We start from the raw sequence: 72,089 nt of genomic DNA on the forward strand, positions 1-72,089 counted from the left end.
GCAGCCGTTCTGGGGGCTTCTGTGTTGGCCCTGCTGCAGGGATGGATGTCCCAGGGCTGTCGCTGGTGAGCAACTTCAAGAAAATTGGGTTTCCTCAGGCCTCAGCCCTGTTTGGAGAAATATGTCTCCCAGTTTTTACCCCAGTATGAATGGAATTTTGTTTCCTGCTCTTTCTGTAATTGCAAAACCCCAGCCCAGATATTTCATGTCCAAATATCATGCTTGTGGATGCAAGGGGGTGTTCTTTCTAATGAGTCCTGTGAATCTTTCCTGCGGATCTGCATGTGTCATGAAGTCTGGAGTAACCAGGTCTACCCTGAGACCCCATTGAGTTGGATGGTCCTCACAGGAGACTTTTTTCAAGAAGTTGTCATTTACTGAGTGTTTATTGGATATCAGGCACCGCATTGTACAGCCTCCCCCTTTCACAGATGAGGCTCAGAGAGGGGTAAGCAACATGCCCAAGGTTATTGAGCACATAAATGGCAGGAATGGGTCTCAAACCTTGACAAGTCTGATACTAAAGGTCTTGCCCTTAACTATCGTTGTCTTCTTGATCTTTTATCACAGAGGCTTTCAAAGCTTTTTGACTTCAACCCATAATAAGAAATTCATTTTACATGTTCACATGCTATACGGCAACATCTACATGTTTATTAAACTCCTCACGAAACAACATATGCCCGTGGATAAGAGGCATTCTGACATTTGCTATCCCATCTTGTCCATTTCATTCTATTCATGAAACATTTATGTCGGTTGGGAGTCGCTGAGATAATTTGCTGGCCCACTAATGAGCTGTGACCAGCACTGGAGAGATGCTACATGCAAGACAAACACACTTGTCAGTGGTGTGTGTGTGAAAGTATTCGGGACTGTTTTACTGTCAGGGTGTGTGAAGGGACACACAGGGCAGCATGCAGACTGGAAAGCATTCTGTAAGGACTGGGGACACAGAACCCTGAAGGAGACTGGCCGGCGGAGAGGTTGAACTGTTCACTAAGCTAATTATAGTTTGTGCTTCTCAGACTAGCAACTCTTCCCTCTTGCGGGGGGCGTTGTCACCTCCAGGGTATCTGCCCTGAAGTCCTGATAATCATTCTGGGGTTTTAATAAAAGCCTGAAAAAAATGTTGTGAGCTTCCAACAGCCTTTAACAGGCTCACCTGCTTAAAAATCTAACACAGGGTCCTGAATTTTGGATGTTGAAAGGGACCCTTGAGGTGCCAAGAGAGATGTGGAGCCTTTCTCCAACATTCCTGCTGGTGATCATCCAGCCTCTGGCTCCCTCCGCTGCCTGGCTGAGCCCCTGGCCCCTGATGGACGTGGGTTAAGGCAATGGGAACCAACTTTGTAAGGGAGCATGTTCCACCATCAGCCTGCTTTAAACACAATGATCATTGACTGAGCCAAAATCCAATTATGTGTTAGTTGACCACCAACTGTTCTCTCGCTTCCACTCTCTCATTGTTTGGTTTGTTCACGGATTCATGCTTCCAACAGCATATACTGATTATGAGTATACACGATACTGAGATCATGACCTGAGCCGAAGTTGGACACTTAACCGACTGAGCCACCCAGGCGCCCCTGCCCCGAGCCATTTCTTTTTGAGGCTTATTATCTGTAGTTTCTCTAGTTTTTCATATATTCTAGTTTTTCAGATCTCTGAGCCACTGAGCTCAGCCACTGAGAAACCCTTCAGTGTATCAGAGACCTTCTTAGAGTCACTGAGCATCCAGGGTAATGGGAATAGAATACATTTATTTTAAAGGTTTTAAATGGAATATTGAACTGAATTTCTTTGGCAGGCTTTCGTATGCAAACGACACTGGTGAGCATTATATTTTACCCCCAAAGTAGGAGATTTCATGAATATGAAAAGACTTTCAGTATAAGGAAGGAGGAGTCTACTCCCTGCAAATTTGACTACAGCTCTAAAATTCTCTTTATTAATGCAAAGTTCTTTTGTCATTTTGACTTTGGGACACTGTTACCAAACCTTGGGGGAAATATCAAGTTCCAAAAACATGGCAGACACGAGTACTTGCTGGGTCCGGAGTGAGTGTTTGGTCCATATGAAAATGACCAGGAAGACTTACAGATGGAGGTTGTTTAATGATTTGTGATAACTCCGTCTCCTGCCATAAAACATATCCAAACTTTTAACTTTTCCTGAAGAGGCTTCTGTAGGGAACAAGCATTTGCTAATTTATCATTTAAATAAGGAAAATATTATCAGACACTGCTTGAAAAGTTCACCTTTTACTTAAAACATTTTTATTATGCCATATAAAAACATAGAAAGATGACTGTGATAAAAACCAATGAATATATTACCAAGGTTAAGAAATAAAACAGTTGAGTGATCTTTCATTTATGACTAAATTAATTTACTAAGCATTAAACTTTTGGATTATTCCACTCAAGGTATTTCATCAGGAAGAAGGCCAGTAGGGACATTTATCAGTTTTCCTAATGCAAAGGAGCTAATTCTTAGATATTTTTTTCTCTACGTTTTCTTCCTTTTGGAACTTGTAAAGATCTTAATACTGTCCTCCTCTTTCAGCTTATAAATGCACTGACAATGATATTGCATACTGCAAATCCACACATCTTATTTACTGGAGTGAAAGAGTAGAGGACACTTCTGTATCGGAGATCAAAGATAACACGGTGTTATCATTTACAAATAATTATAGAAGATTTTATTATCATTTATTTAACCTGATATTTAGGGATTCTAGTTCCTTTTCGATTTATCATATTTGTTTTAATCACAGCAGAGAAAACACCCAATGTTGAATAACTTTGATTTATAAGATTTCTTAGCAACATATTATGCTATGTATACTACGTAGATACTAAATGAATATATGGACAGTTTCTGTGTGCTACATCAGAGTTCAGTAGTATTCTTTCTTAGAGATATTTAAAAATACGAAGTCAATCATCTTAAATATATTACCATTAACACCCAGTATCTACTACTGCCATCAACATTTGCAGAGAGTTTGGCTAATGTCAGGTAAGAAACATGGTAGTGTTTTCTCATACATCAGTCTCAGAGACCTGTCACCCGTAGTGTCAGGATGCAAACAGTTACTCATTTTTGTGGTGCTCTTTTAGTTCAGTTTAACAAAGATATTACTGAGCACCTACAACATGCTGGGCACTAAGCCAGACACATTGCTGACCCACTTGTGAGTGCTCTGCTTGATGAGTCTAGTCAGAGAATCACTCTTTACCCAGAATGAATGATTTTGCATTTAAACACTCTACAGTCAGTCGTTAGAATATAATCTGTAAAGGCACAGACTGATGTTTTAAATAGAAAGGATACTTGAGACAGAACATAACGATGAAACCTAAAGAGAGTATGATTTTGGTGTGTGGTTGGTAGAATCACTATAGTGTAATGTGACTTAAACCTTGGATCAATCTATAGTTACTTCAGTTTTTTAAGTGTAACTGATGTCTTCTTTCTTATGACTGTACTGTTTAGATTTACATATTAAAAAATGGATCAAGGGTGCCTGGGTGGCTCAGCTGGTTAAGCGTCTGACTCTTGATTTCGGCTCAAGTCATGATCTCATGGTTCGTGGGATCCAGCCCCGTGTCTGGTTTGGTGCTAACAGTGCAGAACCTGCTTGAGATTCTCTCTCTTTCTGCCCCTGCCCTGCTTATGCATGTTCTCTGTCAAAAATAATTTATTTTAAAAAGAAAAAAATGGATCACAAAGATACTAGTGACACATATGTATGTGTGTGTGTATATATATATATATGCATATTTATACATATATGTACAAACACACACACATATATATACACATACGTATATATGTATATATGTGTGCATATGTGTGGGTACATCTGTATGCATGTAAATGTGTATTTTATTATTGGGATTAGGAATTATTTTCCCTTTGTGGAATTTCTTATAAAGAATTCAATGCTTAAGAGAACTGGAGTATTTCTTCCCCTACCACAATAATACCATCATATTCTATTAAGTGAGCTGTCAAGTCGTAATGCTCATTTAAAAGCATTTATTAAATAAACCAGGTAGGGGCGCCTGGGTGGCTCAGTGAGTTAAGCTTCTGACTTTGGCTCAGGTCCTGATCTCGTGGTTCACGGGTTTGAGCCCCGTGTTGGGCTCTGTGCTGACAGCTCGGAGCCTGGAGCCTGCTTCAGATTCTGTGTCTCCTTCTCTCTCTCTCTGTCCCTTTCCTGCTCATGTTCTGTCTGACTGTCTATCTCTCTCTCTCTCTCAAAAATAAATAAATATGTTAAAAAATGAAATAAGTTAGGTAAGGATGTGGTTTCCTTTCATTCTCTGGGGTTTGTATAACATTGTGGGAGGAACACAAACACTCAGCTACATACCGTAATGTCTGTGTCCAGCGATTTGGGAGGACTGTGGATACTGCGGTTTCTGCAGGGGCAGATTTGCTTTCTGCTTCTTCTTGACATTATCATCTAGCCAGCTGTCTTGGGTAACTTGAACGTGCCATCCCCATCTCGGCCTACTTTAAGCCTCACGCACCTAAAAGAGATAGTGTTTTGAATCCGAGTTCTCTAATTTTCCCTCCTTTCCCAAGAAAGTTATGAGTCTGAGGAAAGCAGGTTTAAGGAAGGAGAGGGAGAGGAGGATGAGCATTTCTTTCTGACGCCGGCCTTGTACATTCTTACGAGAAGGTGCAGTAAGTCCCTGGCGTGCAGCAGGAAATAGAGAGTAGTTGGGACTAGGGAAATAGGATTAATTTCTGTGTCATAATTTTGTAGCGTGGTTTCGCTTTTTAACAAAGTATCTCAGCTTCCCAGAATAAACCAGAACCAACTTGAAATACATGTAATAAGATAGAAATACTTTGTCAAGGAAACAGAATTCCTAAAAACCATCTACCACTTGGAATTACTAACCCCACTCCCCACACCCCAGTCCCCCTTAGACTGAGCAGCCAAAATGGATACTTAGGCGCCACGTGGGCCTGTGCAGGTCTCCTTGCTTGTAAATTAATTTTGTTAAATGCTACAATGCTTCAAGGAGAGTATAGAGTGCACCGAGCTCGCTGCACTTACCCCGGTCTGAGGTCTGGTTGTGGAGCTGTACTTACCTGAGAGTTACTGCATCTTCAGGTTGTGAGGAGACAATCGTAACGCATGAGAAGAGCAGAGCAAACCACGGGGAATGAGCACGTCTAACATTCAGCGTTAACAATCAGACAAAAGTTAAAGCGATGTGGATACATATTTTTGGTTTACACAACTACTATTGTGTTGTGTGCTTCTAAGTAACAATGGTAAGCAGCAGTGGACATAACCAATTTAGAAAAATGGCTTTTGAGACCCTTGTGGAGACCCCTAGATACACAGAGAGGCCAAATCTCTTCTTTCTGGTGCAGGGGCCTGGATGAGGGAGGGCTCTGCTAACGATTCCGGGACCAGGACTGAGATGTCAAGTCTCACCAGACTTAAAGAGCAGCTCTCTGGGTGCCTGGGTGGCTCAGTCGATTGAGCGTCTGACTCTTGATTTCGGCTCAGGTCGTGATCTCACAGTTCATGGAATCAAGCCACACGTCAGGCTCTGCACTGTCACAGAGCCTGCTTCAGATCCTCTCTCTACCTCTCTTTCTGCCCCTCTCCTGCTCTCTGGCTTGCACATGCTGTCTCTCTCTCTCTTCTCTCTGCCCCTCCCCCTGCTTGCAAGTACACACACTCTCTCTCTAACTAAAGACATAAACATTAAAAAAAAGAAGAAAGAGCAGCTCTCTTGTGCACAGAAGTTGCCCCACTGCACTCAAGAGCTAATGTTGAGGGAAGTGAAGATAAGGCTGTGACAAGAGGTGGTGAGAGAGAAGAGCTGGGGCAGGGGACCCAGGAGAGGGCAGCCCAGTGGCCGGGAACCCACCAGTGCTCCTTCCTGATCTGCTTCTGCAGGGCTGCTCTCCCAGGAGGGTGCTGAGGGTGTGCGGCAAAGGAAGGCTCCCTATCCAAGCATTTCTGCGGGCACCCCATAAAGAGGGAGTGTACTTGCTTAGCCAGAAAATACCATTGAAGGCACAGAGGAGGAGTATCAATTAGTCACTTTTAAGTGCGAATTAATGCCCTTATTTGGTTTTTCTGGACTCCTACCTAGATGGGGTAAAGCACAGGACACCATAACAGATGATGTGATCAAAACTGTATTAAGTGGTTTTACGCAACCAGGTGGAAAAGGAGAGCAATGGCCCCCAGGAGATGGAGGAAAAAGGCATTGGGTCAAGAGGGACCAGAGGGGTCAGGAAAATGTGATAAGGGAATAAGGAAAAGAAGGTGGCAGGAGAGTAATAGAAAGAGTGTGGGTGTGACCTGTGGGCCTTGACTCATGCTTTGCAAAGTCAAAGGGCATGCAAGGCTTTTGTGATGGGCTTTGTGAACTCCACTGGCAGAGGAATCTACAGCAGTCAAACTTATACATGAGACAGACAGAGGCTTCAGACGTCAGTTTCTTCATTTATACACAATAGGAGCTATACATTTCTGAGCAATGAGCCACCAACAAGGTCTTCCTTCAAATGGGGGATGTTGTGTGTAATGCTACTGATGCACACGTGACAATCTGTCTTTGCTTCTTGGTATTCTGTGGTCTGTTGTTTCTTGTCGACAGACTAGTCCTGTCCTCAGCATTTCCTTTATTCTTACTTGATCACAGAACACCCATTTCACTAATCCACTCTAATAAGTATATATATATTTTTCCATCTGAGAAACAATGTAGCTTAATTAAGGCTATCATGGATCAAAGAAACTTTGGGGCCTATTTTTTTTGCTGGGGGGGGGATGGTGATTAGACTTGTTTTTTGACATTCTAGGCTTCAGGGCAGAGTCAAAGCTGTGTATTTATGAAGCCATAGTCTCCTGACCTCATCCAATTTTAACCACAATAAAGCATTTATATATGGTACCATATCTGTTACTGGTCCTTTTTAAGTCACTAAGGAGAGACACATGGATAACACTTTACTCTTCAGAAATCCCATGGTACAAAATGAGTTTGGTTTTACGTGCCCTAATCTACACTGTATCCTATGCTTTCTCTCTTACTGTAGGACACACATAGCTCATCACCAAGAAAAACTGCACAGGAGAATCAGTGTATTTCACGATCTGCATAAACTTTTTAATGTAATTTAAGAAAACTACGAGCGCTAAACATGATAGTTCAAAGATAACAGAAATTCAGAATGTAAGGTGTTACTAAAGTTCCAAAAAGGCATCGCTCTCAGGTGTCTCACTAGAATACGGTCTGATGTCCCGAATTAACGTACGTTGTATTTCATGGGGCTGTGGTAGGGAGGATTACAGATGAATCCCGTGGTCTGTTAACAAAGGGCAGCCTGATGGCCTGTTCTGAGAATCTGGTTCTGAATGAATAAGCTACCACACTGCAAATGGTCCGTGAAATACAGAACCCCAGAGAGAAAAGCCCAGCAGAAGTCCTTCAGTGCTCCCTTCAGTAAGCTCTACGGCACTCATATGACCCCCACGCCATGCTCCCGTCTTCTTTGGTCCACGAAGAAGGGTCCTGAAGGGAAGGGGTGTCTACCCCCTCCTCTGGGGCGAGGGGCACCACCTTGTGCGGTAGATCATTGGACATGGTCATGAAAGGGGTGAAGGGATACGGGGGTGGGGTGGGGAACCCTGGCACATGATACAGATCCTCTAGTGCATGCAGGGAGTAGGACTGAGCCCCAGCTAGGGGGGCCCCCCAGCTGGAGCTCCTGTGCTGAGTGCTGGTCCCAGACTCCAGCGGGGAGAGACATCCTGTGCTGGGCGGCAAGGTCTGCGGGGTATCGGCGGGCACGGGGTCTGCCTGGCTGAGACCATCGGGCACCGTTTGCTCCCATGAGTCCCTCTGAGGAGAACGGAAAGGTCACTGGGGTTAGTCATTAGATGATACTCCGACGTGGACAGATTTCCTCACCAACACTGGCTGTGGTCACACCATGGCTTCCAGAGGGGACTTGGTGTCCCCTCTCTGCTGTTCCAGCTTCCTTACCAGGCACTTGTTCCCTCTGGTGTCTAATACCAGTGGTGAGAGTTTTCGTTCCTTTCTTACTCTAGAATTAGATTCTCTATATTTATTACAATTCCTTTCCCCAGAAAACACCACTAAAGGAGTGAAAGGAGGGAATAAAACAAAGATTTATACAGCATTTTACCCATTACGACGTACTATGTCTTGCATTCTTTTTAAGCTTCACCCTACCCGGGGTCTTAGAATGCCCTTTCCACAGTGGGGACGCCAGCGCTGGCCGCTCCTGGGAGGAGTACGTCTCTAAACTACATGGTGGGCTTTTGCCCTCAGAGAGCCAAGAGGTAGAACTTCCATAGGCTTAGAGCTGGAAAGACTTGGGTTCACTTCATGGCTGTGCCACTTACTAACTTTCTCACTCTGAGTGCCTCACTTTGTTCATCTGTAAAATGGGGCTTTAAGAATTGTATCCTGAGAAGTTGCAAGTATTAAAGGAACAAAGGCACACAGGAGTTCCTGGCTGGAGGAGGTAACTCCATAAGGTTAATTCACCCCCTTTTGTCTAAAATCCCATCTTTAGAGATTCATTCCTTTGTAGTTGAAGGCTTTACAGTTTTCTGTAAGTTGGGTGTTGGTATTCTTCAGATCTTTAGGAACTCACCACTTTGCTAGGATTGAGGAAGAACAAGATTCTATAGGGTGGAAATATTGTGGGAGAGGGCGCAGGGGGACTGGGAGGTTAGGAGACACCTTGGTGGCCTGCCCTGGCAGATTACAGCCTAGTCTCGTGGGAGATGTCACTTCAGTGAGCTTTCCTTGTGTGCTGCGGGAACGATGGGGGAGCGTCTGGCAAAATGAGTTGAGTCCTAACAAAATGGATATAAACTTGCCTTAGAGTTGTCCCCTCCCAAGACCCTAGACAGACAGACCTTGCGGGGGTCGTGGTCTGCGTGGATTTTGAGGAAGGGCCCCTCTCGGAGCGTATCCTGGGAGAACAGCCTCAGAGGTGTGCCGGGCAAGCCGGACCTGACTTCCACCTGGCTACCAAGCGCAATGACCGGCCAGACCTCACCTTACTCCCTAAACGGGAGACCCCTGCATACTCACAAGCACGAAGTGCGTGGGGTCCCCAGGGAAGGGTGGAGGCAGGAGCGGCGGCAGGGGCGAGGCGCTGAACAGAGAGCTGGTGCTGGGGGTCAGGCCCGGCGGGGGCCGGTGGTCTGCGTAGGGTTCCGGGAAGTAGGAATCCAGGAGGGCCGGGTGGCTCTGCCCTGCGGGGGACTCACAGGGAAAGGGCTTCGCCGGTGAGGTGCAGACGTCATTTGCAAACTGTTTCGTGTTGTGGAAATCCGAGTCAGAGAGGAAAGATCTTCTGACACCATAGTAACCTGACGTTACCGGTGAACCTGTTGCCAAAGGAAAAACAAACTGGCAACAATCTCTCCATGGGAAGTCCAGGCAAATCTGTTGCAGCTGAGACCCTCCACGTGGGAAACGGTCTTTTTTTTTTTTTTAATTCAAATTTTCATTTAAATTCTAGCTAGTTAACATACCAGTGCAAAATTGGTGTCGGTAGTAGAATTCAGTGATTCATCACTTACATACAACACCCAGTGCTCATCATAACTGCCTTCCATTTTTTTTTTTTTTAAGTTTATTTGTTTTAAGAAAGGGAGCGCCAGCTGGGAAGGGACCGAGAGAGGGGGAGAGAGAGAATCCCAGGCAGGCTCTTTGCTGTCAGGACAGAGCCCATTGTGGGGCTCAATCTCACAAACCTTGAGATCATGACCTGAGCAGAAATCAAGAGTCAGACACTTAATCAGCTAGGCCACCAGGGTGCCCCAGAAGTACCCTCCGTAATGCCCATCACCCATCTAGCCCATCTCCCGCCCACCTCCCTCCATCAACCCTCGGTTTGTTCTCTAACGTTAAGAGTCTCTCATGGTTTGTGTTCCTTTCTTTCCTTCCCCCCTCCAAGATGTTCATCTCTTTTGGGGAAACCGTCTTTCTAACATGGGCTGAACACCAAGGCAAACATTTAAATAGAGAAATGCCTTGAAAAGCATTAAATATTGCTGCATTGCCCCTTTTAACTGGTCCAGCCCAAATAACTAATATGTTTAAAGTTCATTCCGCCTTTGGAGAGGAGCTCATTGGAGACGGTGCCGTAACTTCTCATTCGCTCACTCCAAGTGCATTTACTGTGCACTTTCTGTGTTCCAGTCACTGTGCTGGGAAAAGTTTGGGCTTAAGGAGACAAGGAAAGGAATCCCTTGACGTTTACATTATATCAAATGAAGCGGCTTTTTTTTTTTTTTTTTTCAACAGCTTCTGAGCTCTGTCCCCATAGACTCAAGACTGCTAACAACAGGCTGCTTCTGGGTGTGTTATCCGAGATGCAGTATCTCTAGATAAGGTGATAGGATAACCCCACCCCCAAATCAGAGGTAGGCTGTATGCTGCTTCCACCTCTTTGTATACTGACCTTTTATCAGATGTCTCATACCTAGCAGGCATCAAGAAATGGCTTGCTTGCTTTGGGATGATAGAGCTTCTCTGCAACCAAGTCAGAAAGAGGACTGCCAAAAAATGTGTTTGCTGGCTTTGAGGAGTCTGGTGTTATTTGCTGCCCTCTTGTGTCCATGCCGAGTCCCTGACTCAGCTCACCTGGGCCCTGGGCGAGTTTGGGAAGGGAATACCTCCCACAGAAAGCTTCCCTCGGTGAAACCAGGGGAACCAGATGAACCTGAGAAGAGTCTCTTTTACGGCAGGGCCAGTGAAATTGTCTCATAGGGGAAATGAGGTGTTCGCTAAAGACTTTCAGACCCAGTGGCTCCGCTGTAGCAGGAAACACATTAGCATTTAGAACATGTTCCGGGAGGTAGACTCAAGCTCTGTACAAGTGATGGTTTAATTATTCCAGCTGGTGGTGGATGTGGTCTAATTAGCTAAGATCTGCGCCCTGAGGTCACAAAAGGGCTGAGCTTGTCTTTCGTCCCTTCCCTCAGCCAGAGTGGGAGCTCTGTCCCACCCACTCTCTACTCATCCTCCCCAGACATCATACCCCTTTGTTATCGTGACACAGTCATCCATCACTCCACCGACACAGGACTTTGGCCCTTGACACGAGGTGTGGAACTTTATATTATGCTCACTACTCCCTCAGCTGAGTTGCAGCCCTCTTTCTAATCTACCTGCCAGCTCCATGGGGGTCAGGGCTTATGTCTTATATTTTGCTGTAAATCCAGTAGCATAACACCGTGTTCCACAATTATATGTAAATTTATTCATTCATTCGGAGGATATCAAAATTCCCCGTAGAAACTTACAGCAAATTCTACTCCTTCTACTGGCATCTGAAATTCTATAGCCCCAGACTTCTAATCTGCTCATGAATTTGAAAGCTGCAGTCAGGGGTTTCATCATAAGCATACTTCCACAGGGGGAAAAAAAATGTGCAAGTGAAAATTAATATCAATAAAGAAAATTCTGTTTCATGCCATGAATTTGTATCCACGGGAGTGACTGAAGCTGAGGGGAGAATGAAGAGTATGTAAACAAGTCTTCTAGGATCTCATGTCTATATTCCCAGTTTCCAAATAAAAACAACCATGAAGAAAAGAAAGAAAGGAAAAAAACCCACAAACCCTTGTGCTTTCTTAAGTGCATATTTTTCTCCTTAAAAAGAGGAGGAATAATTCTGGAAAGTACGGGAAGCTGCAAAAATTTCCTTCTATAGGAGGGAGCAGATGTAGCCAGATTCCAGGGATGATAAACATGTTTGGGAAACACAACATACAGACATTCAGATATGCGGGGTCTCCTTTTGGCCCTTATTCCTTTTCTTATCCAGCTGCGAAGCTTCCTAAAATCATTTGAGAAAGCCTATGCCATCTCCGAGTTTGGGCTCTGAAAGGAGTGTGTGTTAGTGTGCACAGGCGTGTGCACGTGTGCAAAGGCATCCCCAACAGTTTTGCTAAGAATCAGAATGCCCCTTTCCCACCTCTGCAGGAGCACTGAAGGACACATATGTATTGAAATGAATACCAAATGCTTAAGGTGCCTGATGTACAGAGAGCCCTCCATAAATGGTAGTTTTCTTCACCTGCCTTTCTGTTTCAAAGCAGGCGCATAATCTATCGGATCATGGTCCCAGAATTGTGCACATTTTAAAACCGTATCGAGGGCCTGTTACTGCTTTCACTCACTAAGCTTCTGCGAGGCCAGGGATGGAAAGGCCGCCTTCAAGACAGAATGAATTCCAAACTCAGGAATGATTGAATTAGGTCTGTCTTCACTGATTTTCTATTTTAAAAATAACTTGTTCGAAAAAGTAAAATTTCGAAGGAGCTGTAAGGCACTTATAAAAGAATGGAAACCCCAATGCCGGATTGAAACTCAAAAGGGAATTAAGTAACTGCTCGTTGAGCTTCAGCACTCACCTGGCATCTGGGCAAATGGAGACGGGGAGTTGCTGACTCCGCTCTGGAAGGCAAAGAGAGTGTTAGTGTTTTCTTTAGTTCCGAGCTCAAATTAAAAAAAAAAAGAAAAGATTAGGGATACATTTGATAAGGTTTATATCCTGATACTAAGAAACATTACTTGGGGGCTGAACTGGGAGGGCAACCTAGGTTAAGAATTCAAGTATCAGCGGGGCGCCTGGGTGGCTCAGTTGGTTAAGCGTCCCTCCGACTTCAGCTCAGGCCACCGTCTCATGGTTCGTGGGTTAGACCCCTGCATCAGGCTCTGTGCATCAGGCTCTGTGCTGACAGCTCAGAGCCTGGAGTCTGCTTCAGATTCTGCATCTCCCTCTGTCTCTGCCCCTACCCTGGTCATGCTCTGTCTCTCTCTCTCTCTCGCTCAAAAATGAATAAACATTAAAAAAATAAAAACTTCAAGTGTCAGAGTACAAAGTTTTATGAGGGACAGAGTCAGAAACCAAAGTTCGATTCTAGTAACCATGCCGAAAAGCTCAGGCTAGATGAAATGGAATAATTTGTACTTCATTTTTTTTTACTGTTTGTGGTAATATAAAATATATACCATGTGCTTTATATACACACATACATATGTTTGGCATTTGGCTTCAGCACTGAGTGGTCACTGTTTTACGGTGTGCCTTTATGTAGAATCAAAGCTCCAGCCAGAGTAGGGACCTTGACTGTGGCTTGTGCTCAGTGCCCAGAACAGAATGTGGTTCATAGTAGACACAATAAAAATGTGTGGAATAAAGATACAGTCCTCAAAGAGCCCACGGTCTAGTGATCATGGGAGGTTGGGGGATGTTGTCTGTTTGGTTATGTCCCCTCAGAAGATGTATGGGAGTCCTAACCCCAGTACCTGTGAATGTGACCTTATTTGGAAATAGGGCCTTTGAAGATACAACTCGTTAAAGTAAGAGGAGGTCATACTGAATGAGGGCGGGCCCTAAATCCAGCGTGACCGGTGTCCGTATAAAAAGAGGAGAGAGAAACACAGAGACACAGACACAGAGGGGAGAAGGACACGTGAAGACAGAAGGAGAAGTTTGAGTGATACAACGTCAGGCTGAGGACCACCGAGGACTGTGGGCCGGCAACAACCAGCAGCTGGAAGAGGCAGGGAGGTGTGCTTCCCTAGATCCTTCAGAGGGAGTCTGGCCCTACTGATACCTTGATTTTGGACTTCTAGTCTCAGAGCTGTGAGACAGTACATTTCTGGTATTTTAAGCCACTCCGTTTGTAGTTAATCTGTTCCTGCAGCTTTACTTAGGTGATACCTAAGCTGACCTCTGAAGGAAGCGTATCCGGGGGTGCAGAGTCTTAAAATATACAACTGCAAATTCTGGCTCCACGATGCCCCCCCAACAAAGTTGTGTAGGGAAAAAAATAGCTGTTGCAAAAGTTGAGAGTCCTCAGCATCTAGTTCTTTGGATCTGAGCTCTTAGCCTGGCACTCAAAGTGCTGCAGACCCTCGCAAGTTGGAAGAGACTTTATGGAGAGCCTCGTGCAAGCACCCACTCAATGCCAAGGTCCTGTCCATGTTATTAACGCTGAGTGCATTGAGCTCCGAGGGATGGAGAGCCCAACACCCTCTGTGAAAGCCCATTTCTTCTCTGGGCACTTTCGACTGTCACAAAGCAGGCAGAAGAGAATCATTTTCTTATTTCTCATCTTTTTGGTCCATATACAATAAGTTTAACCCTTCTTCCATATATGGCTCTCCAAATATTCAGAGACAATCCACCATTTCCCCAAGGTCTTAATCAGTTTGGGCTTCTCTACCAGCAAATACCATGGACTGGGGTGGCTGAAACAGGAAACATTTCTCCCAGCTCGGAGGCTGGAAGGGTGCCCACGTGATCAGGTTCTTGGTGGGGAGACCTCGCTTCCTGAATGGTTTGAGCATGGCCTTCTTCTCACTGTGTCTTCATGTGGCAGAAAGAGAGATCATCTCTCTCATGTGTCTCTTCCATGAGGGCACTAATCCCAATCACAAGGGCTCCACGTTCATAACCTAATTAGCTCCCAAAGGCCCCATTTCCGAACACAATCACATGGCGGGGTCAGGGCTTTAACATATGAATTCTGAGGAGTCGACGAACATTCAGTTCATAGCACCAAACTGGAATTCAATCTCGTCCAAGCCAAAATGTTCTCCAACCATTCAGAAGTAGCACAAGTTAATTTGAGCGAAGAAGATTCTGGACCCAGAGTGTATGTGTTTGAATCCCAGCTCTGCCTCTTATTAGCTGTGTGATCTTGGGTACGTGAACATCAAGTTGTATCACACCTGCACGTAGGTATGCACATATCATGCAAGCACATAGAATAGCTCCTGGCATAGAGTGAGCAGGAAATGAGTGCTAGTTACATAGTGCTTATCATTCACATGCGTTCTTATGCCCCTTCAAATCTGTGGCAAGTTCCTCTAAACATGCTCTGATTTATGTGTCTTCCTGTTGAATAAGTTAACACTTTTACGTGGCAGGAGGGAACCACGGGCAGGCAGGGCCAGGGGTGCCTACATCTCTATGGGAAGCAAAGGAAGAAGCAGTGATTAAGCACAGAAGCACTTGTGTTTGGGCACAATTTCCCATGTTGCAGGGCCCATCTTATCCTGGGGTTCCTCCGAGTCTCAGCTCTGTCTGGCTGGGTGTTTTCTCGAAGGCGGGCACCAAGGCCTACACCCTCTGGCTTCTGCGTCCGCCTCCTTCCGGGTGTCTGTGGGCTGTGTCCTGAATGCTGGCCAGGGGAGATGTCCTGCTCCCCTTCTCCCACCTTTTCTCCCTGCCTGCTACCCTTAAGCCACTCTGGCCAAGGCTGGGCCAGGCTGAAGGCTTCTGTGAGATGCAGACATAGGCCCAACCTGATGGACGTAAGTGTCAGCACCCTATTTTGCTCTCAGACGGCTCTTCGTCCAAGCCTCTTCCCCAAGGCGTGGATAAGGCCCAGTCTAAGCCCTACACATCTCTGCTGTGAAAGCTTTCCTGTCATTCACCTGTGCCACCAGGCAGTCCCGGGGATCTCCTCACACCCCTTCTCCTTCTGCCCAGGCCCCCTCATTCCCGTGGAACTGGAGCGCTGTACCCTCCCCAACCCAGATTCAATACCCAAAGACCCTACAGCAGTTTCCCAGTTACAGGTCTCATTGATTTTATTTATGACTTGATGAAAAGAAGCCTCTCGTGTTCATTTCTCCTACACGGTTTTTGCTTTCTACCTGCTGTGGAAATTACCAGTGTGTTTTCATTGTTTATGGTTACCCACAAAATTTTACCTTGTGTATTTAACAAAGACTACGATCGATACCTGAAAACTCCCACTGACAAAGTCCTCGGAACATTAGCTCTCACTAGGCCTCTCCCTAATTTATGTGACTGTGCTATTTTCCGGCATTTTAGGTTGTTTCTTTATATTGCATCTTTCCAATTAGACATCATAATTATCATCATTTTTTAAAAAAGTTTACTTATTTATTTTGAGAGAGAGAGACAGAGAGAGTGAGCAGGGGAGGGACAGAGCTAGAGGGAGAGAGAGAATCCCACGCAGGCTCCGAGATATCAGTGCAGAGCCCGACTTAGGGCTCGATTCCCTGACTGTGAGATCATGACCTGAGCTGAAATCAAGAGTCAGACGCTTCACCGACTGAGTCACCCAGGCTCCCCATCATCATTTTATTAAGTAAATCTGTATTAGATTTACTTATGTATTCACAATTTCCTTTCTTACTCTTCCTCCAGACTATTCTTTTTTTAGGATTCATTTTCCTCCTTCTGGAGTAATCCTTCAGGGGCACCTGGGTAAAACCTGTTTGAGATGCTCTCTCCCTTCCTCTCTGCCCCTCACCCCCTCTCTCTAAAAAGTAATCCTTCAGAAAATTCCTTTCCTGTAGGTGATGTTGGTGGTAAAATGCTTCAGTTTTTGTTTATCCTGAAAATATCATTTTTTTTTCTCTTGTACTTAAAAGGGAACATTGCCAGGTTCACAAATGTAACTTTATAGTTCTTCCTGTCTCACCACTTCAAAGATGTCACCCCACTGTCTCAGCTTCCATGATTGCTCTTGACCTTATAGTTATTCTTTAGACAATTTTTCTTTCCTTTATGCTTTTTAAAAAGAAATTATTGTGGGAGTATAGTTGAATACAATGTTACATTGGTTTCAGGTGTACAAATGTAGGGGTTTGTCAATTCTACACATTACTCAGTGCTTACCCACGGTAAGCGGAGGTGCCCTCTGTCACCATACAATGTTACTCTAATATTATTGACTACGTTTCCTGGGCTGTGCTTTTTTTCATCCCTACGACATTCATTTTATAACTGGAAGTTTGGACCTCTTATTCCCTTCACCTATTTCACCCATCCCCTCCCCCTATATATATATATATATATATATATATATATATATATATATACCACATCTTCTTTAACCACTCACCTGTTGAAAGACACTTGGACTGCTTCCATAAGTTGGCTATTGTAAATAATGTTGCAAGAAACATAAGGGTGCATATATCTCTTTGAATTAGTGTTTTTGTTTTCTTTGGGTAAATACCCAGTCATGGAATTACTGGATCATATGGTATTTCTATTTTTAACTTTTTGAGGAACCCCCATACTGTCTTTCACAGTGGCTGTACCACCTTGCATTCCCACCAACGGTGCACAAGGGTTCCCTTTTTCTCCACATCCCCCCAACAATTGTTTCTTGTGTTTTTGATTGTAGCCATTCTGACAGGTGTGAGGCGATATCTCATTGTGGTTTTGATTTGCATTTCCCTGATGATGAGTGATGTTAAGCATCTTTTCAGGTGTCTATTGGCCATCTGGATGTCTTCTCGAAAAAAAATCTCTTTAGGTATTCTGCCAATTTTTAAAGTCTCTGCTTTTTAATATACTCCTTTGGTCTTCAAATTTCTTCAAAGTGACCTCATTTTAACTCTGGAAAAGTTTCAACTGTCCTCTCTTTAAATATTGTCTTGTCTGTATCGTCCCCATTCTCTCCTTCTGGGGCTCTGTGAATATGTTTGTTAAACCTTTTACCTTCACCCTCTTTACCGAAAACCTCCCATTATACTCTCTATATCCATGATTTTCTTTTCTATATTTTGGTATAAATTGCTATCAACTTCTTCAGAAATACATCCAGTTCACTAATTCTTTCTTCAGCTAATTTGTTTTATTTATTTATTTATTTATTTATAAGTTTATTTATTTTGAGAGATACAGAGACAGTGTGAGTGGGGGAGGGGCACAGAGAGGGAGAGAGAGAATCCCAAGCAGGCTCCACACTGCCAGCACACAGCCCAATGTGGGGCTCAAACTCACGAAGCTGTGAGATCATGACCTGAGCTGAAACCAAGAGTTGGACGCTCAACCAACTGAGCCACCCAGGTGCTCGCTCATACATTGCGTTTTAAACATTGTCAATGAATACATATTTTTTCATTTATATAAATTCCACGTGATTTTTTTAAAAAATCCACCGCCTAGTGATTTCTGTTAGTCTCTAGTTGAATGTTTGCTACTTAAGTGACTGCGTATTTTGTATTTGGTAGTTCTAATACCTAAAAGCTTTAGGCATTTGAATGTATTGTTTATTGTTTATGCTGACTCTCACTCATCCTGGTTTGCTTCCTTATGCATTTGGCGATCTTTGATTGAAACTCATATCTGGTTAACCTTCATCTGTGAAAATCTGGGGTTCTAATTTGAGATTGTTTTCCTCCAGAAGATTTATGTTTGTATTTCTGGGGAGCCAGCTCCCTTCCCGGTTCCCCAGTTAATCTTGGAGTCCCAAGTTCAGCTCCAACCTTGGCAACTGTTTAAGGACTGTCATGCATAAAGCTAACTTGGACACCTGTTCTCAGGGGAACTTGCCTTTTTGGTGTGATCACCTTCTCATCATTCAATGTCTTAATTTCTCATCAAACAGTTTCCCCAGCCTCCCATACCAGCACTCCTTGCCCCTCTTCCCCCAGCCTTGGAGACTTCCCTTACTTCCTGCCAAGTCAACAAACTCTTACTAAAATGTGTTTTATGCAGGACCCAGTTTTGTTGTGGGTGAGATCTCCCCACCCCCAGACCATCTAGTCTGACCCAAACAATTGAGTACCTAAATATTGAGTACTTAAATTAGACATAGATACCTTTCTGTTTTTTACACAGCACAAAATATTTTATTTTCTCCTAATTTCCAAATTCTCTCACAGAGATGTAAATTACAATAGAAGTAATTCATAAACCCATACTTGCCATTTCATAGACAAACTGTTAAGCATGTGCCCAGATGTGTTATATGTTTTATCTCATTTAATTATCACCACAGTCCCTAAAGAGAGGGAATATGATTCTCATTTCAATGATGAGAACTGAAGAGTAGAGAAATAACCCAAGTTCCCAAATGGGTGGAGGTGATGGTGATCGTGGTGGATGGACTCAAATAAGGACCTTTGGAATTTCAGATCCTATTCATTAACTAATATGCCATGCTGTCCTCCAAGAATTTTAATATCTCAAAAATAAAAATAGAAAAATTTCCTATGTAGCTAATTTTTTTTAAGTATATAGGAGACTTGGGGACATCCAGGGAGAGGATGTAATTATACCAAAGCTCACAAAGAAAATTGCCACTTTCCTGTCTGACACCTACAGATATATATATATATATATATATATATATATATATATATATTCTTAGTCCTCCAATGGATATACTATTTTGGGGGGTCAGCTTTACTGAGGTGCAATTTACACATAATAAAATTCCCAAATTTTAAACATACAATTTGATGAATTTTGACAAATTTTGACAGACTCCTGTGACCCACCACTATAATCATGACCTAAAACATTTCCATCAGATTAGTTGTTTTATAGCGATACTGAGCACTGCCCTCTCTGTGGTGGCCTGGGAAATATTTAGGGGGGTGGATATAAAAGGCATTGATCATGCCTGTGATCACCCTGTCACCTGGCCACCCTGTCAGCTGGCCTCACAGAACATAGAACTGAGTTCCAATGGCTCTGTGTAGGGACTGGAAAGGATCTCCCTGGACAGAGTTCAGGGCTGGTACTTACTCCCCATCTCCTTCTCAGACCTCATAGGTTGAGGAGGAACAGGCTACCACGTGAGTCTTTAGCACGCGCCCTCGCTGTCATCGCACGTGTGAAGGGAAAGCTCACGTCCCCTTCTTCCTGCTTCAAGATACTATGTTCACACAGTTGCCTCTGATCATATGAATTCTCCAGAAATAATATTGAAATTAATACTGAAGAGCCCATAACTTTTGACCAAGCAAGATGGTATATAATTTTTATTTTGCATATAGCAAACAACAGGATCTCACAATGCCAGGTAGCCAAATTCAGAGGTTTATATTTGAATGAAATTTGCCAGTCTGCAACTTCCTGTAGCTAACACAGCAGCCTCACAGCTGCCCCAAAAGCCCCTCCATGAAAATGAGTTAATTTGAACTAATGGGTCATCCAGGTAGTGAAGTGATAAGATTAGGAGTTTCACCTTGAGTACATTTATTGTCATTTTTATGACCCAATAATATTTTCAGTTGCCAATCTGGTTGAAGAAATATACTGAAATGTATAAGGAAAAGATCTCCAACTGGTATAAGATTTTTCACACTACTATATAATTTATTTCTAAATTCTAATGACATACTTTAGAATGTGGCTCTTTAATCTTAAAGATAATTGCTACTAATTAGTAATTATTACTAATTACTAATAATAATCATAGCCACTCATGGGTAGCTGGGCTTCCTTTTCAATTTCTATTTGTTTTTGAGAGAGAGAGAGAGAGAGACAGAGTGTGAGAGGGGGAGGGGCAGAGAAAGAGGGAGGTACAGAAGCAGGCTCCAGGCTCCCAGCTGTCAGCACAGAGCCCCATGAGGGGCTTGAACTCATGAACTGTGAGATCATGACCTGAGCCAAAGTCAGATGCTTAACTGACTGAGCCACCCAGGTGCTACCCAGGCACACAGGCACCCAGCTGGGCTCCCCTTTAAAGGAATTCATAGCAGTCTATATATTTAATACCTCATTGTCATCACACCTTTGGTTGAGAGAGGGTTTGAGGATACTATACTGTACATTCTAAAACCTTGTTTTAATATCTGAATTTAGGGGCACCTGGGTGGCTCAGTCGGTTAAGCGTCCGACTCTTGGTTTTGGTTCAGGTCATGATCTCACGATTTCGTGACTTTGAGCCCCATGTCGGGCTCTAAGCTGACAGTGTGGAGCCTGCTTGGGATTCTCTCTCTGCCCCTCCCCCACTTTCACTATCTCTGTCTCTCTCAAAATAAATAAATAAACTTAAAAAAAATAATATCTGAATTTAGACCCATCGTAAGTCATACGATTTTCCTCCAGCTTTGAAATTAATGTAAAGTTAATGCTGGATGTAACACAATTAGTCTTTCAGTGGATCTCCATGTTAGGCTGGAATGTCTTCTTCTTCCAGAAGAGAACGGGCATAGAGAATCAGATGCCTTACTTAATGTTAAACCATGTAGTAGAACCAGGCGCATTCTGATTGGTGTGAAATCTTATACTGTGAATAAACTATACTAACCTTGCTCTAATGAACTTTATTAGTTTTGCAAAGTTTGAAACAGGTTTTGATTTGTGGGCCACTTATCTGAGTTCCATGGTAATTAGCCATACGTAAGAAAAATATTCCACAGTGAATAGGAACTATAGTTAGAAGCATCTACCATGTGCCAGGTGCTTTCTATAAGGCTATCTTATTATAAACTGAATACTATCGCCTCAGTTTTACAAACAAGGAAACCGAGCATCAGAGAAGATAAGTAATATGCCCAAGATCCCATGTCTAGTAAATTATGGAACTAGCTATAAACCCAGAGTCTCTGCCTCCCATATTTCCGCTCTGTCAAGCTCTCAGTGACCTAACAAGCAAGTTCTCTGCACATGCCCCTTCTGTCAAACCAGATATTTCCCGGGCACCTCTGATGTGCATGTCACAGTGCTGTGTAGACAAAACGCCACTCAGAGGCTTGGATTGGGATCCACTTAGGGAGACAAGCCAGTTAGTGGTAGATTAAATACGGTCACAGTTTCTTTGCAGCCCCCCCCCCCCCCATTAAGAAGTGGAGTCTGTCCCGCTACCCCTCAGGTCTAGGATGGTTTTGTAACTTTCTCTAACAGCATGTAGCAGAGGTGATGATGTGTGCACTTCAAACTCTAGGCATCAAGAGCACGTCCAGTTTCACCTTTGCTTGAAATCCTGCCTTATGATCTCCTCTTCAACAAGTCAGTCTCAGCTCCTGGAGTATGACTGACTGTGCAAGTGAATTCCATCACTCCTGCCCAGGGCCAGAACTGACTGCCAGATATGGGAAGGAGGCCATCTTGGACTTCCAACATGGTGGAACCTCTGGCTAAGTGCAACCACGTGACTGAGCCCCGAGGAACATCTGGCCGACTCACAGGATTGTGAGAAAGAATATGTAAGTCTCATCACCTCCTAAGGTTAGGGTAGGTTCTCATGCAGCAATAAGTAGCTGATGCAGATGTACCCAGGAAAAAGTAACTCACGGATGCCAACCCAGGCTAGATTATACAATGTGAAGGCAGAGTGGAGGGGAGTTACTGCCTTGGGGAAAGGTGACTGAGTCCATTATATTGTGGGAGATATTGGAGTCCTAGTTTCCAAGTGCATGGTACATACTCTACATATTTAATTGATTTAGTAAAAATGTGTCACGTGCCTAGTATGCATCGGGATTGTGTAATTTCCAGAAATAAAAAGGATAGGGCATGGGTTCTGTTCTTAGGGAGCAAACAGTTTCATAGGGAAGACAGTTGCACAACTGTATAAATGGGGTTGGGAGGACTAGCATTTCATGAATATTTACTTCATGCCAGATTCTGTACCAAGCACTTGACATATACGGGTGTGTGTTTCATCGTTTTTATTAATGGCTCATATTTTTGTGCTTTGTGTCTTCTGCTCTGCACTAAATGATTTGTGCAACATTATCATTAAATCCTCACTAATGAAATAGATGGTTGTAAGTTATTATCTCTAGACTACAGACTGCAAAACTAATAGACGGTATAATGGACTTGTCCAAGGTTGCAAAGCCAGTAAGGGATGTAGCTTGATTTAGTGCAGATGGGGGTGGGGGTGAGCATGAGGGCTGGGGGTGGAGGTGAGTTGCTGTCTTGGGGGAAGGTGACTGAAGACATTATATCGTGGGAGGTATCTGAGTCCAGTTTTGAAGGATGAAAGGAGATCAGTAAGAAGACAGGGTAAGGGGCATTGTATTTGAGGAGAAAAGCAAAGGCTTGAATGTGAGGCTAGCATGTCACAGACACAGAAATGTGTGCAGGAAGTATGCAGGGAGAAAGCTGAAGAGAAGCTGGTGGAGGGTGTGGGAACCAGCTTATAAAGGGTCCGGTAGCAGGCAGTGGTCGTGGAGAAGTTCCTTAGCTGTGCAGACATAGTGGTAGTAGTATTGTAGGAAATTTAAACTCGTGCTGAAAATGATGGGTCAGAAATGGACGATGGGTGAGGGCAAGGGCTCTTGTAACTGAACAGAGATCCAGCGGTGAGGGTCTGATGGGTTCTCCTTAGGGGAGGAGTGTCAGGAGGCCAGCAGGTGATTTTTTTTTTTTTTTCAAACTCTATTTGGCTTTGTGTTAGAGCCTGCCAAGGGTTGATCCTCACCGTGGGAGTGTTGAGGGCTGCTGGCCACCTGTCCCAGTTGTACCAGTTCCCAGGGCTCTTTCTCTCTTTTCTTCTTTATCACCAACTTCCCCACTGATGCTTGGGTATAAAGAGGGGGCTGGCCCTTCTCCCTCATGCTGTACTTTCACAAAGCAAAAACCCCTACGTTCTTAAATGATTTGATAATATGTTGTATAGGTCCAATCCAGAAGCCAATAAAAATTTGTGAGGAAGGAATATTGACAGATGTATCCTTAAAAACATTTGCCACATGTCTACAAAGCCTAGATTACAGAGGCGGATTTATCTCGCAAAGAAACAGCTCATCTGGGTTTGCGCAGTTTGTTTTCATTATCACCAGCCTCTGGCAAAGTAGGTACTATGTAATCGATCTAAAACGGAGAACATAAACGGGTTAAATGATTTGCTTAAGGCCTTCAAATGTATAGAGTTAAAAGGAACACTAAAAGTCTTGTTGAGGTTCTTTCTTGGGGGAGAGGATTTACCAGGAGAACATTAATTTGTGCATTTTTATAATAGTGCTTGTAAATACTGAACACAGATTTTGATGTTCATTGACTTATTGGTATAGCAACTTAATTTCTTTCTAATAAAGTGTCATAGAAAAATTCTGGAAGACTGTACATGAAACTCAGTATGGGAAATAGAACAAGGGGAATGGGTAAGCAGGAGAGGTCATGGACTTCTATTATTTACTTTATACCCTCTATTCTGCTTGAAAATTTACTATGCATCCTTTTGTAATTAAAACACCTAGTTAATAAAAGTTTAAAAATAGAATTCAGGTCCTTTCTTTATTGCAAATATCAAAATTAAAAAAACAACAACTGTGATTCCAAGTGTCTTACATTTCAGGTGTATGAACTATTTTATGTCCTTGGGAGAGATAACACAGTTATACAATTCCAACCTTCTGACAATTTCTTGAAATTCTACTGTTAAAACTCTCTTGCTTGGCACAAAACTATGTCCAGGCTGTCTCTGTGGGAAAGTGATTTCTGTTGCCTAAGTTACAAAAGCAAACACTTTTTTTTTTTTTTTTTTACCCCCGGTGTGCCTTTGGAATGCTATTTGTATTTATTTAGCTAAGTAATAACAACGGCAGCCACTGGGATGCTCGTTGATAAATGGTCCCGCACACCATGGCCAGAACAGAATCTGCAGAACTTTAGCCCTTCCAGACGGACTTGCCATGGCGGTTTCACTGCAAACCTGATTATTTTGGCAAGCTGCGTGAAAGAATTCACCACCAGGAAATATTTTAGATTTCGTGATAGTTAAACAACAACAACAACAACAACAACCTCAGAACCAATAGAGCAGCTGAAAAAATAAGTTGCTTGCAAAAGGTCTGCCTTTATTATTATTATTTTTTAAGAAATTCTGTAATTGTGAAGGAGCAGGTGGTTGGGTGGAGAACATCCAGAGCCCTGGAAATGTGGTTCAGTTCTATAAACAAGTCAGGATAGTGGGCTAATTAAAGTCAGACAATGGGCTATTTTGAAAAGCATAGATCAAGCATTCATTCAAATGAGTGCCAAGGACATAATATGTACCTCTTGTATTCAAACATTGGCATTTTGAGTTTAGAAGGCATTGCCTACTCAGAAAAATTTTTTTTTTCTTTTTTAATTCTTTCTGGGCTCACGAAGGGGGTTGGTTGGCAACGTTAACAAGCAATATGCAAAGCGCTGAGCTGTAAGAGGGAGCAAAAGGTTAGGGGCAAGACACTCCCAGGGTGGACCCTGATCACCTCGAAAACATTACAAATAAATGGAACATTACAAATAAATGGATCCGTCTGCTGGCAATTCAGAAAAAAAGTAGCAAGGGCAAGTGAAATGTACTTATTAAAGAAAAATTATAGTTTTCCTAAGAGATTTAGTAATCACCACAAAGAGAGCAAGTACTTCTAAAAAATAAGAAAAATAAAACACTAGCAAAGCAGAAAGACACACACTGGGTCATCCGATGGCCATCTGCTGTGCGCAGGCAACTGGGGAAATCTTACTGAAGTGAAGTCACATTGTAGGATGAGAGGTGACATAATTAGGAGAGTTTATTTTGAGAGAGAGAGAGCATGGGAGGGACAGGGAGAGAGAGAGAGAGAGAGAGAGAGAGAGAGAGAGAGAGAGAAAGAGAGAGAGAGAGAATGAATATCCCAGGCAGGCTCTGCATTAGTACAGAGCCTAACACGGGGCTTGAACTATCAAACTGTGAGATCATGACCTGAGCCGAAGTTGGATGCTTAACTGACTGAGCCACCCAGGTGCTCCAAAAATAATTTTTATAGTAAGTTTTAAGAAAGCAGGGAAGAGAGTATGGGTATTTCTTGCACTTTGTATGCCTTCAGAGCTTGGGACCACTGTCCAAATCGTACCCTTCTTCTAACCATGGATTCAATTTCACATACACATGCTCTGTTCTTAGATTTGACAAGACAGGGCTGCAATGGCTGTGATTTCTTCCTTGAAGAAGGAGGGTGTGGCCAACTCCCTAAATTTAAAGCATGGATAATCAGTTCGTAGTCTTATTTACAGCTGCTTCTTTCTTCGTTTGGCGTCTTCATTGTTGTAGCACCGTTAGAATACCATAGTGAAGTAGCCCAAGATATAAACTGTCCAAGTTCTAGTATGTTTGGGGAGGTATTTCTGGATTAAAATTAGATTTTGATATCAGTCAAGGCTTCTGTCTGTCTTTAGCATGGAATACTAAAAATTGGCTTAGTGTCTAGGAAATGAGACCATTGGTGGTCCCCTCTCTTCATCTTTTCCCATACTTTCATGAGAAGTTGACAGCATAAGGAAATTACTCTCCCCTTTCCTTAGTGGCTATTATATTTGTTAGGAATATGCATAGGAGCCTTTAGTGTGTAAAACTATGGGAGAATGCATGGAAACTGGGAGAGCATCTAAACGGTGGGTCACCAGAGACAGCAGGCCAACTGAGCTGGTAAGCTCTGCTTTTCCCTAGGTTCATGGATCTCTTTTAGCCCTCAAGAGAGACCCAACAGGGTCTCTGCCTTCTCACGTGGTGGAGTGGCATTCTACATCCATTCCCAGGACCAAGCCAGGGGATACCAGCTTCTCAGGCAGCTAGATAATACTAAAGAAACCGCACTTCATTGTAAGTCATAGCAGGAGAGTAAGCGATAGGGAAGAAGAAAGGTCAGGGAGAAATGGGTTGGGTGAGGAAGGACCTAGGGATCTCCAGGAGGGCAGCAAAGGGTTCTGCAAAGGTCAGATGGTATGCTGTGACTCCGGTTCAGGAAATGTTTTCCTCTTTTTATAGAGAGGGCCAGGTGCCATGGTGAGCCCAAGAGACCAGAGGTGCAGGAGTGGTGGGGAATGACAGGGAATATTCTGGAAGCAAGTTCTAGGACAGAGCTAGAGATAGGTTCTAGAAGGAAATTAAGAACTTTTTGTGTCTAGTTCTTTCTAGGATCTCTGGGTGTCACAGGAAAGGAGAGTGCTGCTTCTGGTTCAGGCTGGGTGTGGCATCATCTAAACAACCTACAGAAGCACTGCAGGGATGGGCGGGTTGAGAGGGAGCAAAGGTCATGACCAAGACCCAACATCACATATGGAATCTGAAGCAGAAGCCCTGAGGCAAAGTGGTTATTCCAAAGCTAGTCCTTCCTTGGACCGGAAATGTAAATTAAAAAGGCAACAGGAAGCAATCCAACAAACCTGGGTCACATCTAAGCTCCATCACTTTCTACCTGATATTTACTCTTCTCATCTGAAAAATAGATGTGAGTGCCATCCTCTCAAGGCCACTGGGCTTCTTGTTGATAAATGACATATATTTTATTATCAATGACATGTATTTTATTTAAAAAAATTTTTTTAAGGTTTATTCACTTTTGAAAGAGAGAGACAGAGCACAAGTGGGGGAGAGAGAGAGGGAGACACAGAATCTGAAGCAGGCTCCAGGCTTCAAGTTGTCAGCACAGAGTCCAACATGGGACTTGATCTCACAGACCATGATCATGACCTGAGCCAAAGTCGGACGCTTAACCGACTGAGCCACCCAGGCGCCCCAATGACATATATTTTAAAGTATATAAGTGAAAATATTTATAAGTCTATCAGTAAATGACAATGATTATTATTAAAAATTCTCATCTGCCCCAGAGAGAACTGAGGTGACAGAAGGAGATCTGGGCTTTGAAGTCACCTCAACTGTCTCACCCATACTGATCTTTGGCTAGATATTAAAGTTAGGGTCAGAACATTTGCACTGTGCATAATTGGTCTTGTGCTTTCTGTGATTTTTCCGTTCCCTCTTCCCTTGAAAACTCAACTTGCAAAGCTCTACCTGAACCAGAGGAAAGGAGATATATCTTTCTCAGAACAAAGAGGGGTTCAGCTTGGCTTTGGAAGTTGGGGAGAGGGTTGTCAGTGGGTGGGACATGTTCTGAGGTCAGGAAAAGCTATCAAGTCAAATTGAATACTGAAATGGGAAGAATCTAACCCTCCCCTTCTACTCACAAGGACACTGAGGCCCAGAGAGAAGAAAGGAATCGCCCAGGACCACTGAGAGCCAGAAGGAGGGGTTGAAACAGACTGAGGAAGGAACTTTTCTGTTTTGATGTAAAAGAGATGTCTTGGATGTGTTTTCCAAAGCTTCAGAGAAACCAAAGAGATCTTGAGATGCTATAATAAACAGTTGCCAATTGCATATATATATTTTTTAACACTTCACAAGAAATCCAAATGCAAATCACAGATACGGACATCCCAGTGTTTATACTCGGTGGTAACTGAAGTGTGCATGTGATTGGTACTGCAAAACAGCAGCTGGTTATATAACTAAACAAAACTCTAACTAGCAGTCCTGATCGAAAGGCAGACAGTTATGATGGATGGAGCTAGGCAACACACATCTGGCTCACAGTTCGAGGTTCGCCATCTCTCCATAAAGATCAAACACTTCCAATTACCCTATGCCATAAATGCACTATCTGGCACCCACTTACCTGCTGTTACTCCAAATTTGTCATCGATATGTACTATTGTCAGGCTTCTTCCTGTGTTTACAATGTTTTCCTTCCAGAAATAATTAGGACATATTGTGAACCAAGACACCCAGCTGACAATATGGCCTTATCCTACGTGTTCGGGGCATGGACATTTTATCAGCTCATTTAAATGTAAGGATTTAGGAAAATACACAAAACAAAAGCAATTGTAAGTAGTTATGATGTGGAAAGCAAACATTCGAGGTTGATGTGAAAGAATCATGACAAGTGGAAACAGTTAACTTTTGGTTTGTATATGTATAATACATAGAATTCAAAATATAATCCAAATCCATTTCCCACTTGGGATTTATCTCCTTAACATTTTCTTTAGTTCAGGCCTTCCAAAACACCTCAGAAGTCTTCATGTATTTTCCCTCACATTTACGTAGAATATTAATTTAAAATAACTTTCATATCTATTTCCTTGTTGGTCCTCACTATAGCATTTTTTGAGGAGTGAGCAAGAGAGTGATTAGGATGTCCATAAACCAATAAAATAGACTGAACAGCAGACCCTGATCCCAGGCTGTTCATAATCTCTTCCAAACTGCCTTGTAAGCCCCCATTCTGCGGCACAATTTTTACTGCAAACTGATCTCTGCTTCCTACTTAGTAAGTTGAAATTTTCCCCCTCATGCCAGCTGTTATGTACTCAAGGCTTTTAAATGAATCTTTATGATAGCTTAAGAAAAACTTGATTAGAAAGCTCAATAGCCTGCAAATTGTTCATTGGATTTCAAAGCAAAATGAAAAATTGTGGCTATGAGCCTCACTGCATCTTCTTGTTAAATCCTTTTTTTCCTGTACTATAAATAACTGAGAGTTAACTAAATTTTGTGATGTTATTAAAATTTTTCAATGATTTGCTTTTATGAAACTCAAGTGAAATAGTGTAATTGAAAAAACATGCAAGAAAAACCTACATCAAAAGTCTCATTATTTAGGGGCGCCTGGGTGGCGCAGTCGGTTAAGCGTCCGACTTCAGCCAGGTCACGATCTCGCGGTCCGTGAGTTCGAGCCCCGCGTCGGGCTCTGGGCTGATGGCTCGGAGCCTGGAGCCTGTTTCCGATTCTGTGTCTCCCTCTCTCTGCCCCTCCCCCGTTCATGCTCTGTCTGTCTCTCTCTGTCCCAAAAATAAATAAAAAAAATAAAATAAAATAAAAAAAAAGTCTCATTATTTATATTTTTTGGTACTAGATGTGGGTGAATGGCTCACAGTTTAAATATTCTGCTAGAAAATGTAGGAGTGTGGTAAAGGATGACCCAGAAAGATTTGAGGAAGAAAGAGAAAAACCATTATTTAAAAACAGATGTCCACAGTAATAGTGTGAAACCACAGGATCATGGCTAAGATGTATAGAAATGGTTTTAGGTCCAGTCTTTGGTGAAAATCTCTTTGGTGAAAGGGATTTCTTTCTCTTTGATTCCTACTGCAAAGATGTGAAAAACTTAAAACATTTCACGGTATCAAAAACAGATGTTCTGGAAGGAAATTGCGGTAACGATGGACTAACACAGCCTGTGTAAACTTATCAAAGTGTTGTCGCAAAGAAAAGAGCACCAATTTGGGCATCAGATGGATACTTCCTAAAGGATACTTATCCAGAGGGAAGTAGCTTTCATCATATATGTGCATTAGCTTCCTAGGTCTGCGGTAACAAATGACCATAACCTGGGTGGCTTAAAGAGTCAGAAATGTCTTATCAGTTCTGGAGGTCAGAAGCCCAAATCAACGTGTTGCTAGGTCTGTGCTCCCTGTAGGACCCTAGGGGAGAATCCATTCTTTGCCTCTTCCAGCTTTTGGTGGCCACCCACGTTCCTTGGCTTATGGCTGCATGACTCCAGCCTCTGCCTCCTGACCCCACTGCCTCTTGCTCTTTTGTGTGTCTTCTCCTCTGTGCGTGTGTCTCTCTCAAACCCTCTCTTAGAAGGATGCATGGGATTGCATTCAGAGTGATGCAAGACAAAATCTACTTGGATAATCTGAGTAAGTGCCTCCTCTTAAGATCCTTAACTTAATCACATGTTTTGCCACATAAGGTAACATTCATAGGTTCCAGCATTTTGATGTGGGATTGTTGGGAGGGTCCACTTTTTGGCCAGCACACTCTATGGTAAAACCGCATGGTAGGGTCTCCAACCTCCTCAAGTTAGCCTCTGATTGGTTATTACCCATGCTGTCAGTAGCCAAGTTTGAACATGGTCTTGTTAGGATGGCTTCCCTAACCAAACATATTCAAGATATTCAACCCATAGCTGCGTAGTGTATTGGCGTGAAAAAGAGAAGGTAGGCTCAGGATCATCCATCCAGTTAGAACCCCAAGTGCCCACCAGCAATGTGATTCTCCATGATTCCTGCTGAACAGGTTAGCATTTGCAATGAGGACAGTAATAGGACCTCTAAGGAATACGGTGTCTTTCTTGAGATACGCAGATATTCTAGAATAGTGGTTGACAGATGAACAGTCAAATCAATTCATGGAGGTAACTTAAGCCCAAATAACCATATTTTGGGAATATAGACATTTAATTACCCCAATTTAAGAGGTCATTGGAGTGGAGGATACGAGTAATACACTAGTGTTGAGACCCAGGTAAAAATATATGCAAACCTGTAGACAAGGCTAAGTTCATGCAGCCTATGCACTTGGTGCCTGAGAGTAACTACCAGAGTTAGGGCGGGTTTGCACCTTTCTTGTCCTAGAAATTCTTTCTCGATGATATATTTTCCTATATTTTGATTTTCCTTGTCTGAATATGCTATGGTCTGAATGTTTATGTCCTTCCAAAATCCATATGTTGAAATCCTAATGCCCAGAGTGATGGTATTAACAAGTGGGAGGTGAGTAGGTCATGAGTGTGGAGCCCTCATGAAGGGGATCAGAGCCCTTATAAAAGAGCCCCCAGAGAGTTCCTTAGACCCTTCCTTTACATGAGGGCATAATCAGAAGTCAGCAGTCTGCAACCCCGAAGAGGGTCCTACCATAATCTAGCCATGCTGGCACCAAAAACTTGGACTCCCAGCCTCCAGAAGTCTGAGAGATAAAATCTTGCTGTTGATAAGCCACCCAGGCTGTGGTGTTTGTTACAATAGCCCAACTGGACTAAGACAGCATGAATCAGGGACTGTTCTACCTCAGATCCCAGTGATCTGTCCCTTTTAAATGTTGAATCAGGAGCCAGAAGACCTGCCATTTGCTAACTATGAAGCCTGAGAACAATCACTTCCCATCTCTTCTTCTCTTCCCTGTTTCCATCTGTTCAATGGGAAACCATGTGAATATCAATCTCACAGAGTTCGTGCGTCTGTCCGATGAGACGACATACGAAGAGGTGCCCTGTAAACTGGATTGTAGTCTTCCTAGCATGTGGCTATGCTCCTGGTCTTTCGTCTTTAGTCTGATGCTTGGGTATAGGGTCTTATATATATATTTTAAATAAATTATATTTATTTTGAGAGAGAGCACACCTGAGTGGGGGTGGGGGGAGGGGCAGAGAAAGAGGAGAGAGAGAATCTCAAGTAGGCTTCATGTTGTCAGCACAGAGCATGAGGGGGCTAGAACTCACGAACTGAGACATCATGACCTGAGCTGAAATCAAGAGTCAGACGCTTAACGGACTGAGCCACCCAGGTGCCCCTAGTCTTATATTTTTTAAATGGATACACAGATTTTCTTCTCTACCAGGGTTTTTGGTGTTTAATGACATAGACCATGTATTATGTGTTTCTTGTATCCACTTTCACTATCACACTTTCAGTGTCATGGGGCCAACAGCAATAGCTCAACAAATTGTAATCTGGGTGGAGATAAGAACCTTGGCTGTGTGAGCGAACCCCTGCTCTGTACTCTATGGTAAAGTTCTCAACCTCTGGCGAGCAAAGGAATCGGCCAAGGGGCAGGTTGAAAAATGACCATTCCTTGGCTCCTGTCCAATATTTCCACATTTGTATACATGGGACGGGACAAGGAATCTGCAGTTTAAAATGAAATCAAACAATATGTTTATTATGAATCATGTTTATATTGTTATAGCACTGAGAGAGTAAAAACATCAAAAATTAAAGAAAACATACTATTTGATAGTCACAGATCTTGAGCAAAAATTGTTAGGTAGTTTTAAAAAGAAGAATATATTTATATATACCATTTGGAAATACTATGATTTCTTGGGTTTTTTTTCTTCTTCTGTAATTCTGTCTGGGATAGTGCCTTATCTTTGTATGTATGTCTTGATGATAATGATGATGCCAAGGAGTGAGTTATAGCCTCACGCACACTGGGCAGATACAGTATCTGTTCCTTGACTGTGTTTTGACATCACTGTGATTCCTGTCTTCCCAATGCCTAGAACGTCCATTAGGTTTCACAATTCTGACTGTAGCTGTGGCCAAGCCATCCACATTACTTCCACAAAGCTGTGGTTCATTAGAAGAGACTCTGAATTCTCTCTCTCTCTCTCTTCCTTTCTTGATATGAAATTGGCATGGATATTTGTAACACACACCCCAGATGACTCTGAGCAGCCACTAAGAAACACTGTACTAGGAATAGACAAGGAGCCGATGATTTTGATTTTCTTTTTGTCAGCTAAGCTCTGTTTGTTGCACCAGAAGAGAGGATGTGGTTTAAAATAAAAGAAGACAGAAGATGTGCAGTGAAAGCTCTTGGATGGGAGGAAATAGGATCTGGAGTTGGTTCATTTGAAACATGTCCCAGAAATTTGATCCCAGAGCAGCGTTGGATGCAGTGCCCATATCCTGAGCAGCCACAATGGAAGAACCGGTACCCATTGTGTACCAGCCCCTGTGCTGGGCGCTGTACGTCGTTACCACATTTGCTCTCATGTCCTGCATCCAGCAATGCACGACAGATGCCTGACATTCAGGTTGTTACATTTTGCCAATAGACTAAGTGATTATAAACCCATCTTGCTAGCTAATTGCTATTTCCACTCTAGGAGCATTTTTGGAGATCTGGGTGCAACTACTTAAACATTTTAAGTACAGGGTAGAGCTATTTATGAAGACACGGATGGCAGATAGAGAGGTTTCAGACTTAAGACATCTCCAACTCAGATATTTACATCTGATTTTGCTATAGGGAGGGTTTTTCTAAGTTGTCTCTATCAGATTTAGAATAACATGTCGATGAAGATTGGCATTGTCCCCACCAGCTAAGCCTTCATTAATTCACGATTGGGAGAAATGAAAAAGTCAGGACATATCATCCATTCTTTGCCATGAGCTGAGACAGCCAGCCAGTAAGTTCACAGAGCTCTCCAGGTTTTTGCCCATGGGTTGACATTTGTACCCCAATATATATTTTTTAACGTTTATTTTTAAGAGACTGAGAAAGACAGAGCAGGAGCAGGAGAGGGGCAGAGAGAGAGGGAGCCATAGAATCTGAAGCAGGCTCCAGGCACTGAGCTGCCAGCACAGAACCCGACGTGGGGATTGAACCCACGAACTGTGAGATCATGACCCGAGCTGAAGTTAGATGCTTAACCGAATGAGGTACCAAATAATGTTAATAATGGTAATTATATAGTGTGTGCTAAGTAAATGAGGGCTTTGCCATTGAGAATATGAGACTCAAGAAGAAAGAGCGGAGATAACTAGCTTTCAAAGAGGACTGAGGCCCCCAAAGGCTTCAGAATGAACTAAATCGAGACTTACATTAAATCTTGAGTTACTTGTCTGCCTGGATCGTTTTTCCGCCAGTAAGTCTTTGACCGTGTGCTTCACTCTCACGCCTTGATACACGCGTTTGCTGTAGTCTCCTGTGACTTAAGCAAATGGAATAGTAACAATCAAATGTGGATAGAGTAATAGGTTAACCTCCCCAGGGACGCATTCAAGGCCTGACAATTGTGACTGTTTGCTCACTGCGATGATAGACTTCTTGAATTTGCAGTGGCTCCAAAAGAGGACGTTTAGTCTTCCTTCCTTGATAGAAACTCATCCAAGTTCTGTGTAGGCAGAAAAAGCTCCCCCCTATTCCATCTTCTACGCAACAGCTCCTCAAAGTGTCCTCTTTTTTGTACTCTGACTTGTCAAGATTTATTCCGGGAAGGCTTATAATTTATGCTTTAATCGCAAGACAGGAATCAGATGCAACTTATTACCTGATGCAAAAGTTAGATTTGCATGCTTCAGTTTATGGAGTGACAGTATTCTTGCCGTATTGTATTTCTACCTGATGTGGGTGAGCAGGTCACCTGGACTGTTTTCAGATTGGGTTCCTGAGAAGAAAATCATGTGTTCCTGTTTACTGCACTAAATTAAGCAGTTTTTATTTTTGAAAATACAGTTTTTCGACATGGGGAGTTGCTGCTTTGAAACTAGGTCAAGGATAAGGGAAGAGTCATTCATTCATTCAACAAATATTTATTAAGAACTTACTACAAGCACCCACTGAACATATTACAGTGCTCAGTAATTTACCTGCATTATTTCACTTGAGCCATTTTAAAAAGGAAGGACCTGAAGTCTGGGGCTCAGTTATCTGCCAAGGTCTCATAGCTGCTAATAAGCCATAAGAGCTGGGATCCAGACGTGGGTCAGATTCTAACCCTAACAACTGGAAAAATTAGCTGTTTTTTACCATGAAGAAATTACGGAGAGATAACAGACTATAGAGAAAAATGTGTCCCCAAGGTTCTGAAATTGACAACTCTGTTTCTGGGGATAGTGAGTTCCTTGTTAGTGAGGACGGTCAAGTAACAGTAGAAGAACCTTTTGTTTAGTCAATTGGAGAAAGCATTCAAGCAATACATCGTAGTTAAACTGCAGGAATTTTAAGATATTTTGTAAGTCTGAAATCACTGTTCCATTGTAGGTTGGATAGTTTCAATTCATTTTAATCGAGCTGTTGCTGGTGTATTAGCAATGCCACCTGGATTCGGTATCAGTGCACTAGGCTGGATGTACCCACGTGTACGCACATGTATACACATATCACCAAAAATATTCTCTAATCTGCTTAAACTGGTAGTCTAGGATATATTTGACTTATGAGTCAAATACCATCACAAGGAGAATGAGAGGAAGGAAGAAAGGAAAAAATAATACAACCCAAACCAAAAGCAGAGCGACCCATGGGATAGAAGAGGTTGCTGGCCCAAAAAGCAGTGCCTACGTGATCACATGTTACTCTAGTCACTGCACCGGGACAATCGTAACCTCTCAGGCCCATTTTCTTTGTCTGTAAAATCTCTCTTCAGTGTTCTATAAGACAGGCATATGAAAATATGCCAAACTATTAAGTGTTATACAAAATGCCTATACAAAATTAAGAGGAAAAAAAAAATCTAGGTTCCAAGGCAATGTATCATTTAGTTTAAATGAAGCCACCACACAAATGATTTCAGCAAAATAAAGTTATTTCAGCAAAATAAATAAAATGATTTCAGCAAAATAAAGGACCGAATGGTCCTTTCGGTATAATTTTAACAGGGTCTAATTTTGGCCTATATATCTTTTACTTAAAGAGGCTTGAAGTACTTTCAAATCAGCCTCGAATTTAAAACTTGATGACTTTACGTTTGTTCCAAAGGAAACTAAACTCTGATTCTAGAGTGTATGCTTCACTTTTGGAAAAGCCTAAGGCTACATTTACTCATCAATGATGCATTGAAGTATTTCCTGTGTGTCAGGCATCCCGTCAGAGCTGGGGATGCAAAAGAATTTGCTATCTAGTGGGAGGAGAGAGGAGCTTAAAAAATAATTTTAATGCAAATGTGCTAAGGGCAACAGCAGAATCACGCCTAGGATATTCAGAAAAACACAGATGTGTCAATTCCTTATGAGGGCGGGGAGGGACTAGGAGGGCAGGGGACAGCACAGGCTGGAGGGATGCTGCGTAGTGATAGGAAGGTGGGCAAGAATATTCCAGACATTGAGGACCACAGGGGCAAAATCCTGGAGGCAGGAACAGAGCAAGGTGTGTGAGGGAGTGAGGGAGGGAGGCCAGAAGAGAAAAGAAACAGCCTCAGTCATGAAGCTTCTGGTGGGCAAAGGAGTTTGGACTTCATCCTGCCGGCAAAGAATCAATGGAGGCTTTTAAGCGAGGAGCCAATACGGTCAGATTTGCATTTTAGACAGGCTTTTCTGGCAGCTGTGTGGAGGGTAGATTTAAGAATCACAAAGCCACAGGGAGATCAGTCACGAGGTTCTAGAAGAATTCAGGCAAGAGATAATGGGGTCTGAGTAGTAGATAGGAGGGCAAGGAGCAGACACTTGAAAATTATTTCGGTGTGGGAGAGAAAGAAGAGGGAAGATTCGAGGGTGATTCTCGAGTTTTCCCCATGGGATTGATCTGGGTACATAAGTTCTGGAGCCATCATGACGCTGGTGGTAAAGAAATCAGGAAAGAGGATGGAATTGCTGGTGGGAGGGGGGAGTGCTTGAAAGGTAGAGTCACATGACGGCACACAGAGAAACGATACCATCCCGCACACCAGCATAAGCAGACCAGGCTGCTCCCATGGCCTGAGAGGATCAATATCTTGGAAACTCCTATCATCCTCATTCCTGACATACTGGTTGGGGAGCTCTGGACTAAATGGTTCCAGACAGAAGCCTGGGAGCATCCACATGTGAAGTGTGGTCAGAGGAGGAAGAGAGACATGAAGAAGAATATAATTGAGGACATAGTTGGAGAGGAACCAGGAAAAGCCAGGGGAAGGAGGCATCACAGAATTCAGGGGAAGAGACTTCAGGAAAGAAGGAAAAAGTAGGAAGGGTGGCAGAACGGTCCAGAAAGATAAGGAAAGCAGGGCACTCACTGCTTTCAATTCAGTCAACCTTAGAAGACAAACTCTGGAAGCCTAGCTAGAAGCCAGATAATAATGTCAAGGGCCAAGACAGGGATGGAGATTTCTTCTTGAAGCTTGAATGAGAAAGGGAAGGAGGAGCTGGATGATAATTGCAGAGAAGTACAGGGTCAGGGAGAGGTTTGCATATATATAAATATACAATATATACATGTATATATGTGTATACATATACACTATATATGTATATATATATACAAGCAGAAGAGGGGCAGAGAGAGAGAGAGAGGGAGACCCAGAATCTGAAGCAGGCTCCAGGCTCTGAGCTATCAACATGGAGCCCAATGTGAGGCTTGAACTCACAAACCGTGAGATCGTGACCTGAGCTGAAGTCGTATGCTTAACCGACTGAGCCGCCCAGGCACCCTGCTTACATTTTTATATCTATATATTTATGGGTAGCAGAGATTTGAGGATATTTGAGTAAGTCAGAGGAAGGGACTAAAGATTTAGGAAAAAGGGAGAAAATGAGGGAATGGGGTTGAAGAGGAAGCAAGAAATTGGGGGCAAGGGCATGAGTTGGCTCTCAACCCCCGAGACTAGGGTAAGGAAAGGCCAGTGAGGGGTGGAGGCCAGGTGTGTGGTCAGTGGCCGAGACAGCTCTAGCGTGCAGGGGAGCAGCCTGGAGCAGGAGAGTGACTAGGGCACCAACAGTGAGAACAAGGCAGGGGGCAAAGCCAGACAGACAGGTCAAAGTGAGAATGCACCCCAGTGATCCTCAAAGTGTGACCCCCGGACCAGCAGCACCAGCATTGCTAGGAACTTGCTAGACGTGCAGATTCTCACGCCCTTACTCCAGATGTAGAGTCAGAAACTTTAGGGCTTCGGCTCAGCAATTCATGTTTTAATAAGCCTCCCAGGTGATTTTGATGTTTTCTGAAGTTTGAGAATCACAGGTATACATAACAGTAAGGACTTTATAGTGCTCCTGTTCGGGTGGGGGCCAACTGTAGGTATTTGTGTATTCCTGGCGGGGCCGAAAGAGGAACGTCTGGTGATTACCAGTGGGAGTGGACACAGGTCTGAGAGAGAGGAGGGGGTGGGGTTGAAGGGGTCCAGCCTGGATCCCCTGTGGGTCTGCAGACAGAATTGGCTTCACTCTTCCCTGAAGGGCTTTTTAATTGATTTCAATCTGACTCAACAATTTGTGCTTTATGTGTATGCCAAAAAGCCTAGAAGGAATACACCTATTTTAAATAAGCTTAACAAATAACCACACGGTAATTAATAGAGGGAGAAAGTTCGTGAGATGGCAAATAAACACATGAGAACTTCTGAAGGTTTGTCGTAAGCAGTCAGTCTTACACACCAGTTGGCACGGACTTAGTGCAAAGCAGGGGCGAAATGCCGCAGGGGATGCAAAAGAAGTTTAGAACATGTAGCAGATGTCCTCAAAGAGATCTCAGTTTGGTGAGAGAGGTGAGGTGTTCACATGTGAAAGAGTAGGGGAGGGGCAGAACACACATTGGGTGGTCGGTGACAGTTTTGGGGGAAGGGACGTGATTCAGGTGGACGTGATTGCATGTGGATGAGTTAGGGGCAGGGAGAAAGGTCTTGCGGGCGTCAGGCACGGCATGAAGGAACACAGAGGTGGGCAGGAACAAGGCAGGTGCGGAAAGGGTAGGGAACTGGAGTAATGGGGGTTAATGCCACCTCCACATAGATGAATTTCAAATGGACATCATCCTTTAGCCCAGACCCATCCGGCCCGGACTTTAGACTTGGATGTCCACGTTCACACAGCTGTCTGCTGGACGTCGGGAACCCCACGCATCCAAACCTGAACTCCATCCCCCGCCCCTCCGCATTTGCTTTGTCTGGAGACCTCCTTTGTCTCAGCTGAGGGTTACTCCCTCCACGCCGCTGGTTACTCACTCCCAAAGCTATCGGGATCCTCCTGGACTCGCTCCCTCTTGTACTTCACAGGCTGTCCTCGAGGAACTCATGATGGTGCCGACTGTTCCCCGCCTGCACCGCTATTGTCTTGCCATCTGTCGTGTAGATTACTGCAGGAGCCTTCAGCATCCCTCACCCCCAGTGTCCCAGTCTATTCTCAGCCCGGTAGCCAGAGGGATCCGTGAAAAAACAAAGCACAACGGTGTCACTTCTCTTCTCAATACCATACTGAAATGGCTCCCCGTTTCAATCAAAGCCAAAGTCCTTAGAATGGCCCCAGGTAACCTTGCTGCACGATACCTCTGATCTCACCTCCCAACACTCTCCCCTTGCTCACCGTACTCCCATCAGCCTCTGAAATGCACCAAGCACACCACTTCTGCCTTAGAACCTTGGCACTGGCTGTCCACTCTCTCTGGATTATTCTTCTCCCCGTTATCCGCGTGGCTACACCCCTGTGTCCCCTTCACGTCTTGGCTCCAATGTCATCTTTTCAACAAGAACACATTTAAAGTTGCATCTTTCCCACGAAACACTCCTAACCTGCCCCGCCCCATTTTACTTTTTCTTTCTATGGACCACTTGTCACTTTACGATGGCCTATATAATTTCCTTATGCATTAGGTTTATTGCCTACTGCTGTCTGCTGTTTGCTAGAATGTAAGCTCCACGAAGGTGGGGATATTTGCTTGTTTTCTTACTCACTGAAACATCTCAGGTGCCAATGCCTGAATGGTGTCTGGCACATAGTAATTATTTTTAATTATTTCTTAATTATTTGTTGAAAGCATCCTGTTTTTTGGAGTCGGGGAGGGGTGGCGGTGACATTAACGAACATGTTGAAGGTCTTGAAAAACAGACTGAAAAATTATACTTTATGTTGTAAGTGATGGAAACCACTAAGCCTTCTGAACAGGAGAATCTTGTGATTTTATCATTTGGGGAGAAGATTTGGAATACCATTTTGGAAGATTAATCTGAAGATAGAGCCTAGGATGGGTCTGAGGGCGAGGGACCACAGAGGATGGGAAAAGGTAAAATAGAGGCTAACCAGAGACAGTGGAAATGACAAGGAAAAGACAGATTTAAGAAAACTTTCAAAAGAAAACACACACACATGCACATACATACACACATGCATATGCACAATAAAAAAAAGACCACCAGGATTAAGAAGAACAATCAGAAAGGCAGGGAAGAGAGTCAGTTTTAGTGGGGAAATAAGAGTTCAGTTTTGAACATGGTGACTTTGAGGTTGTGCTGGCATAATCAAACTCAAATACCCTATAGATAGGATGATGGCTTTGACCAGCACTTCTAAGAAACACCTTTAAAACTATGGTAACCAAAACTGCAAAAATAAAGGGCTCAAAGGAAGACTTTGTGGCAATAGGAGACTAGGTATCCAAGCACTGAGCCTCAGTGGCAGCTACAGTTCTGATGTCCAGGGGACCGCAGGGGACAGGGAAGGTGGAAGCAGGGAGGAGAGGTCAGAAATGAAGGCATATATTGGGGTGCCTGGGTGGCTCAGTCAGTTGAGTGTCCAACTTTAGCTCAGGTCATGATCTCACTGTTGGTGAGTTCGAGCCCTGCATCAGGGTCTATGCTGACAGCTCAGAGCCTGGAGCCCGCTTCGGGTTCTGTGTCTCCCTCTCTCTCTCTCTGCCCCTCCCTTGCTCACGCTCTGTCTCTCTCTCTCAAAAAAGAAATAAACATAAAAAAAAAATGAAGGTATGTAATGTACCAGAGTGTTAGCATCAAGGAAGTGGAAAAAAAGATGGACTATAGAGAAAGGAATAACCAGTGGTGTCCAGAATCTGGCACCTAGTACATGATCAATAAACACTTGCAGAGTACATAAAATATCTTAGAGGAAAATGAAGGCACAGAAAGGCTATAAGGTTTGGAAAGATAAATATTCTCAGAATGTGGGAGACGGCATTTTCATGACAGGGGGGATGAAACCCTGTCACTGGGGCTTCTGAGCCATCAGCACAGAGCCTGATGCGGGGCTCCAACTCATGTACCGCGAGATCATGAACTGAGCCAAAGTCAGACACTCAACTGACTGAACCACCCAGGGGCCCCTCATATAAGTTTTAATTAAGCAGTGGAACCTGGTACAATTTCTTTAAACTGTCACCTGGACTATTCTTGGTGTTTTGAGGATTCTGGAAAGTTCTCTAACCTTTCCTGCCCTCCCTCTTTACAGAGGAGTCAAAAATTCTATCAGTATTCCTTTTCCCAAACATTTCCCCCCATGTGCATTGTCTATTTAAAGAATCCACACCTGCATAAACCAGGAGATGCTTGAGAGTTTTTATTCAAATACCCCTAGATACAAACTTGCATTCAGATCAGTTGTTGAGAGAACAAAGACCCATGTTTCCGGAAAGAAAGCACAAGCAAATTTATTATGAAGAATCAACTTATCCTTTAGAATTTGGAAAAAAAGTTTTTTGTATTGCCATATTGTCATTATGTACATGCAGCAAATTGTCTGAGTCACATCCGCTCCTTACTGCTCTCTATTCTGATAAAGAATTTGGCCCATAGTACACTTAATGGTACTGTTGCTTTAAAATTGTTTTTGAAAATTAAACATTTTCTCCATTAAAACAAAATAATATAAGTTTTAAAATGTAAAATATAAATTATAAAATATATATAAATATATAATATATATAATATATAAAAAGTTATATATATATAAATATATAAAATATAAACCAAAATATAAATAAACCAAAATACATATTAAATTTATATTATAAAAAACACATTTATAGTGTTTATTTGAAGTAAACACCGTATTATTTTACTATTTTATTTATTTTACTATTTTTGATAACACCTGTCTGGAATACACTTCTTTGCTGTCCCTAAGCAGGTGCTTGTTATCTAAGGTAAGGGAACAGAGATCATTTGAAACAAACAGAGAATAAAATAGAAAACCATCCCATAACTTCAGGAAAGAGCAATTCATATTTTGAGTTCTATCATTTGGTGACAGAAAAATTCAGATAATAGATGATGGGCTCGCACATGCTCACTCAAGACAGATTAGAATAAAAATCCTGAATGATGGGTAATTGATGGACAACATCCATGCTTGTTCCATTTCTTGGCCTGCCAGCGAAGTACCAAGAATGAGGTCCGGGACAGTCCGGTGTCCCTACGGTGTGCGGCTCGGGGACCCCTGACCACCGCCCTAGCCCAGCTCAGCCTGCCTCACTGAGGATCAGAGCCCCCTTGCCGAAGGGAGGCAGACACCCACGTAGGAATAAAATGTGCTAGCTCCACACTCTCTAGGGGCTTGGTGTTTGTGATTCCACTCCAGATCTGTGGGGCTCCTGTCATGTCAGGGTTATTATGGGAAACCCCCAGAAGGATACAAGGAAAGGCAAGTTCAGCAACTAATAATGAAGTGTTCAAATATCAACTGCTAGGAAGAAAATAATATATACTATTTATGAAAGCTTCAACTGGAAAGAAAGACTAAAATTTTTAAGTGAGGCCAAATTAGTTAGCATGTTAGGATTTTGCACAAGTTCGGTTCACTCACAGACCCCTCCCCATGACGATCCTTCTCCCACCCAAAGCCTCACGGCTGCATCCAAAACTTAACACTTGTGTCAATAACCCATTCCGTGCCACAGCACACAGATGCACTTGTGTGATGGCTCTATCCGCTTATTTTTTGAGATCAGACTTTGAAGAGCTGAGGCATTTACAAAAAATACCAATTTTTCCTTCAAGGTACCTCACAAGGCATTTTTTGAGATACTCTGTCATTCTTTGTTAACACGTAAAATTCTAATTTTTTAATCTCAAATTTGTTCCTGGATGGGTGGGTTTTACTCCATGTTGCCACTCACATTTGCGTCCTCAAGAGTGAACAAACTGGGAAAGATCTATATTCCGTTTGAACGCATGAGACAACAGCTCGGGCTGTTCTCTATCACACATATGTGGACAGCCCTCCATTCTTAGGCTAAGAACCTAAATGAAGATGCACGAGTAAAAGACCTTTCGAGTTCTCTATAAATCTGGATTCCTCTCCTGCACCTTCCTTAACTTTGAGAGCTTACTGAGAGTTGTTCCATTTAACACAACGTTTCGCTCGCCTGGAAAAGAGTGCTGTAATACCTAAGTCTTTGTTGTATAAAAATGATGTTCAGTAGAGCTGGTCTCCAAAATAGATACCCACCTAAGCTCTAGGCAGCAAAAGTAAACCTAACAATTAGTAACTAAATGTGAAAGAATTATGAAAATGTTACCAAGAGTTCTAAATTGTTGGTCTCTAGTCTGCGTTTTTATACTTTTATATGTTCTAGCCAGAATTTAGGGCTATTTCTTCTTGTCCTTTGCTCTGCATTATGACTTTGTGATGCCCAAAATAAACATTAGGATTATTAAAGTTTTTTTTTTTAATTTTAATAATTGAGAGTGACTCACCATTTTCCATTCTGGATGGTTCTGGTGAATCTCCTTCTTAACGGCAATGTAGGATATCTGGTGACTGTGTTCTCCTTGATAAGGGATCCTGGTCTCTGGAAAGGTCAGCCTGGTCCTGATGGGAAAGGCTTCTGTACCTGTCAGTGATGCTTCTGAAATGACTTGCTTTAGATTTGATTAAATGCAAATCCTTTGGTGTCTGTTTCTCTACAATTTGCATCCCCAATGTGGATTATATATAAGGTATTTTTTTCTTCCTCAAGATTTTTATTTAGTAACAATGAATTTCCACTAGGAACAAACTCTCTTAAAAGTTTATTGTAGAAGCAAAGAATCCACGATTTGTTTTCTGAACAACAGCAGCTTTTTCTATTTCTTTAATTTAATTTGGAGTTAAATTTCAAAAAATAGTGCTTACGGAAAAGCTCATGTGTCCCAATTAGAAACATAGGTTCTATGCCTGTATATACTTATGGGTATATATCACGAGTATACAGTTTTTAGGCATCTTTCAGATATAGATAGAATTCTCGGAAGAAACAAAATCAAAATGAATACAAAATAAATACATTTTAATACAATTGGATAGCCTTATTATACATAAAACATAAATATATGATCTAAGGTACAGGTTCTTAAACCTGGTAGTACCTCAGAATTAGCACCAGAGCTGGTAACAGGTAGCACCTGTGCCCATGCCCCATCCAATTCTAATTCAGAATCTTTGAAATAGGGCCCAGATAGCTACATTTTAATTAATTAATTAATTAATTAATTAATCTATTTGTTAAAGTTTATTTTGAGAGAGAGAGACAGAGACAGAGCACAAGTGAGGGGAGGGGCAGAGCCAGAGGGAGAGAGAGAATCCCAAGCAGGCTCTATGCTGTCAGCACAGAGCCCGACAGGGTGCTTGATCCCAGGAACTATGAGATCATGATGAGCTGAAATCCAGAGTCGGAGGTTTAACCGACTGAGCTAGCCAGGTGCCCCCAGATAGCTCTCTTTTAAAACAAACTTGCTATTTTTTTTTAAAAAGAGTCTTTTTGATGTATACTCAGTGTTATAAACTCCTCTAGAGCAAAAAAAAAAAAAGACAGATTTTAGGTACTTTCTGACATTTCCCTTATTCATCTTCAAGAACCCAGAATTGCTTCTTAACGTAATTTTGGTTCTGTCTCCCAGTCCCGAATAGAGTTAGTTCCTGAACACCCTCATAGTCAGCCAGGATTGGCATAAGACCAACCCTGGAATTTCGGGACTTGACACAGGTATGATCTACTGGTCCTCTAACCCGGCTGTATCTCACATGCCCTTACACTATTTCGGATCAGTGGGATCTGGAGAACAGCATCTGGCAATGTGCCAGATAACCTGCATTTGAAACGTGCTCCTGACCTCACGAAATTCTTAATAAATACTGAAGGTTGCCCCCCACCCCCTGGGCTTGCTGTAGCTGATACCTCGGGGGTTTTCAGATAAGTCATCAACTTTCACATCTCTTTACCTTTGTTTACGGTATTCTCTCACATTGAAGCATGCTGCCCTCACTTCGGGGGATTAAAGTTCTACAAATCTTTCAAGACTTAGCACCAATGCTATCTTCACGGAGATGAATTTAATGGCCCATTTCATGGTGCTTCTCGCTTGAATCTCTCCAAGGGCACTGATTTCATGCTGCTTTCCATGCAGGTCAGTGGTTTGCATATCTGTCCCTCATCCCCGACCAGACTATCTTTCTCTTCTTCTCGATATTCCCATAGCACTTCACTGTGTTGGCGTTGGTGGTGCTGTGCACATAGTAGGTCCCCAGTGAGGGCCGGCCATGCTGAGGGAGCCCTGCCGTAGAATCCACCAGAAACAACAGTTTCTGGGTACAAGCAGCAATATCAGGGGGATTTCGTTCTTTTGCACCATAAAGAAATGTTACCATGAGTATCACCTTTCTCTTTCCATGATCTGAACACACCACTGAAGAGTTTGTAACCATTTCCATATAGGCTGGTCCTGTATCCAAAACTCAAAGACATGATGATTTTCTAGAGGCAGGTTAATGGAGAAAAGTCCAGAATCCTGCAGAAGTTTTTCAGATATTAGATGTCATTGGAAAAGCTGGAATGCATTGATCTGCAACAGATGCTTGCTTGTACTTTAAAATACCCTTTAGGGGAGCCTGGGTGGCACAGTCTTAAGTTAAGCATGTGACTCTCGGTTCCAGCTCAGGTCATGATCTCATGGTTTCATGAGTTTGAGCCCTCCATGATGATGGTGCAGAGCCTGCTTGGGATTCTCTGTCTCCCTCTCTCTCTGCCTCTCTCCCACTCGCATTGTCTCTGTCTCGCTCAAAATAAATAAACTTAAAAAAAAATCCTTTCTTGTGCTGTATTTGCATACAACTCCAGAATAGTTTGCATAGAACTAAGTACAAGCTAAATAAAAATTAAATGAAAAGATCCCAGAAAGGTTGCTTTCTTATCCCAAGGAAACAAATCTTTGCAGCTTGGAGTGGATGGCTGTTGCTGGCAGGGTGTGGGTTGGCAACAAGTTTTGTCTGTGTTCACTCCATTTGCTGGTGGGTTCAGAAACATGGCACAGACACAGTCAGGCAGGACGCTGGGTCGAAGTCAGATCTGGTGATGGTCTGGGGCAGCCTGTTAAGGAGGAGGGTAAAACAAGGGTATGTTTTGGTAGAATAAACACAGATCCACATAGCTCAGGCATGATTAGTATTTGTCTCCTTTATCTTGTATCGGGAACACCCCTCAGATATTCCGACCACAATGTTTCTGTATCAGCTTTTTTATTCATTCCAGGACTGGGCACCTGCTGCGTGGGTTGGGTAGCTCCTGACAACTTAGCAGGGGCTTCAGTGATACATTTGCTCTAAGGTGGTTATGGGTGAGGGTGTGGAGGGCAGGTGTGAGGGACCCCAGGGCAGGCCTGCCAAAGCAGGGACCAAGGCACCCTGTCTCCCCCACCCTGCCTTTGTTCCAGGGCTTCCCTATTTCTCAGGCCTGTCTTTAAGGGATGGTTACGGGGAGCAGGTAAGGCTGCTCAGTGGCTGTGCTCTACTGGTATAGAGCATAGAGGTCCAGGGACACCCTTATTATAGGCTGTGGGAACAGAAGGGAGAGGCTTCACATGCCTCTCAAATGGAGAAAAGAATGGGCATTGTGACATAATAAGAAATATATATTTGGTCTCTGCCCTTGGTTCCTGACACAGAGCTCCTAAAACCTTTGTAATTTCCTGAATGACAGGGACGCTAGGAGCATTTTGTTTTTTCTAATATTTGGTCTTTGACTCTGGTTCCTGGCTTAGAGCTCCTAAATCCCTTGGAATTTTCTGGATGGCAGGAGCATCTTTTGCTCTAACGAGGTGACTCTTGGTGGGCTCCTAGGTAGCCTCAGGATAGGAGCTGGTCACCAGAAAGACAAGGCCATGATCAGAGGAATTTTCGGCCTCATGCTCTATCCTCTGGAAAGGGGAGAGGGGCTGGAGACTAAGTAAATAACTGCTTTTGTCTGTATGATGAAGTCTCCATGAAAATCCCTAAACTACATGGTCCAGAAAGCTGAGGGGTTGGCGAACATGTCCAGGCACTGGAAGGTGGCACCCTCAGAGAGGGCATGGATGGAAGTTTCACACGCTCCTCGGCTTAGGTATCTGCTTCATTCAACTGCATCCTTTATAATAAATCAGGAATAGTGAGTAAACCATTTCCCTGGGTTCTGTGAACCATTATGGCAAATTTATTGAATCCAAGGAAGGGCTCATGGGACTTCCTGTCAGTCTGGCTTCAGTCAAGGGTACAGGTGACAACCTGTGACTTGGAATTGGCATCTGAAATGGGGGGGGGGCGGTGTTATGGGACTAAGCCCTTAGCCTGTGGGGTCTGCACTCACTCTGGGTAGTTAGTGTCAACATTGAGTTAAATTGTAGGATCCCCATTGGCATCTGCTGAGAACTGGAGAATTGCTTGGTGTGTGAAAACCCACACATTTGGTGTTACAGGTGTTGAGAGCAGAGGAAGGAGACACATGTCTTTCCTTTAGGCATGAGCAAGCACATGCCCAGTGGGCCCTGGGGTTCTCACATGCAGACAGAAGTTTCTTTTCTCCCTATACTTGGATAGGTGTGGAGATTGGTGGGGCTCTGGCGGCTATATGTCTGCTTCTATGGCACGGAGGCAGGTTACTGGGTTCTGCTTCATTGAGGACGGGGTCATCATAATCCTGACGGAGACTGAGCAGAGGAGGGGCTTGGACATCATAGTTTGCCAAGTAAAGGTGAGGACAGCTTGAAGCGGACTTGAGGTACAGAGAGGGGCAGGCTAGGTACCAGATATGGCCATTCTAAGCCAGCTGAATTGTCATTTAGAGAGACCTGCCTGGGATTTGTAATTGTGTGTGTGTGTGTGTGTATGGGGGGGGGTACTTGGCCACTTATCATTCAGTCCTTCTACATGTGGCCAGGTTCATGGCCATAGCTTTCCCTTGAATCTGAAAATAACGATTTTGCAAATACTCTGGCATTTGGGCATATGGAAGCTTGGTTGGTAGATTTTCTCCACTGGGTGGGGGGGGGGGGCACTCAACAGGCAGCTTGTATTCCTCAATTTGCATGGGAGGAAACGCAGCCCTGGACCTGCTAGGTCAGAGGAAAATCATTAAATTGATCCTGGTGTTTTGCCGGAGGCACAATGGAGTTACAGCCATGAGGGGTCTGGAGGCCCCTCCCCAGGGGGGCTTCTTTGGCAGCAGGACATGCTTCTGGGGGAGGCTGACCCATAGCCATAGGAGAGGGCGAATGAGACGGCCTAAGAAGCCTTCGGGAAGCAGTAATTTTATTTCGCAGGCTACACTATTCTGTGACACCCTCGGGACTCTCCAAGAAGCATGAAAGCGCTCAAAGGATCTCTTCGGCACAGGGGAGGGGGATGGATTTATCTGCTGAAAAGTACACAGGGCCAGAAGAGAGCTCTTGGACTCTGAGCCTTACACTTGAAGAAACCAGTCCTTTCCCTGAGCCTATTCCCAGAATCCCTCAGAGAGGGGATCTTAGGGATTGGGGAAAAAGCTGAGGGAGCTGGTATGTTCGTGCTGAAGGTGAATGCCTACCCATTCCCATCCCTGGGAAGGTAGGTGAGCCCGCTTGAGGGATTCTGGCTTCCTGGCAGGAGCTTTGCCTGAAGCTTGGCCCGAGCATACTTCTAGGAGGAGCTTGGAGGACGTGATGAGCCACCATAACAAACAGATTCTCGTCAGGTGCAGCCTGGTCTGCAGTGATGAGAAGGTCTTTGCCTTTATTTGGATATTGTCTCTCCCTGAAGCTAAGGCACCATTGATTGTAAGACAACCATGATTTTGTGTGTCCCTGCCACTGTGCATTCAACTGGTTGCTAAATCTTGTCAGTCCTGCCTCCATTGTGGGCTCCCATTGAAGGCTCCTTCTCTGGACCTTTAACTTGTTCCAGTCTGTGTCTTCTCCTCTCTGGCTATTGTGCTGGTTTTCTATGAGTTTCTCTATCCCCAACCGCCCCCTTCACTCCCCCTATCCCAACCAACCTCAGAGCTGTGATCATTCATTCCCCAACTTGAAATCCTAGAAGATACCCTAGAGCTCACCAAGTGCAGGAACAGGTTCTCATCTGGTCTTCCACAGCGTCATCTGGTCTTTCACAGCGGGGCCCTCGCCACCCCCTCAGAATCTTGTTTCACTCGTACCTTAAACCCTTATGCTCACTGCTTCCTATGTTTTCCCCACATTTCATTATCTTCAAGCTTTGTCTCACACTGTTCTCTCCACTAGGAACATTTTGTTCTCTTCTTTATCTCCTGAAAATGTTCGTATCCTGAGCTTAGCTTAGAACAAAGGTGAAGAAGCCACACTTCACTCGAGGATGGAACCAACGTTGAGAAATGAAAATAGAGGTGAGCCAAAATACACAAGAGAGAACCTAGTCAGCAGAGCCTGGAGGTTTAGGAACTTGAGCAGAGAGACTAACAGGAAGGTGAAAAGTGGACTGCGATGCCAATCCAGATATGGTGAAGGGCAAGAACTCTTGAGGCTCAAATAGGGGAAGTACTGTCCTCTGCCTTGGTCTGAGTACGGGGGGCTTGCTGGGGCTGGGGTGCCTGTAGAATAGACATAATCAAGTCTAGGGGCTGAAAAGAACAGTTGGAGGCTCATTCTGAGAATATGTTCCAGAACCTTGGTTCCTGCAGAGTCAGGGGGCTATTACGCTGAGCACAATGCTAACCTCAACTGACTTCAGACCAGTCTCTGTAGATGGACCACCACTGAACCTGGCACTGATTGACGCTACATTTGGCTGCTTCCTGGATCTACTTTTGTCTGTGCAGACCTCTCCTGTCTGATCCTTTGATTGCTTGGACTTTCTCCATTCCCCTTAGGTTTCTAGAGGTAGAGAGGAGGGAGCCCAGTCAGCAGCCTGGTTTCCTGGGGCTGGACCCTACCATTCTGAATTGACTTTACCAGTTAACAGCCTTGTCTGTATCAGACGCCAAAGCACGAGCACGGCTCTGCATTCTAGAAGCTGTATTTACATCCTGTTCTCTCAGACTGTATCTCCTAGCTGCCTCTCTTTCCTGTAACTCTCCAATGTGACATGCCTGATCTACAATAGACTTCTTCTGGAGGTGCTGACCTGGCCTGCGAACTTCTCTCCTGCAGAAGCGCACGGGCAGCCTTGGTCTTGCTTGGTCTGTAGGACCTTGGTCTGGCCTCCTTGGGCTGCTCATTAACATGTGCTAAGTAAGACACAAGGAATGGACACCCACTAACAACGCCTGAAAGAGCAAGGAAGGAGGGTTACACCCTGAAACAGTGCATTCTATTGCCCTTCTGTTACTCCAAGGTTTTTGCATAAGCTCAGTGGAAACTGTTCTTTGAAAAGAAAGAGCCTTCTCTCTCCCATTTTCCCTTTCTTTCCCTGCTTCTTCACTGTCACTAACTTCTCTACTGAGTCTCCCCCAGATGCTGAATAAGGCCCAAAGATCTCCAGGGTGGTTTACAGTCCTGGGGAGAGATCTTAGGATACACAGTTTTTCAGTCTATTGGGGAGTATGGGGTTGAGGTCCTGGGGTTTGGGGTTCAGGTCTCCTGGATTCTAGTTCTTGCTTTTTTCCTGATAAGCTGGGTAAACCCTTAAACAGGATAGCAAAAGAAATACATCTTTTAATGATGTGTGGCTATAGGCTACAGGGAAATATAGAAAGGCTTTGAGTGTGGGTAGGTTTTCTTCTCAGTTCCCTTTTCCAGCCTTGGACAGATCACAGTTCCCTCCTTGCCTTGGATTCTCCAGGGATATCCTTAAGGGGTATTTTCAGTTTAAACCACTAGGTGGTGCATCAACCCTATCAGTGGCTCATCAAATGGCTGGCTCTGACAGCTGGGTTTTAGGACAAGGATTTTTTGGGAGGCCAGGACTGCAATGTATTAGAAGGAATGTTACTCTTTTCTTCCTGAAAATCCTGGAAGTCAATCTAAATATTCTTTCTATGACTGCTTCGAAGAAGGAGGCCATTTCCCCAACTTCTCTGTCTTTTCCCCTGACTCGTTCCACCTGCCCTTTGCTGCTAATTGGAGTAGGAAACAGGACATACAGGAGGACCGTTCTTTGGGTGGTCCTGGGGTGGGACGTCTTCTCTTGTTCATGAGAGACAGCAAACCCAACTGTTTAAGCACAGGCTCTAGATTTATTGGATCAGATTTAAACCTGCCTCCACTTATAAATTTGTAAACAATGGTGAGTCACATAACTTCTCCTTGCCTCAGTTTCCTCATAGATAAAATGGGGATAAAGAAAGTGACCTGCCTCAGGATTGTTACACTGTGGTAGTGTAGCTTTTATTTATTAATGCTGTCCAGGTTAGATATTAGATCAAACCAAGCAAGCTTTAGTTTTTGGTAGGTTCAGTCTGCCATCTTGCTGGCCCTGGTGAGAGAATATCTTTTCTAGTCTTTTCTCCCAGAGGGAACTTTGGTATGCCTCCTGCCTCCAGGACTGGGGGAGCCCTACCTATGACCACAGAGCTGGTAGAAGATAGTCAGCCTGTTCCTCTGGGCTTCAGCTTCTTCTAGTTGTCCATGCCCTTGGAGGCAGAGCCTCCAGACCATATGCCAGGGCTCCAACTCAGGGACCATACACCAGGGCCCCGTACCCCTGTCAGCCTGCTCTGGACACTTCCTCCCTCTGTGACCATCATGCATTTCACTTGGTATTTTTTTCTTTACATTTCCGGGTCTTCTGTTAGATATAAGACTCTTGGCGTCAGTTTGGTTTCAAACATTTATTCGGTGGCTCTTTTGGTCAGATAGTCGCCGGATAGTATATTCTATTCCTGCAAAGGCACTGTTCCTGGAGCATGTATCTTCCAGTACCCTGGGAGTGGGACCCAGCCCTCTGCTCCTAGTGAACAGTAAGGACTGCAAAGTCCTCGTCAGTCCATTGGGTGACCACGGGGAGAGAACAGCCCTCTCTTCTTGACATCGGGCTGTCCCATATCCGGAGAAGTCTCTGAAAATCACAGAGGGAATATCCTGTCCTCGACTGATAACAACTCTCCTTCCTTAGATTTATCCGAAGTGTCTGCATTTTATGTTCTTCAGATTTGTCTTCCAGTTAGTGGCTTGTTGATGGAATTTTGGGGTCACGTGGGGACTGGAGGACAAAGGGAGACTGAGCATGAACTCCCTGAGGTACCAGAGGAGGCATGGGGGGGGGGGTCTGTTCTCTGTCACCAAGCAGCTGCTTGCCTTCTTCAGCTGGACAAACAGTCCTTCCCTCCTGTCTGCCTCACAAGAGAGACGACCTTTTGGACAGGAGAGGATTTCTGTGCCTACGCGAGAAAGATGTGTCGTCCTCCTCATCGCTGACAGACAGATTTGTGCCTCAGGTTTTGTGGTAAAAATATTGTCTTTTTTTTTTTTTTTTAGAACATTTTAATGTTTATTTATTTATTGAGAGAGAAAGCACGAGCAGGGAAGGGGCGGAGAGAGAGGGAGACACAGAGTCCAAAGCAGGCTCCAGGCTCTGAGCTGTCAGCACAGAGCCCGACGCAGGGCTCAATCTCATGGACTGCGAGATCATGACCTGAGCTGAAGTTGGACGCTCAACCAACTGAGCCACCCAGACTCGCCCTGCCAACTTTTTTTTTTTTAAGCCACTTTTTTTTCTGTAGAAGCCTGCTGAAGGCTGTTGAGTGACCTTTCTGCCGAAATCCCACAAGTGGGAGCTGGGCCCACAGCTGAAAACAACAGGCAGGAACTAACTGCCATTAAGGAGAGAGTCACCAACTCGTGGAGGGCCCCGGAAGCCACCTCCTCTCTGCTTATTAGGAAGTGATGAACAGTCCCTCTACATCACCACCTGCCCCCACCCACCTCCCGCACTCCCACATCTATATAAGAAAACAAAGGAGTGAAGGAGGAGGCGGAGAGAAAACAAGCCATAGCCGTGTGGTATTTATGCTGAGAAGTTATTTCCTCTCTGTGCCCTGGGTGATGGAGGAATGGATTGGACACCACTCCTCTCCTCAAGCCCAGCGACAGGGAGCCTCCAAGGAAATTACCTGTAGAAGGTGGAGAAGGGGAGGTGGGCATCCTGGTCTCCAAGTGGGTGACTTGTTGATGTGCCCTGGCAGGTCCTGTCTGATCTCATCAACGGGGGGAAGAGGACTGGAAGACGGCGGGGCCCAGAGGTATGGCCATGGCAAAGCACATGTGTCTCCCATGGGACTGGAGAAAACTCTGGAAGGTAGCTGGGCTTGCATCACTTAAGAGAGCTGTCCTGAGAGGGGTGCGTTGATCCTGTGGCGATGTCTTCGGCCCTCCTCTGCAGGTGCAAGCTGTGGGCGGTGGGGGTGGGGGAGAGCAGGCAAGGGGCGGAAAAGGTGGAGCCCGGCTTAGGTCTCCAGAGTCAGAGAAGCAAGAGCTCCCACAAGGGCTCTTTGAAGAGCTGGTGTTTGAACGCCAACCCCATGGGGGGTTGTCTATAGCTAGTTAATGTCACCCTGAGAAGCAGAGCCGCCTTTGGGGAGAGGAGCCACAGAGGCCGGTTAAATAAGAGACGCCCTCTCTCTGCCTACTTCCCGCCAGCATCCTAGAGACCAGACCCTGAAGGGGAGGGGAAGGCAGCTCAGAGCGTCCCATGCCCTGGTCCTCTCTCAACTCCTGGGGTCTCAGGTTGTGATATGCAAATCAAGTTGGAGATTAGAGCTTCAGTTGGACTGAGTTTTAATAACAGAAAAATAATCAGAAAAGGTTTGAAACCTGCCTGGCATGTCACTAAGGAATGCAAAGGGCCAATCTGATCACAGTTGCTTGAAGGCAGTAATTAGAGAAAAATAAAACTATATCATGTTCCTATACCACTGAGTTGAGACAGAGCAATATACTAATTACAAGCCTTTTAAAAATGATTTGTACCAAAAGAGACATAGGCATCTCCAAAAGAAATGTTCATAGTATTAATTAGAGATGTCTTTATTAGCAAGAAGTTACAAACGTTTCTGGTATAAGACACAAATGTTTCCTAACACGAATATCTTCATCAAAAGCGAATTATAAAAGGCCACTTGGTGTTAGGTCTTAATAGATTTTCACACACTTTGAGATAAGAGTTGAGGGTAAGATTAAGGATTATTGAGTATGTGTCAACTATATTGCAATAAAAAAAAAAGGATTATTGGCCTAAACTTGTCTTGCTAGCCTTTTTAGAGTAGGCTCAAAGTCTACCAAGGATTCAAAAACTCATGTCGATTCAACATTCCTCAGCGCAGGCTTACATTATCAGAACATCTCTGGAGCTATTCTAGAATACATCCGTTTGGACTGATTCGGTCCAAATATTCAGTCTCCGGGAGCTTCAGTTCATTCTCTCAGGACAAATGGATGGTTTTAGTAACCGGTCCCCACCCTCCACCACCAAGTCAGAAAAAAGGTACCCACCTGGTGTGGGTCGCCGTGTTTGGGCAGACACTAGGCATGCCTTCTCTCAGCCTATAATTACTTTTTTTTTTTTTTTTTTTTTTTTTGCTGGCCATTGGCTGTCAATTGTGACCTTACTTCTTTCTGACTAAGATTCCTCTTCTCATTGTCCCTGACCATGACTTCAACTTAGCCTAACTTGTTAAATTCTCTTCTTTTGCCAAGACCTTTGCTCTGCCTATTAAGGTCTGCTGTCTGCTTAAACACTTTAAAACTGTGTCACTTTTTGTTTTAAAGCCATTTTGGTATTAAAGAACGTGACATGGGGGTGAATAAGGATAGCAGTTTTTGCAAAGAGGAAAGTCCTTGTGGCAGGGCTAGCTCTCATTAAATCGGTGTTTTCTGACATATGTTCAGTATATCTTTCTCCCTCTACTCTCTTGCTGCTGCCCTGGGGGTTGTTTGCTCATCCCCAGCCCACACAGAAGCAGAAACAAAGACTTAAAGGAGCCGCTGGCCTAACTCAGGAAGAGGAGACTGGGATGTAGGCTCATATTTAGCTGGGGTTTCTGCCACCAAGGCAAGGTAAGTCTGAAGGTAGGGGAAAGAGAAGAGCAAGTGGCAATGGAGGGGCAGACTGTAGTATTTGAAGTGGGGAAGGGAAGAAACCCAGGCTTGGTGAGAATTAGGGATGCCAGGGAAGGTGAGGAATTTGGGCCCCCTGGTGAGAGAAGCAGCAGTAAATGGGGAGACTTCATCCAATGGATCTCCCTTTGGCCTGAGGAAACCATGGGCGTGGCCTCCTTGTTTCCTACTTTAGGCCAGGCTGAGCTGGTCTGCTAGCTTGTGGGCGAAAATGATGCATTTCACCTGAGTTTTAAGTTCTGCGTCTGCTCACTCTAGGGGAGGCTGATCTCTCAATTAAATATGTTAATTTTGCAGATTCGAATGAATTACAGGGTACAAAATAATATTTTACCTGGGTATTACCATAGTTTTTTGGATGTTCCGTTTGCTCTGAATACAACATTCCATTGATCTTCAGGGTTTACTGCCTGATCTGGATCTTTCTGTTATGAGGGTCGTCCTAAGCAATGCCAGCTTTTTAAGTGACTAACCAGTGGTTTAGCTGGAAACTCAGAAGTCCAAGTCTGGCTTCAAATTATATGTTCCAGCGACAGATTCTTGCTTGATTGCTTTTGTAGAATTAAGTATACACAGATATATCATCAACACTCAGCTTCCAGTATTTATTGAGTCAATTTTGGGACAGCAAGTGCATTTGTTCACATGTGAATGTGTATGCACATGTATATATGTTACAAAGTAGTAGAAATTGTGATTATAGGAAGGGAGGGGTTTGTTGTTCCTGCAACAAAACAGGGTTAAACGCGAGAGAAAATTTGGTATAACTTCTGACTTCCCCCAAATGTAACCACTAATCACCTACTGTTGACCAGAAGCCTTGCCAATAATATAAAGAGTTGATGAGCACATATTTTGTTATATGTATTATATATGGTATTCTTACAGTAAGTGAAGCTATAGAAAAGAAAATGTTCAGAAAATCCAAAGGAAGAAAAAATAGATTTACAATGCCAGACAGTAAAAAAATCTGCATATGAGTGGATACATGCAGTTCAAACCTGGATTGTTCAAGGGTCAACTATAATCTGGCTAAAGTAACATATATAGGTAGTAGCTTTATATTTAGAATTATCTTATGGATAAATATTTCTTGGCCCCTGAATACGTGTTCATACAGAATTATAGCAGGACATGAACATAGAGGTCTCAACTAAGGCATTAAGATACAAAATATCCTGTCTACCAAAATGAGATGTGAGAAATAAATATATAATTAGAATCATGCAGTAGGTAGCCTTTTCAGACTGGCTTCTTTCATTTAATGATATGCATTTAAGATTTATCCATGTCTTTTCATGTCTTGATAGCTTGTTTCTTTTCATCATGGAATGATATTCCATTGTATGGATGTTGCAAAGTTTATTTATCCATTTACCTACTGAAGGACATCTCGGCCGCTTCCAGTTTTTGACGATTATGAATAAAGTTGCTATAAACATTTGTGTGCAGATCGTTGTGTAGACATGAATTTCTCAAATAACTTGGGTAAATACCTAAGAGTATATGAAAAAACTGAATTTAGCTGTCTAAGAAACTGCCAAACTGTCCTCCCATGTGGCTGTACAGTTTTGCATTCTTATCCACAATGACTGAATGTTGTTATTGTTCTGCATCCTTGCCAGCAATTGGTATTGTCAGTTTTTTGGATTTTAGCCATTTTAATGGATGTATGGTTATATCTCATCATTTTAATTTGCAGTCTCCTAATGGCAATGGGTGTTGAGCATCTATTCATATGCTTATTTGCTATCCATATATCTTCTTTGGTGAGGTATCTGCTCAGATACTTTGCCCATTTTTTACTTGGATTCTTTGTTTTCTTATTGTTGAGTTTTAAGAATTTTTTTTCTATTTTGAACACAAGTTCTTTATTGGATAGTGTTTTGCAGAGATTCCTCCCTCCATAGTCTGTGGCTTGTCTTTTCATTCTCTTAAGAGCATTTTTTTGCAGAGCAAAGGTTTTTAAGGTTAGTAAATTTCAATTTATTATCAATTTCTTCTTCCATGGATTTTGCTTTGGATGTTGTATTTAAAAATTCATTGCCAGGGTGCCTGGACAGCCAAGTAGTTGAACGTCTCTTTTTTTTTTTTTTTTAACTTTTTAAAATGTTTATTTACTTTTTGAGAGAGAGAGAGAGAGAGAGAGAGGAGAGCAGGTGAGTGGGTGAAGGGCAGAAATCGGGAGACACAGAATCTGAAGCAGGCTCCAGGCTCTGAGCTGTCAGCACAGAGACTGGCACGGGACTTGAACCCACATATGGTGAGATCATGACCTGAGCTGAAGTCGAATGCTTAACTGACTGAGCCACCCAGACACCCCAGAACTCATATAGCATTTAAATAGTTGTTTCTTGCATTTGCGTTAGTGTGGGTCAAAGCATGTGCCCTCAAACACTGTAACTATATCCAACAAGTAAAAACTTGAAATGTATCATCAAGTATAAACAAATTATAAATATTGATTCTACTCTCTGGTGCCATATTTAGGAAGGAATTATGTTGTATTTCCTATTCTTAATATTTTATAGTTATAACCCAAACACAATGTAAGTACTTCCAAATAATATTTCTGTTTTGTTTTCCTTAAAGGTATAAACTTTAGGTTTCCTCAGTAACATTGCAGTCTATTAATTACCAGCCATTCCTCAGGGCTTGTGATTTTTCCTGTGGGTGTATCACCACATCAATTATGGCTTACTCTGCACAGCACAAGTACTTTTTTTAAGGTATTTTCTTTTTATTTTAAAATTTTTTTTAATGTTTGTGTATTTTTGAGAGAGAGAGAGAGAGAAAGAGAGAGAGAGACAGTTTGAGCGGGGAGGAGCAGAGAGAGAGGCAGACAGAGAATCTGAAGGAGGCTCTAGACTCTGAGCTGCCAGCACGGAGCGCAACGAGGGGCTCGAGCTCATGAACCATGCGATCATGACCTGAGTTAAAGTCGGACACTTAATGGGCTGAGCCACCCAGGAGCCCCTTAAGGTATTTTCTATCTCTTATCTCATTTCAATATCTGAGACACAATTATAATGTGCACCCTCCGATGTACTTTGGTTACAGGGTCTCATAGTTGGTGTTCTTGGGAGATGCTTAGGTAGTCTCCAGGGTTGTCTAGAACTGCCCTTGTCCAGTGTGAACAATGTGAGCCATTAAGAATCGACCAACAATATTAAAGTAGTTTGGAAACGATTAAGCATTTGCTCAGTAACATGATTATTTTACATTTTTCCATGTTTGCATTTCAAAAAAAGAAAGATATTGTTGGAATTCACCTCTTTGCAGAAATAAACTTGTTTAGCTGAGAGTGACTAGTTAACCTAGATCAGGGGTAGGTTAACTTTTTCTGTAGCTGTCTCAGGCCTTCTGGGCCAGACGGTCTGTCTCAACTACTCAACTATACCATTGTAGCATGCAAGCAGTCATAGATAATATGGAAACTAATGAACTGAATTCTAATAAAACTTTATTTATAAAAGTGTCAGCATTTGGCCTGCAGGCTGTAGTCTGCTGATCCCTGGCTTGGAGAGTAGATGTCCACTTCAGACTTTGTTTGTACGTAAGTGGAATTAAACGCTAGTAGGCAACTTGTAAAATCTAGCAGGGAGTGGTAATTACGATGGACGCTTTTGCTATCTGCCTGTCAGGAGGACTCTAAGAAAACTTTCCACGTACCAGAATTTTATCTGAAAAAATTTTAAGAATAAGAAAGAGCTAGTGTCAAATGCCATCTTGTCTGTTCAGGGAAGGAAACAAAAGAGGCAAATTCCATCATGGTGCAGATGAGACAGTGGCCCCATGTGTAGCACTGCCTTGCCATTTCCAAGGGAGCCTCTAGTTGCTTATCTGGGACATTGCAGAGGTACACGAAACACACACCCAAACTTACACACTTCCTTCATAGGAAAGGCTCTACCCTGTTGGCCACGGTATATTTGTTCTTACTTTAGAAGAAGTTACCCAGTTTCTTAGTCCTGGATGGATGACAATCAGCAAATTAGAAAGGGAAATTAAGAGGGGCACCTGGGTGGCACAGTCAGTGAAGCATCCGACCCTTGATTTCAGCTCAGGTCATAATCTCACGATTTGTGAGATCGAGTTCTGCATCAGGCTCTGCACTGACAGTGTGGAGTCAGCTTGGGATTTTCTCTCCCTCTCTCTCTGCCCCTCCCAGCTCACACGCGTGCTCTCTCTCTCTCGCTCTCTCTCTCTCTCTCTCTCTCAAAATTAATAAATAAACTTAAACAAAACAAGAAAGGAGGAATAAGAAAGGTGTTGCTGGAGGCTCACAACCTGCACGGCCTGAGAGTAAAGGAAAGACATGAGCTTAAAAAAGACACACCAATTCAACTCCCCAGCCTTGCAGTCATTTACTGCTGGGATCAACAGTCCTTATGTACAGATTACTGCTATTGATTCTGGCAAAGATAATTATGAAATATGGACAAGATCAGTCGGAAGCGTTGTGGAGATAAAGGGATATTGATGTATGTGTGCTTACAAATAGATGTTTTACTCAAGCTCAGCGAGACTGACTCAAGTAACGGCTTAAAATGGATATGAAAGAGAGCAATTTTCTGAAGAAACACTCACTGATTGTTTAGCATCCCAAAGTACGGAGGGAGCCACTACCACATATATTTCCTGGAGACAAAGGTGGGCAAGGGCCCTCTGGAATTATAAAACAAAATGAGATTAGGAGCCTAAGTGATCTTGACCCCAGGTCAACGTGAAAACATTAAGCATATTCTGTCTACTATCTTAAGAAAAAGGAGAAAAACACCCACATGTGTAACAGCTTTCCAAAAATGATTTCAATCCAAGTGGTTAAAATTATTAATAAAAAAAAAAGTCTTGGCACTGAAAGGCATAAAATTATTTGAAACACTTCATTTCACAATGATGTTGAATAAATAAAGCATTGCTCTCCTTAAGTAAGGCCAGGTGTAGAAACAAATTACTTTTTTTTTCTTTTTTTTCTTTTCTTTTTTCTTTTTTTTTTTTTTGCTGAACGTTTTGGAGATTTGTACTTGCATAAGATTGTTTCCATATAGGACAAGGTGTGGTGGGGGATTAACTGTTATTTGGTAATTGTGATCAATATTAAATACCCGAGAATAATTGATTCTTCATATGAATTAATTTCATGCAAATAGTAAGCTTAGATACCTGACACCAATACAAGTAATGGAATAACTGCCAAACATCCTTCTTTTTTCCTATGTGGGAAGCATTTATATTACTGAGACATTATTTGAAATTCTTAAGTTATCTAAGGTTTCCAATCTTGTTGGAAACCAGAATTGACTGCACATTTTTTTGTTTTTAAAACATTTACTTGTTACTCAGACTAATTTAATCTGTGTACTGTTCTTTCCTCCTTTTCCATATGATAGGTGAAATATAGTAGATATAGATGAAGACCCTGTACTCTTCCCTAGTCACACTGTTTCTTACCCCAGAGACAACCTTTATCCAAATTTGTGTGTTTATTGTTTTGTATGTGTATTTTAATTGCTATGTACTATTCCAGTGTATTTATAAGCCACAGTTAATCCTCCACCCATCTGTTGATGGCATTTGGGTTGTCATACTGGTATAAACAATAATGAAATCAACTTTCCAATGTGTTTCCATGCACATGTATCTAGAAGCACTATTTCTGGGTTTGTTTCTCTCCAACCTGGCTTTTTTTTTTTACAAAATTTATCTCTGCTGTGGCTGCACCAATGTACAGTCTACTCTGTGGGTGAGAATTCTCACATATCCACATCTTCAACACACTCAATATTATCAGGCTTATCATTTCAAAAATGTTGCCAATCCGATAATATTGAAACTGATGGGTTTTGTTTGCATTTGCTTGACTTGTTAGTAACCCTGAACATCTTAACCATATATTTTTCATGTGTTTGTTAAAGCTCGTATTAGGGGCGCCTGGGTGGCTCAGTCGGTTGAGTGACTAACTTTGGCTCAGGCCATGATCTCGCGGTCTGTGAGTTTGAGCCCTGCGTTGGGCTCTGTGCTGACCGCTCAGAGCCTGGAGCCTGCTTCGGATTCTGTGCCTCCCTCTCTCTCTGCCCCTCCCCCACTCATGCTCTGTCTCTCTCTCTCTGTCAAAAATAAATAAACATTAAAAAAAATTTTTAAAAAGCTCATATTAGACGACAGAGAATGATAATGAGTTGGGGGGACCAACTCATGTCTAGGAGTTGAATTATTCAAAAATGATGGAAGGGATTACAAGTTGAGGAGACATCAGCAGTGAGGAGAGGGAGAAGGTGTCAAGAACCTCTCAGAATCAAGACCATGTGAACAGTGGTTTAGGAGGGGCCCTAGGGACCCAAAGACCCTTACCGGAAGAATGTGGGGCTGTTGGCAGAGGGCTGAGAAGGCAGGGGGCCACAGAGTTTCCATAGGACACAGCCAGGTTTTCATTTAAAGCAAGAGAAGTTGAAGGCACAGGAGAGTTTGCTGATGGAGGGTTGGGAGGTCCAAGGATCAAGCTGAAGGATTTGGTCAAAATTAGTCACAGAGGGAACAGGACAGAGATGAGATTTGGGGGCTAATGGGTATAAGGCATGGTAGGATTGGACCTAACATTCTTTTAGAGGAGGGTGGAAGCCTGTATAATGGGATGCTCCTCCCTGGATGGTCTGACAGCTCCCAGGGAGAATGAAGGGGATTGTTGCTCTCACTGACGTTTGGGGCCCGGGAACTTTATGTGGGGCCTTCGTCTGGGCCAACATTTCCCATGCTTCCTGCCTGCTAAAAGGCCCAGCCATCTGCAGCCAGAGCCTAGAGCCAGAAGCACTTGATAATCTCTGTTTCTAGAGTAGGATTCGCAAAAGGAATTCAGGATTTAGAAGTAAAATTCACTAAGGAGCTACCCAAAAAAGGCTTTAAAAAATATTTCTGTTTTAGCTGTATAAATATGAGTTATTTTGTTTTCAGTTCAGCCTTTATCAAAAACTTCACAGGAAAATATTTTTATTATTTAAACATGGCTTTCCAGTGGGATTACATTCTATGCAAACATCAGTTCTGAGTGACTCAGGGATTGTTTGTCTTTGTATTCTGCATAAAGTAGACTGTGTTTACTTTATGCACATTTATCTACAATTAAAGGGATGCATTTGGGGAATATTTGTGACTAGGAGTACTTGGTGTTTATAAAAAAAATCAAATTTTATACATTTCACCAAAACTTGGTACTATTGAAAAAAATATGTCTTCTTCTGTTGTGTTGTGCCCAATTTGTAACAGCAAAGCAATTGCAGGCATTTAAAAAATACCCAAATCATAAACCTCCTAAATTGATAGAGTATTCATCGTTTCTTGGTAATTAGTGAAGACTTCCAATTTGCCAAGAGTCAGCAATGAGTGTAGACAGAGGAATTAAGGCTGGAACCCATTTGGCCCAGTGTCTCACGTCACTGCAGATGATGGGAAGGCACATCCCACTCCTACAGTTGGCCTGTCACCATGTAGCCAAGTCTTGTCTTGAGTGTCTGCTGTGTTTGCCCAGACAGAGACAACACTTTTCTTGTAATGGCATCTATTTACATACTGAAATGTGTATTTAAATATTCAAACTTTTGGTTTGATAAAAACTATTGTAAGAAACGAGAGAGCCATCATTTGAGAACAGTAGGTCTGACTCCCAATTAATCTTCAACTCTACCCTCTAAGTTTTCTGTATTTATACCATGAAACTGGTTTTTCATTTCCAATGTTTCAAAGAAATGACACTTGCCACTCAAGTAAACATGCATCTAGCTCACACTTTTGGGTCAAGTCGGTCAGTACTCAAGGCTGGGACACTTAGCCAGAGACAAAGTAGCATGCCTCTCGAAGGCTCTAACTGCTAATACTCATTCATTCGACACATGCTCAGTAAATGCCTACTATGTACCGGCACTGTAGACAGGCTGGGGAGACAGCAGGGAAGACATCTGCCATGAGCCCCTGCTTTCAAGCTTGAATTCAGCACCAAAAAGTATCTGAGCAGAGAACCTGCTTCCTGGTCTTCTCACAGTGCCCTTGAACTTCCAGCTGTCTTCTCTAGTCAAAGTCCGGGACCAAAGAGCAAGAAATAGCTTTGCTTTATTTACCCTGAGGACCCTGGCACCAACAGAATGTCAACCCTTGAAGCATCCTTGTGAGCATCTTAAGAGAAAAATCCTAGTTTCACTTAAAGGGAGGAGCATTGGTTTCTTAGAGCTGTCACAAAAAATACAGTGGACCCTGAACAACCTGGGGGGTATGGGTGCTGACTGCCATGCAGTTGAAAATCTGTATATAACTCTTGTCCTCCCCAATACCTTAACTACTAATAGCCTACTGTTGACCAGAAGCCTTACTGATAACACAAACAGTAGATTAACACATATTTTGTTATATTATATGTATTATATAGTGTATTCTTACCATAAAGTAAGCTAGAGTAAAGAAAATGTTACTAAGAAAATCACAAAGAAGAGAGAATACATTTATAGTATGGTCCTATAGTTACAGAAAATTATCCATGTGTATGTGGATCTGTGTGGATCAAACCCACGTTGTTTAAGGGTCAACTAAACTATGAACACAATGGCTTAAAAGAACAGAAATTTATTCCCTCTAAGTATTGGAGGCAAGAAGTCTGAAATGAAGGTGTCAGCAAAGCCATGATCTGGACAGCTCCGGAAGAACCTTCCTTGCCTCTTTTAGCTTCTGGTGGTTGTGGGCAATCCTTGGCATTTCCTGGCTCATGGCACCATAACTCCAGTCTCTGCCTCCAACTTCATATGACCTTCTCTGCGTGTCCTGTGTGTCTTCAAATCTCTCTCTCCTTATAAGGGCCACCCAAATCCAGGATGACCTCATCTTAGTTGAATTATATTTGTAAAGACCCTATTTCCAAATAAGGTCACATTCACATATACGGGGGTTCAAGACTACAACATATATTTTGGGGGAACACAATTCAACGCACAATAGAAGGGAATGGAAGAGACATTGTAAAATGGGGCTGAGGGAAGAGATGAGCTTGTTTAGAGTAGGGTGAGGGCTTCAGGGATTCCACTCAGGATCAGTGAGGGATGACTGGTCAGAAGGCAGGAAGCAGGGAGGAAGAGTTGTAGCCACGATGCCCATAAAGCAGGGCTCTCATACTGGGATGGTCGGGGGAAAGGTCAGCTCCTATCAGGGAGGAAAGCAGACTAGATGGGGAGTGTAGTGAATGGACTGGACAGCATGTATTCATTTTGAAGGAGCAGTCACTGCGCCGCTCCAGCTGGCTGTTATCACAAGAGAATGGGAAGCAATGTTGCCAAATTTTCCCATTTTCTAAAAAAAGCCCTGTACACCAAGATTATGCATCATGTCCTGAATTTTAAGTGATGGCAGCTAATTGACAAATGTTGATGCATTGTAGAGATTACAAGTCCCTAGGCAGGCTGGATTTAGACCTCGATGGTCAAGGATCACGTGACTAGGGGAGGCAGGGCACCCGGGACAGGCAAGCTGGACAACAATGTAACAGGCATCTCCGGGTTCTCACTGGCATGCTGCCTCCCTGATTGCACAGTGACCTGTTCGTGTGCAGAAGCTAAGCCCTGGGCAGTGAGAATTACACGACGGCTTCTGCTGAGCAGGCTGCTGGGAATAGGCTGTCTTCTCTGCTAGAGACAATTATGGCCCCTGACTTCCAAAAGCTTACTGTTCCTTTGAGTGGACGTCACTAGTGTACCCAAGATGGAAGGTTTACTGTATAAACCACCTGTGTAGCCCCAGCCTTTACAGCTGAGAGGATTTCCACACACAGAGGAGGTGGCAAGAGGATCCTTCCACATGGGAACAGAGAGGGGGAAGGCATGTGCCGTAAGAGCGAAGAGTACGCTGTGACTACAAGATGTCCGGAGATCAGGGACCGGTCTCTCTGTGCTCCAGATTCACCTGCCTCCTCACTCTGTGTCCCAAGAGGTGGACCTCCATGGACTGAATCAACCCTAAGCTCCCTTGCCCTTTGGCATCTGGTCAGGTTCAGCCAACGGGAGAAAATTAAGGTTGAAGGAGAAGAAGGTCAAGGTATTTATTCCCCCAGGAGCCCTCATTGCTGGGTTGTGGGTTGGCAGTGGCTGGACCAGAGGTCATGGTTGCTGTTGCCCTGGGCAGCCCTTGTCTTCAGCTATAGGTCTCACTGAATTTCTGTAAATGCTTGTCCTTGCTTGGTCAGGCCGAGGGGTGGTGAAAGCTCTCTGCTGTTGCTAGCTCCAAGATGCTCCACCGATCCTGCTTTCCACTGACTCTGTCATCTTTGTGACTAGTCCCTTCATGGAAGTCTCCTCAATTATTCTGTTTGAGTGTGCCATTTGTTTCCAGCTGGGTCCCCCCGATTCCAAATCAGAGCTGTGGTCTCTACAGTCCTCTAAGCAGCAAGATGTCTGCTTCCACAAACCCCTTCCTGGCCACAGAGCTCTTGATGAGTAGCTCCTACCTCGGTACCAGGATAGCTCTGAGACTGCCTTCCTGGTTCTCCCTGTCTGACCCTCTCCATCTTTCTCTCACTCTCTTTCCATTTTTTATTTCTTGGCTTTCTGGTCTCTAGTTCTCTAGAGCTCAAAATTTTCTCTTCAAATCATGGTTTCTTTCCTCCTCTTTTTCTTGCAGCTTCTAAAATGATTTTCCTTCCATTTCCTTTTTGTAACTATTATTTTAATTCTAATGTAGCTAACAGAGATGTTAGTTTCAGGTATACAATATGGTGATTCAACAATTCTGTACCTTACTCAGTGCTCATCATGATAAGTGTGCTCTTAATCCCCTCCACCTGTTTCCCCCATCCCCCCCCACCTCCCCTCTGCCAGCCACTAGTGTGTTCTCTATAGTCAAGGGTCTGTTTCTTGGTTTGTCTGTCTTTATTTCCTGTGTTTGTGTCTTTGTTTCTTAAATTCCATATATGAGTGAAATCATATGGTATTTGTCTTTCTCTGACTTATTTTGCTTAGCATTATACTCTCTACCTCCAACCATGTTGCTGCAAATGGCAAGATTAAACTCCTTTTTATTACTGAATAATGTTCCATTGTGTGTGTGTGTGTGTGTGTGTGTGTGTGTGTGTGTGTATATATATATATATATATATATATATATATATATATATACCACATCTTCTTTATCCTTTTATCTATTGATGGATACTTGGGCTGCTTCCATAACTTGGCTATTGTTGATAATGCCGCTATAGATATAGGGGTGCATATGCCTTTTTCAATTAGTGTTTTTATAGTTTTTGCCTGTACTACCTGAAGCAATCTACAGATTTAATGCAATCTCTATGAAAATACCAACAGCATTTTTCACAGAGCAAGAACAATCATAAAACTTGTTTGGAGCCACAAAAGACCCTGAAAAGCCAAAGCAATCTTGACAAAGAAAAACAAAACTTGAGGTAACATAATTCCAGATTTCAAGTTATATTACAAAGCTGTAGTAATCAAAACACTATGGTACTGGCACAAAAATAGACCCATAGATCAATAGAACAGAAATAAAAAGCCCAGAAATAAACCCATGCTTATATGGTCAATTAATCTTTGACAAAAGAGGCAAGAATACACAATGGGGGAAAGACAGTCTCTTCAATAAATGATGCTGGGAAAATTGGACAGCTACATGCAAAAGAATGAAACTGGACCACTTTCTTACACCATACACAAACATAAACTCGAAATGGATTAAGGGCCTGAATGTTAGACCTGAAAACATAAAAAGCCTAGAAGAGAGCCCAGGCAGTAATGTCTCTGACATTGGCTGTAGCAACATTTTTCTAGGTATATTTCCTGAGGCAAGGGAAACAAAAGCAAAAATAAACTATTGGGACTACATCAAAATAAAAAGTTTCTGCATAGCAAAGGAAACTATCAACAAAACTAAAAGGCAACCTAATGAATGGGAGAAGGTATTTGCAAATGACATATATGATAAAGGGTTAGTATCCAAAATACATAAAGAACTTGTACAACTTAACACCAAAACCCCCCCAAAATAATCCAATTAAAAAATAAGCAAAGTACCTGAACTGAATAGAAATCTTCCTTCCTTTCTTTCTTTCTTTCTTTCTTTCTTTCTTTCTTCCCCTCTTCCTTCCCCTTTCCTTCCTTCCTTCCTTCCTTCCTTCCTTCCTTCCTTCCTTCTCTTTCTCTCTTTCATTTTATTTTTGAGAGAGAGAGAGAGAGAGAGAGAGAGCATGAGACAAGCTGGCTCCACATCCTTAACAAAGCCTGCTGATGTGGGGCTTGATCCCATGACCATGGATCATAACATGAGCCAAAATCAAGAGTCACATGCCCAACTGACTGAGCCTGTCAGGTGCCCACGAATAGACATTTTTCCAAAGAAGACTTACAGATGGCCAACAGACACATGAAAAGATGCTCAGTATCACTCATTATCAGGGAAATTCAAATCAAAACCACAATGAGATATTACCTCACACATGTCAGCATGGCTGTAATAAAAAACACAAGAAAGAGCACAAGTGTTGGGGAGGACATGGAGGAAAAGGAACCCATGTGCACTGTTGATAGGAATGCAAACTATTAAAGCCACTGTGGAGAACAGCACAAAGGTTCCTTAAAAAATTAAAAGTAGAACTACCATGTGATACAGTAATCGCACTACTGGGTATTTACCCAAAGAATATGAAAACACTAATTCAAAAGGATACATGCATCCCTATCTTTTCCTTCCATTTCAACACAACCCTGGTTAGGACCAACCTCCAAACTACTGGACTGTACTGGGTGTGCCCAGGGGCTACGTCGGCATTCCTGGGACTCCTTGCTCTCTTTGCTCAACCACTAGTATATAAACAGGCAGACATATAACCCAGATTGCCTTCCCATTGCTTTGGCCTCAGTTGGGTTGGTTTCTCTTGAATTATACAAGGAAACTAGGTGTTGTGAAAGGGAATTATGTTGGCCTATAACTAAGTGTGACGTGATTTCCATAAAGTCATTTGTCTTCTCTGGGTCTCAGTTTCTTTATGTGTATAATGGAAGGAACTGGAGAAGTGTTTTTAGCAGTATACTCTCTTCTCAAACAAAATGTTATATGTAAAATAGTTCACATTTACAATATTTACACATTATAAAGTCAACCAATGACAATGACATTAAGTGACAATTTAAATTGGGAGAGGTGCTGGTGGAGAACAGGTGATGGGTGCAAGCTCAGGTGAGCAGATGTACATCTGGGATCGTGGAACCTCCCAGAACTCTCCACAGAGACCTAGGGTTCTCAGAACACAGTCTGGTGGCCACTGGGCTGGGAGATCTCTGAGACCTGGCTGCCCAGAGTGTAACCGTGGAAAGCAACATCAGCTTCACCTGGGAAGTTGTTAGAAATGCAGAATTTTGGCCTCACTCCAGACCTACTGAGTCAGAATGTGCACCTCTGCAAGTTCTCAAGTAATTCATTGGCCCTTGAAAAGTTAAGGAGAATGAATCTGGAAGACTGTTTCTCAAACTTGGCTGCATCCTGGAATCACACAGGGCTTCTCAAACCTTAAGTCTCCTTATGCCTTAAAGAGGTTCTTTCCAGCTCTGAAGTTCCATGGTTTTATTTTCTTATTAAAAAAATTTTTTTAAATGTTTATTTATTTTTGAGAGGGGGGGACAGAAGGGACAGAGAGAGGGAGACACAGAATCCGAAGCAGGCTCCAGGCTCTGAGCTGTCAGCACAGAGCCCAACACAGGGCTCGAACCCACCAACCGTGAGATCATGACCTGAGATGAAGTCGGACGCTTAACCAACTGAGCCACCCAGGTGCCCCTGAAGTTCCATGATTTTAATACGTAACCTCATGAATTGGGGGTAGAATATGATATTTTTGTTAAAAACAAAACTAGTTTGATCATTTGGTCCTGTGTTGTTTTGTTTTTTCTTTTTAAGCCAGAGGCTGACAAGTGATCTAGATAGTAAAGGAAGTCTATGTTTTCTAAATGTGTGAGCCACCTTTATTATGTTTACTCTATATCTAGATAATCTCTAGGACATGAAAAATTGACATCTCGTGGCCAACAATACATGAAAAGATGCTCAACAACCCTAACCATCAGGGAAAGGCAAATCAAAACTACAATGAGACATCGCCTCACACCTGTCAGAGTGGCCAGGATCAAAAAGACAAGAAATAACAAGTGTTGGTGAGGATGTGGAGAAAAGGGACCCCTCATGTGGACTGTGGGTAGGAATGTAAACTGGTACAGACCCTGTGGAAACAGCCATAAAAAAGAATGAGATCTTGCCATTTGCATCAAGGATGGACCCAGAGGGTATTATGCTAAATGAAATAAGTCAGAAAGAGAAGGATAAATACCATATGATTTCACTTATGTGTGGAATCTAAAACACAAAAACAAATGAACAAACAAAACAAAACAGAAACAGACTTGTAGATATAGGAAACAAACTGGTGGTTGCTAAGGGGCAGGGAATGGGAGAAATAGGGGAAAGGGATTAAAGAGTTACAAACTTCCAGGTATGAAATAAATAAGTCACAGAGATGTAAGGTACAGCACAGGGAATTTAGTCAATAATATTGTAATAACTTTGTATGGTGACATATGGTAACCACACTTAACAGTGGTGAGCATTTCCTAAGATATTTAAATATGGAATCACTATGTTGTACACCTGAAACTAATATAATGCTGTATATCAACTATACTTCAATTAAAACAAGAAAACTCACTGAACTGTACCCTTAAGATTTATGCATTTCACTCTATGTAAATCATACCTCAATTAAAAGGCTATCTAAAAAAGTGACATCTTGGTAACTTTACAGAATGTATCAAGGAGAGACATCCTCAGTATAAAAGCATTTTCCCTGGTGGGTGGAGGGGGATAACCCTGAGTAACCACATCTTAGACTCCTCACTTCTGTTTTTATTCTCATTAGCTATCTCAAAGTAGCTATCAGAACTCAACGTACTTTATTTTGAGAGACACACAGGCAGTGCAAGTGGGGGAGGGGCAGAGAGGGGGGGAGAGGGAGAGGGGAAGAGAGGGAGAGAGAGAGAGAGAGAGAGAGAGAGAGAGAGAATCCTAAGCAGGCTCCACAGTGCCCGTGCAGAGCCGGATGCAGGACTCAAACCCACGAAGCCATGAGATCATGACCTGAGCCAAAACCAAGAGTCGGACGCTTAGCCAACTGAGCCACCCAGGTGCCCCATCTTCTAATGTCAATAAGGGGGAAGCATCTGTAATTGGCAGTCTTTTTGATATTTGAGAAGTGCTTACTCATTTTTATTTCCTTTTAATTTCTACCATAAGCTGTACTTCAATACAGATGCAGCCTATGAATTTGATAATATTGAAAGCCCCGCTTCCCCACATTCTTTCCATTTGTAGAAATTGTATGTATAAAGAAGCTGAACAGGAAGCAGGATGACTGATGAAAATAGCTATTTTTACCTAAGCCAGGAAGCTATTCCCAGAAGAATTACTGTTGGCAAGAAAAATGAACTTTTCTCCAGGGACGTCACTAACACAGTCGGTACATGCTGTCTGACATCTTAGGAGGCAGCACTCAAGTTTCTGCCTGAATAAAAGGAACCACGTCTATCTATCAGGTTCAAAGCTAGTGGACAGTAGATTTTTCAGTCTTGAATCTTTAGATCTCAAATATCAAATGGATGAATAAATTATAATGATCCAACTACAAAATGGAGGCTACCACACTTGATGGAATGAGAAATTCACTGACTAGCCTTTCATTTGAAGGAAACTTTGTCTTGCTGTTTGTGACATCAGATCTGTCTTTATTAGGATGTTCCAAACACACTGTCCTTCACTAGGAGGGAGTCAACTACCACCTGCTTGTTAGATTACAAACGGGTCGTGATCTTGCATAAACCAAGGCCAGAAGTTTAAAAAAAAGTATCAGGGCACCTGGGTGGCTCAGTCTGTTGAGCATCCGACTTCCACTCAGGTCATGATCTCAGGGTTCGTGAGTTCGAGCCCCGCATTGGGCTCTGTGCTGACAGCCCGGAGCTTGGAGCCTGCTTTGGAATCTGTGTCCCCACCCTCTCTCTGCCCCTCCCCTGTTTATACTCCGTTTGTCCATCTCTCTGAAAAATAAATAACATTTTAAAGAAAGGAGAAAAAATATCAGTGTACCTTCAAAAAACCCAAAATGTTGTATATGGAGGCAAAACAAATGAAATGGACAATCATGTTTTGGAACGTTTGTCAGTAAGAATTTAGGAAGAGTTCCAGCTATCAGTGAACTTTCTTCTGTTCACCCAACAAAATTTGCATATTCAACAACTAGTGTGTTAAAATTTCTGATTTTTTGTTTCCTTCTAAGAATTGTACTCGTACCGACATACTGGGTGTTACTCTTTGCTGAGTGAATAGATCTACAGAGCTGCAGTCTAAGGGGCTGTATTTATATTTATAAAAATAATTAGGCTAAGATCAGAGGGAAACTGTGGGTCCTTTCTACTCCTCAGGGGCTGAATGCAGAGCCCCTTGTCTCCATAGGAAGAGTGGGATATAAAGCCTGCCCAGGAAGGCTTGAGGCACTCCAAGGGTTGAAACAGCTGGAGCTGTTTGTCCATCAAAGGAAAGTGTAACCAAAACATAAGGGAAGAGGTATTTTTCAAGATGGGGGATGACTCTAGCTGAGAATGACCACTCATCTTCAGTTTAAACTTGTACGGATTCCTGTTGAGGGGCAGACTTTTGAATAATAAGATAACTGATCTAAACCATCTGTCTTAAAAACACTCTGCTCGTCTGAAGAGATGACATTATGCTCTGTTAGGGAGGTTGAAACTGTACCCAAAGCCAGATTCGTGGCAGGTTACAAGCCTATCTGAAAGCTTTAGGATTTCCCCAAGATACCCTCTTTTTGGAGGAATTGCCTAAAAGGGGCACACTATATAGTATTAGGAATAACAATCATTTATTTAAAAAATTTTTTTAACGTTTATTTATTATTGGAAGACAGAGCATGAGCATGGGAAGGGCAGAGAGGGGAGAGACACAGAATGT

The 72,089-nt window shown here is 43.0% G+C and overlaps 1 protein-coding gene across 1 annotated transcript; it reads right to left on the minus strand.

Annotated features, from left to right (window-relative positions):
• Positions 1-6,497: 6,497 nt before the first annotated feature.
• POU2AF2 (POU class 2 homeobox associating factor 2) lies at positions 6,498-36,747 on the minus strand. The gene is made up of 5 exons (XM_049641229.1): positions 36,708-36,747; positions 33,937-34,046; positions 12,461-12,503; positions 9,126-9,424; positions 6,498-7,898 (listed from the first exon to the last, which is right to left on the minus strand). The coding sequence occupies exons 1-5, from the start codon at positions 36,745-36,747 to the stop codon at positions 7,497-7,499; spliced, it is 894 nt and encodes a 297-aa protein (XP_049497186.1). The 3' UTR covers positions 6,498-7,496.
• Between the last annotated feature and the right edge of the window lie 35,342 nt (positions 36,748-72,089).

This window comes from Panthera uncia, chromosome D1 (genome assembly GCF_023721935.1).
Source record: "Panthera uncia isolate 11264 chromosome D1, Puncia_PCG_1.0, whole genome shotgun sequence".
Lineage (NCBI taxonomy): Eukaryota > Metazoa > Chordata > Mammalia > Carnivora > Felidae > Panthera > Panthera uncia.

Coding starts and splice junctions, on each gene's coding strand:
- POU2AF2 (XM_049641229.1), bottom strand. CDS start 36,747: ATGGGAGCAGCCTGGTCTGCTTATGCTGGTGTGCGGGATG. Junction 12,504..33,936: donor CAAGTAACTCAAGATTTAAT/GTAAGTCTCGAT, acceptor TTTGCCTTCCAG/AGCGGAGTCAGCAACTCCCC. Junction 7,899..9,125: donor ACCCCACGCACTTCGTGCTT/GTGAGTATGCAG, acceptor CGTTCTCCTCAG/AGGGACTCATGGGAGCAAAC.